General features: G+C 38.0%; 7 protein-coding genes, 2 long non-coding RNA genes and 1 other non-coding gene across 13 annotated transcripts; 3 read left to right on the top strand and 7 right to left on the bottom strand.

Moving 5' to 3' along the window:
* The first annotated feature begins 6,006 nt into the window (after positions 1-6,006).
* LOC131324146 (uncharacterized) lies at positions 6,007-6,974 on the top strand. 2 transcript variants are annotated; one of them, XM_058355983.1, is made up of 2 exons: positions 6,007-6,415; positions 6,606-6,974. In XM_058355983.1, the coding sequence occupies exons 1-2, from the start codon at positions 6,272-6,274 to the stop codon at positions 6,837-6,839; spliced, it is 378 nt and encodes a 125-aa protein (XP_058211966.1). In that variant the 5' UTR covers positions 6,007-6,271; the 3' UTR covers positions 6,840-6,974. The 2 variants fall into 2 exon arrangements, with proteins under 2 accessions (XP_058211966.1, XP_058211963.1); XM_058355980.1 differs by having other exon boundaries at positions 6,010-6,415; positions 6,516-6,974.
* A 1,358-nt stretch (positions 6,975-8,332) lies between these two features.
* LOC131323971 (protein FAR1-RELATED SEQUENCE 5-like) lies at positions 8,333-11,704 on the bottom strand. Its single transcript, XM_058355804.1, has 6 exons — positions 11,631-11,704; positions 11,007-11,102; positions 8,738-10,924; positions 8,582-8,656; positions 8,497-8,515; positions 8,333-8,413 (listed from the first exon to the last, which is right to left on the bottom strand). Exons 1-6 carry the CDS (start codon positions 11,702-11,704, stop codon positions 8,333-8,335), a joined length of 2,532 nt encoding a protein of 843 aa, XP_058211787.1.
* Positions 11,705-19,223: 7,519 nt separating this feature from the next.
* Positions 19,224-20,621, bottom strand: LOC131324145 (uncharacterized). The gene is made up of 3 exons (XR_009199240.1): positions 20,394-20,621; positions 20,159-20,201; positions 19,224-19,467 (listed from the first exon to the last, which is right to left on the bottom strand). It is a non-coding gene; the product is annotated as an uncharacterized LOC131324145 (long non-coding RNA).
* An 8,735-nt stretch (positions 20,622-29,356) lies between these two features.
* On the bottom strand, positions 29,357-30,677 carry LOC131324144 (AT-hook motif nuclear-localized protein 20-like). Its single transcript, XM_058355979.1, has one exon. It carries the CDS (start codon positions 30,421-30,423, stop codon positions 29,578-29,580), a length of 846 nt encoding a protein of 281 aa, XP_058211962.1. The 5' UTR covers positions 30,424-30,677; the 3' UTR covers positions 29,357-29,577.
* Positions 30,678-41,460: 10,783 nt separating this feature from the next.
* On the bottom strand, positions 41,461-51,517 carry LOC131324142 (bet1-like SNARE 1-2). 2 transcript variants are annotated; one of them, XM_058355977.1, is made up of 6 exons: positions 51,217-51,515; positions 46,590-46,746; positions 42,783-42,839; positions 42,622-42,681; positions 42,426-42,511; positions 41,461-41,824 (listed from the first exon to the last, which is right to left on the bottom strand). In XM_058355977.1, the coding sequence occupies exons 1-6, from the start codon at positions 51,228-51,230 to the stop codon at positions 41,797-41,799; spliced, it is 402 nt and encodes a 133-aa protein (XP_058211960.1). In that variant the 5' UTR covers positions 51,231-51,515; the 3' UTR covers positions 41,461-41,796. The 2 variants fall into 2 exon arrangements, with proteins under 2 accessions (XP_058211960.1, XP_058211961.1); XM_058355978.1 differs by having other exon boundaries at positions 41,461-42,511; positions 51,217-51,517.
* On the bottom strand, positions 48,260-50,863 carry LOC131324143 (uncharacterized). Of its 2 annotated transcripts, none has more exons than XR_009199238.1 (2): positions 48,958-50,863; positions 48,260-48,916 (listed from the first exon to the last, which is right to left on the bottom strand). It is a non-coding gene; the product is annotated as an uncharacterized LOC131324143 (long non-coding RNA). The 2 variants fall into 2 exon arrangements; XR_009199239.1 differs by having other exon boundaries at positions 48,992-50,863.
* On the top strand, positions 49,491-49,598 carry LOC131324908 (small nucleolar RNA snoR100). The gene has a single exon (XR_009199494.1). It is a non-coding gene; the product is annotated as a small nucleolar RNA snoR100 (small nucleolar RNA).
* Positions 51,518-54,611: 3,094 nt separating the features above from the next.
* Positions 54,612-55,322, top strand: LOC131323970 (uncharacterized). The gene has a single exon (XM_058355803.1). It carries the CDS (start codon positions 54,612-54,614, stop codon positions 55,320-55,322), a length of 711 nt encoding a protein of 236 aa, XP_058211786.1.
* Positions 55,323-55,676: 354 nt separating this feature from the next.
* On the bottom strand, positions 55,677-58,729 carry LOC131324141 (uncharacterized). The gene is made up of 3 exons (XM_058355976.1): positions 58,458-58,729; positions 56,854-56,922; positions 55,677-56,321 (listed from the first exon to the last, which is right to left on the bottom strand). Exons 1-3 carry the CDS (start codon positions 58,665-58,667, stop codon positions 56,247-56,249), a joined length of 354 nt encoding a protein of 117 aa, XP_058211959.1. The 5' UTR covers positions 58,668-58,729; the 3' UTR covers positions 55,677-56,246.
* Positions 58,730-58,909: 180 nt separating this feature from the next.
* Positions 58,910-61,334, bottom strand: LOC131324140 (uncharacterized). Its single transcript, XM_058355975.1, has one exon. The coding sequence runs from the start codon at positions 60,962-60,964 to the stop codon at positions 59,195-59,197; it is 1,770 nt and encodes a 589-aa protein (XP_058211958.1). The 5' UTR covers positions 60,965-61,334; the 3' UTR covers positions 58,910-59,194.
* Between the last annotated feature and the right edge of the window lie 9,233 nt (positions 61,335-70,567).

Here is a 70,567-nt window from a genome sequence, read left to right as displayed (position 1 = left end):
CACAAAGGGAAGACTGTATTAGCACTTAGATCTTTTTATTGACATCCACGGAAAGATCAAATACTGCTTTATGCATTTAGAGGTGTCGAATAGATCGTGCCGTACATGCCAGTTTATTCATTTATTTTTGTGTGCCTAAGCCTGGCCTAATTCATTTGTTTTTGCGTGTGACAAAGCCCAGCTCAGCTCGGGAGCATGCTACAATTTGTTCCTATTTTGTGCCCGTGCAATGCTGTGCTTGTACTGGGTTAGGTCTTCACATTTTCCTGTTTGGTTTAAATTTTGAGAGACGTTTTTTAAAGTAATAAGTAGAGAGAGATAGATAAAATTTCTTCAAGACCGTGTCGAGAGATTTGAAACCCCAAAACGAACAAGGCTGGAGTTGTAGAAGGGGCAAAAAGTGATTGAGAAAAAGTTCATTAAATTTACTTCTATTGCCTGTCAAATGAACAAGTGGTTAAATGGATCCAAATAGAGCTAGTTCATTAAAAAATTGAGAGAGTGGTCTACTAAAACCATTGAAGGGGGCTCAAGTTCTTGATATAATATTAAATTATCTTATTGCCTTACCATATATATATTAATTATATGAGCCTCACTATTTGCAAAGAAGATTTGCGGAGAATCACACAAAGAAAAATTCGTTTGGGCCCATTTTTACAAAAATTTAGAAAAATATTCATAAATTTTTGAATATTATTTTATGGGGCTCTGTAAAAAATCAGCTCTAACGAATATCGGTAAGTATTACTTTTGAATTCGCAGGGGTGAATCCCGAAATGGGCCCAAACACTTTTTTTTTTTTGCGTAGTTCCTTGCGAATCTTCATTGCGATTAGAATTTTCGTATATATGAACTTGGAATTCAAGCAAAAGTGTTGTGCCAGGGGGGTCTGCATACTTGAATCAATAAGCTATAATAACATCTGTTTAGGCTTTCCATGTCATAGATTTCATGAAGAGAATCTAGAGCCAAAATCAACTGTGGAGAGAGTGAGGGGGTAACACAAACAACTTAAGCACAAATTCTACGCCGATTTTTTAGGGAGGCCTACCTCGGATCCCCCAAAGATGATTTGAACCGCTCAATTTTCTTAAAATATTTGTTCATGTATTCCTGTAAAAAAATCACTTCAATCGGAAGCCGGTAAAAGCTTTTTCAAAAATCTTAGGGGAAACTAACTGGTTTGCCTAACGAATTTTGAAAAAGCTCTTACCGATATCGGATTGAAATAATTTTTTTTCTACAGGAATACATAAACAAATATTTTAAGAAAATCGAGTGGTTCGAATCATCTTTGCAAGACCTGAAGTGGGCTCCGTGAAAAATCTGTGTAGAATCAGTGTTTAAGTTGTAAGTAGCACAGCTCTATATGGGGTACTTCAGACTCAAACCCCACTTCAGTCTAAAGATTTATTGCTCCTCCTATCACCTTTGCTTTGACAATGAGAGAATAGCATTTGTGTCAAAGGGATCTGTATTTGGAATTTTCAAATATAAATGCCAAGACTTTAGCACCAAAAGCTTGGCAAGAAATCAAAAGACATGGGCAAGTTGATGCGACACAACGTTAAAAAAACACAAGTTGATGTGACACATTCATACATGTTTGTGAATCAAGTCACAATTTGTATCTTCCAACCTAAGTAGTGTGGAATAAAGTTTAATTAGAGCATCTCTTTCCAAATTTAGAGTGGCATCCTTGATTTCTGGGAGTATTATGTTATGTCTGGAGTTGACTATTTTGCCCCTATGAAAGTCTGAGAATTTTACAGAGGAAGTTTGAGAAGAAGTCCTTGCTTACTCGGTATGCAAAGTAACAGTATATCAAGAATAATGACATTTTTCTTTCCAAATCGATAATATGTCAAGAGCAATGCTACGAATACAGATATCTGGGCACAGATACATGCAGATGCGTCTGCAGCCCTTCACGCACATGAGCTCCAAACAATACGCATGAGTCTTTCACTAATCAGACGACTACGGATACATCGATCTCCGATCAATCAAATCCTATGTCCAAATTAAAAAATTTCCATGAATTAACCAACCCAGCTACAAAAGGGTTTACAAGACATTAATTGCAGATTTTTATCTCGACAACCGAGATATCGAATTTCATGTTATTTAATTTCCCTATGAGAAAATGAGTGAATGATATGCATTAATGCACTCTTTTATATAAATTGTGTGCTACTGCATTGAGACTTTCATCAGCACAACTAACGAAATTGGAAATGTTCTTCTTGGGCTTGAATCCAAGAAGCCTAGTTCGGACTTTCGTCATCCAAAGTCATTTGAGCCTAGCTCTTGCTGGGCCAAGCCCATTTCTTTTGGACCAGCTTTACAAATGGATCAACCAAAATCATAACCATTTTCTGCTGCCACAAATATATACATCTATTTCGTACTCATATTTTTCGATATGGAGTGCATAGCACATTTTGGATGCCAAAATTTTCTCTCTATTACATTAAATCTGGATTGGGAGACGCTGCCAAGCAGGGGTGCTTGGCAGCGGTGCCGAGCGCATCTCGGCCGTCCAAAAGTGTTTTGGACGGCCCGGATGTAAAGGTACCGAACGGATTTAAAAAAAAAGAAAAAGAAAAGGAAAAAGATGTTTCGATTCGGGCCGTTGATTCCGAGATGAACGGCCGGATTGGCCGCTCAGCACCCGCTCGGCAGGGGTGCCGCTCGGCAGGGTCCCCGGGTCCCATTAATCTATTTCTTTTGGGTCTTTTAATAATTCGGAGTGTTGGGGGCTAGCTTACACACACTTCAACTAATATTTTGAAGAATCAATCTCACTGTTCACTAATGGAGAATTAGATTAAAGCCACATAAATTTATATTTAGCTAGCGCCTGAGTGGTTTCAAACCTGAGTTCTTATAGAGCATCTCCAACACTACTTGTGTAAGCCAAGATGATTCATTCAAAGAGCCTCTTGGAGGTGCTCTTAGGAGGGACTATATCGTCCAAGTCCCAAGTCCTGACCACCCGGATAAGGCTAACTCTTTGGGTTAATCTCTCTCTCTCTCTCTCTCTCTCTCTCTCTCTCTCTCTCTCTCTCTCTCTCTATATATATATATATATATATATACAGTTAGTCTCAAATGAGGGAGTCCACATTTTAGTTAAAATGCGGACCTCCTCATTTCTTCAATTTTTCGATCGAATTTCAATGATTCGAGCCGCTCAATGTGTTTAGAACATGATTTTAAAGGTACCCGCGAGAAATCGAAAAAAAAATGATCGGGAAGGGCTTCATTTGAGTAGTTTTTGTTTGAACCGTTCGAAAAAAAATAAACAAAAACTGCTCGGATGAAGCCCTTTCCGATCAATTTTTTTGCTGATTTCTCGCGGGTACCCTTGAAATCACGTTCTGAACACATTGAACGGCTCGGATCATCAAAATTCGATCGGAAAAGTGAGGTCCGCATTTTATTAAAATGAGGTGGTTCTCATAAGAGTCGGACTTTTATAAATATATATATATAGTCCGGATCCAATGAGGGATCCCTCACGGCCTTATGGTGCGGGACTCCCCTTTCCCGATCGAATTGCAACGATCCGAGCCGCTCAAATTGTGCAGAACATGATTTTAAGGGTACTTGCGAAAATCAGCAAAAAAAATGATCGGGAAGGGCTTGATCCGAGCAGTTTTTTACTGAACCGTTCAATTAAAAACTGTTCGGATCAAGCTCTTCCCGATCATTTTTTTTGCTGATTTCTCGCGGGTACTTCTAAAATCACGTTCTGATCACTTTGAGCGGCTTGGATCGTCACAATTAGATCGGGAAAGGAGAGTCCCGCACGGTAGCACCGTGAGGGATCCCTCATTGGATCCGAACTGTATATATATATATATACAGTCCGGATCCAATGAGGGAGTCCTTATTTTAGTTAAAATACGGACCTCCTCATTTCTCCTATTTTCCGATCGAATTTCGATGATCCGAGTCGCTCAATGTGTTCAGAATGTGATTTTAAGGGTACTCTCAAAAAAAAATCGGCAAAAAAAAGACCGGAAAGGGCTTTATCCGAGCAGTTTTTGTTTGACCCGTTCGATAAAAAACAAACAAAAACTGCTCGGATGAAGCTCTTCCCGATCATTTTTTTTGCTGATTTCGTGCGGGTACCCTTAAAATCACGTTCTGAACACTTTGAGTGGCTCGGATTATCAAAATTCAATCGGGAAAGGAAAGTCCGCATTTTATTAAAATGAGGTGGTCCTTACGGGAGACGGACTATATATATATATATATATATATATATATATATATATACACTCCGGTTCTGATCCAGGATCCCGGATTTGGGAATGGTCCGGGACTGTGCTGTGAGCCGTTGGATTAAAATCCAACGGCCTGGATTAAAAAAGGGAAAAAAGGCTCCAATAATTACACTTTTTCCCCTCCCCCTCACACTTTCCCCCTTCCCCTTTTTTCTCACCTCTTCGTTCAAACAGAGTCCAGACCAGAGAGACAGACGAGAAGAGAAGAGAAACGCGAAGAGCGAGGAGAGAAGAAGAACGAAGACGAAGACGAGACGAAGACGTTCACGAACGACGGTATCTCTCTCTCTCTCTCTCTCTCTCTCTCGAACTCTCGAACTTGAACTCAAAAAATCTCGAACTCAAAATTTCTGAATCGGAAGAAATTGCTCTGAAATTAGGTGATTTTTTTAGGACGAACGACGAAGAACGAAGAGGAGGAGGAGAACGAAGGAGATCGACTGGAGAACGAGGTATATTTTTCTCTGTCATATTTTTCTCTCTCGTTCAAAAAAATTAAAATCTGGTTCGGAAGATTTTTCTAAAAATTATTCCACATTGATTTGCTTCCGCTTGCTGGTTTGCCCCAGGAATTTTCTCCGGATCCCATAACAGGAGTACTCTCCTGGGTATCCATGGAATTTCTCCAACTTATTGCCCCTTCCTTTTTGGTTTTTCCCCAGCTACTTAACTCAGCTTCTGATTGGCCTGACTTCCCACCTGAAATGCCCCATTCCCTAGTTTGATTCTTGGGCTCAGCATTGGAACCACCTGAGCCACCCCAACCTGCAGTTTGATTCAAGGGTTCAGCTTCTGCTTCGGAAGATTTTTCTAAAAAATTAGGTTTTTCTTTTTTTAGGACAAACGACTAAGAACGAATGTTTGACTGATTTGAACCCTTTTTTGTTAGGGTTTTGATTTCGATTCTGGAATTGTGTTAGTAGATGTGTGATTTTGGAAACCCTAACAGCTTATGCATCCTTTTTGTTGCTTATTTGAGCTTTTTGTGCTATTTATCAGTTATTGTTTGATTTCTCATTCCTTGTGAAACCAGCTGCTTTTCGCTGCGTGAAAGAAAGGCAATATAATCATTTTTTTTTTTCAAGTGCTGTGTTTTGATTGTAAAGACAATAGGATTGGTTTTCCTCATTAGCTTTATATGAATAAAACTTGACGGATTGAATATAATACGATGATTAGATAATCCCAAAAAAAAAAATGGTTAGGGCTTCTTTTGCCCATTCGAAATTGGCAAAAAATTAGGGCTTTTTTTTTGGGATTCGAAATTAGCAAAGTATTTTGATTAGTATGGCATCTGTCCTAAAAAACTCGAAGATGGTGGCTTTGGGTACTAAAAAGGAGTGATTTTTCTTAGTCTAAACAATATGATCCACTTGACCCTTTGTTTTCATGAAGGGACCGGACACGAGGTTATGGCTGGGGGATTCTTGACTGATAAACGGGCTTCATATGGGTGTGTAAATTTTGAATGTGAAACTTTTTATTTTTAGTATTATCATAATCCAACCCTTTCCTCCACATTTATTCAAATTCTAAGATGAATTATTTTCTTTAGATGGATGTTTAAATTCAGTGAATGGGCCCATGTTTTATCCTACGACATTGGTCTGAGATCTGGATCAAGTGCTTCACATATTCTCTTATATTCTCCCTCTATGTTGACTCATGCTTCATGAAACTACATTCTTAGAAGTTTCACTCACTTAAGCATGGTTACTTTGAATTTTTGTACTCACATAACATCTAGGATTTTACCTAATAAAAATTGGATGCTACCTCCCCTGTAGTCTTTTAGTATTATGTGAACTATGGCAAAGAGCACCCTATGTGACTTGGATTTGATTCTCAATACTTGATTTTACTACTGCAAAGACATTTACATATTGCGGCACACTCTGTGGCCTTAGAATTAGATAACTCTTTGCCAATTTTTACATTATAGGAGGAGAATCATAAGACAAGCAACCCATTTAATGGAAGGAAGTAGTTGGGATAACAATGGAAGTGGTGATCCCGATTTTGGGATCTTTTGTTATTGCGGAGAACCAACAATATTGAGGAAATCTGGAACACAAAAGAACCCAGGTCGAAGGTTCTTCGGATGTGCAAATTATAAGGTGAGCTGCATGCATTGCCCCAAGTTATTCTATTGTTGTTCGTTGGAGTTGAAACCTAAGTTGTTATTGTGTTTTTTGGATTGTGTTTAAAAAACCCTAGGTCGAACGTTCTTCAGATTGTGGTTTTTTTTGCTGGTATGAGCCTTGTATTTCGCAAGGAAGGGCTGATTTGGGGCCAATGATGGTTCAGAAAAAAAAAAAGGCTGTGAGGACTGTTGAACAATGTGAGAGTTCAGCATCCATGAGCATTAGTGAAGAAATGCAGAGGACAACAATCACAATGCAGATGAAGATTGAAGCCATGCAGAAGGAGATTGATGCAATGCGAAAGAGAATGAGAAATGAGGGGAAAATGAACTGGAATTACCTTTGGATTATTTTTTTTTGTGTTGTGTCGTACATGTGTGGCAAAAGCAGCCAGTGATCTCAAGTAGTGGTAGTGGTAGTAGTAGTAGTATCTCTTAACCGGAACTAGCATTTGGCCGCATGATTGTGTAGTTGACCGCTTTTGAATAGTATTTTTGTGAGCTACTGGAATGTGCCACCATTGAAACTTGCACTTTGATTTCTTGGACAGTGGAAAGCTTGTGAATATAGAAGGGAGTGTACTGTAGGTTAGGGGTACTTGGACAAAGTTAACTGTAGACCGAGGTTTTGCATTTGGGTCTGCTATGGATATCAAGAATATCAGTGGTGGCGATGGTGGATATACTAGTGAACTTGAAGTCACTTCTGTTGAACTAGGCGATACTGATCTTTTGTACTGTGGATGGCATTTGTGTCTTGACTTTTACGTATGCGTAAATATTATATGTATTTCAGTGCTGGATTCGATTTCGCGTATGGAACTTCTACTGTAACCAATTAATGGTCCGGATTTAAAATATACTCTTCTAGGGAATATTTATTCTCTTCCGTGGAAGAGTTGGACAAACTTCATTAAAGCTCAAATTGGACAATCCTTATTCCCTAAATTTCTCTATTGATCTTATAATTACCTTAGTTACAAGCCATTGGGTTGGTGGACCATCGCATCCCCTTTGGTAGTGTTCTGCTACAGAAATGCATATCAAGGACAGCTGGTCTTCTTTTTCCATCTCTAATTTGCGCGGAAATTTCCATATACACTGTTTAGAGATCCCATGTTTTGTTCAAACTCATCTCTCTGATTCTGCCGTGTATCGGTATTTTGGCATCCCAAAGAATAGGTGTAACATTAAAAAAAAAGGAATGGTTTGACCAATGGGGTGTCCACAAGGCCAATGACTTAGGGGCTTGCTCTCTCCTAACTAAGGCTTTAGGTTAAAAAACGTTGAGGTGTTGTCAACTCTTTTAGGGTCAATGTATGAAAAGTTTTGCTCTAACTTTAATAAGGACCCCCGCAAATGAACGATGAGATTGGTCCCCGAACACAGGAGTTATAAAAAATACTTTGATGCTTCCTAGAAACAAATCAAACACCCAAAGCAATGATCTTTAAAATTAATGACCAACTGAATCCCTTGCCATATCATCAATTAATTTTTTTCTATTGTCAGTATAAAAGTAGCGGAAGCAAAACTCAACCAACCACTTCTCTTTGCTCGGGGAGATTGAACATGATCAGCAATATCATTGTGTATCTTTTTTCGCTTCCAATTTAAAAACTCCAAAGTTCACAAAAGACATCCATTTTACAATCATTGTGTATCTTTTTTCTCCCATTTTACCTCTTCCCCCGTTACAAGTGATTATTGTAGACAAGGTTTAGAAGTGTGATCCTGAAAGGATCATCTAACATTGGCCCGGCTCTAGATTGGGAAGTTGATATAAATAAACACATCATGAATTACCATAACCCGATCCTCCTACAGTAAGAGTTATACAGTACAGTTCTAAAATTAGACCAGAATGGAGAGTGAAACAACCAGAACCACTTCAGTAAAAGCATGAAAATCTAATGCTAATGTCGTCCTTCAGGGCATTCCCAGAGATGGGACCTATTAAATAAGATGGGACCTATTAAAACAGATCCAATAGCAGACAACATCCTCAAAAACACATATCATGTAGCCTGTGCCTTGCTAATGTCATCTCCATACCCGCAAACCCATATAGTTCCTGAAACATAAAAAAAATTAGCATTCAAGTTCGTATTTGACTACCTATTTGAAGTCCGTAATTCACTTAAGCAAACACATACATTCATCGGCAAAGTCGTCGTCGTCGTCGTCGTCATACATAGTAGCATCTTGTGAAGACCTAAAAAAATAAGACAACAATTACAATATATTATGCATGTAAACAATCAAGTTTAATTTATAAATAGACAAGTACACTTACGTGTTCATAAGCTTCGGACAATTTCTTTTGTCATGCGACTGCCCCAATAACCCACACCCATGACATTTCCTACTTTTCTTGACGGCCTTCTCTTTCCCTCCTTTCAAACGCTTACCACAACCCTTTGCCCTAACTTTCAGTGGTTCTTTCAAACCATGTTGGCTTCCGAGAGAAATAGGCAATTGGATAGAACTCGTTGAACCATCTTGACGAGAACCCCTCATAAATGCAATCTTCTTTTGACTAGATAGCAATGCTTCTCGCACAATTTCAGTTCCTTCTTCATCTAATACAGCGTCATCAAGAACTGTATAAGCAAGTTGAAAGACACCTTGTCGCCTCACCAAAAGTGAACTGTCACATAAGAGTTTTTGATGACTGCCCAAGTCATCAAAAACTCTGCCTGGTTTTGCAGTTTTAGTCCACCTTAGCAAAATGTATGTGCTAGGGAGTTCTCTAATCTGCATTAAAGACAAGTATGCCAACAAGTGTCGATATGGAATTCCGTCAAATTCAAACATCTGACAACTACAACTCACACGGTTCGATGACTTGTCTACCAACACCTCACGACCTCTCGAACCTTCCATTTCTTCCCTATGAACCTTCCACACAGAGCGACATTCATCCTCATGTAGTATCGTAAGAACATATGCACCAACCTGAAATATTTCCTCCTGAAATTTCTTAAATGAATGGAGTGTGTATAACTCACTCATTTTCTTTTCCATCGACCATGAGGTTTTCAGGACTGGCTTCTCATTTATATCTTTGTGGTCCAAATCTAATTCATTATGTCGTAGACGTGCAAGTGCCCTTTCGAACCGTGTCACAAATTCATACATTGAATTATTGTCAGACAAATACCTCTTGAAGAATGCATGAGAAATTTCAGCCCTTTGACTACTTGTCATGTGGGCAGAGAAAATGTGTCTCGTATATGCAGGAACCCATCTGCCACGAATTTCGTACATGGCCTGCAACCATTGATGGGTGGACAAGTTCGATTTTCCTACAATATATGCCCATGTTGCGTCAAACTCTTCAGGGCTCTCGGAATTCCAAATGCATTTCTTGAACTCTTCATAATGTTCTTTGTATGCCAATGCACCTATTTTCTCAGAAAATTTACTAACAATGTGCCAAATACAATATCTATGAAACGTATTGGGAAGAGCACAAGCAATTGCTCTTGTCATTGCCGGATCTTGATCAGTTATGATCATTTTGGGCGGTGGTCCAGGCATCGCTTTCAAAAATTCCTTGAAAAGCCACTCAAATGATTCACTTTTTTCGTCACTTAAGAAGGCACACCCAAAAAGCGTTGTCTGCCCGTGGTGGTTAACCCCTAATAAAGGTGCAAACATCAAGCAATATTTGTTCGTGTTATATGTAGTATCAAATACCACCACGTCACCGAAATACTGATATGACTTCCTAGACGTCGCATCGGCCCAAAAACAATGGGTTAGCCTGTGCTCATCATCTTCCTCGATTGTATACGTAAAACCTTGATTCTTTTCTTTTTCAGTCTCAAAAAGCTCTTTCAACATGTTGGCGTCATGTCCATCTACATATTTCCTCATATCCCTTTGAGAATTATAAAAATCTCGCCGTAAACAGCCAATATTTTCGAGACCCCCAGCTTGCAACTCTAAAACACTCATTTGTTGGCTGGTTGACACATTTGCAGCTGCTAGTTGTTGCGTTAACGCTTTCTGTGCAACTGACACTCGACGATGAGATTTCAAGAAATGCTTCTTTCTTGGCGTCGTAAGAGGGTGGCTATGCCCCTCCACAAATTGGGTCACAACAAACCCTTCACCTGACCGATTTTTTACTACTGTTAATTTTGCACCACATTTCTCCCTAGTTAAACCCCGTTGTCGTTGACTGGCCTCAGAACATTTACTCTCCCCTTCTTTGTAACAAACATACTCTTTCCTAATGGTTTCACGATTCTTATCCGTCTTGCTAGAATTGATTCGCACACTAAAACCAGCTTCGAATGCATAATTGTTATAAGCTTTGAAAACATCCTCTAAGCTTTTAAATTGTTGTGCAATTTTCGGTATCACCTCATTTTTGACTTCAGGAGTGTAAAGTGCTTCAGAAGAATTAGCAGACTCCTCAAAAGGTTGAGAAGGTGACGGTGATAGTAGTTGTATATCATCTACAGACTGCATTCTACCCACCAAAAGACAAAAGAATAAATAAACCATTGTGATTGTAACTATCCTATTTTTCTACATGAGAGAGAGAAATATACCTTTGCAGTGGTGGTGGTGGAAATAAGGGAGTTGGATTGACATTAGAAATTTGTTCTTCTTCCATTTCTTCTTCGTTCCTTCTTAAGAATGCGTAACTGGAAATAGCAAAGACTATCAAATCGAATTAGTATATGAGCAATAAAATTTATAAGCTAACATTTAGTGTTTTGTCAACATTCACAGTGGCACCAAAGCGTATGAAAACAAATGGCCCATCAAAACTCTTATTTTTCAACAAATCAACACAATATCGGCCAAACATTTTGATTTTGTTTCTAAATTAACATCCCTAAACTTGCATAACAACATAACAAAAAGCCCTAATCGAGTAACAGAACAAAAAATCCTAATTATAGCCAAACATAATTGCCATCTTCGTCGTGGATGTGGTTCTAATTACACCGAACCCAAGAATAGAAGTGGGGGTTGGGGTAATACAGGTGGTTCTATAGCTGAATCTCAAAATCAAACTGGTGGGTGGGGCAATACTGGTGTTTCTAAGGCAGAACCAAAGGTTCAAACTGGAGGATGGTCTACGGGTGGGAGTTCTGCCCACTTAAACGCATAACACCAAACTAACCCTTGGGCTTGAAACTCAAATTAAGCACAAACCCAGCACAAACCCTTGAAAAGATATAATTTTTTCACCAGTAATTTTAAGGAAACGGAGTTGGTGACTACCGGAATCGAGCGACATTGCCGCACTTGATACACTTCGGTTTGTTTGATAGAATGCCTCAGCCGATGGTTTCTAATACTCGGACAAAGTTAAAAATAATAGCTGCTGTGATTATTCTGATCGAGTCGTGCAAAGTTTTGACTTTTACGAACAAAATCAGAGGGCTTCCGCGTGAAAAGCAAGTGTTCTTGGCTTTGGTCGTGTATTCCTAATAAGTTCTCATGGAAGTCTTTAGTTCCATACCAGAAAAAAAGTAAAAAAAAAATTTGTACGCATGCTTTTCGTCACAAAACTATTTTTTGAGGGAAGCCAGACGAGAAATTTTTTTTAAAAAAAGTGCAAAGATTTTAAAGTAAATTTCTTTACGAATTTTACACAACAAACAACTCAGCATAATCGAACCCCCACTCACTCGACTTGAATCGATAAAGATTCTGATATATAACAACTGACCCTAGGGCTTGAATTTCAAATTAAGTACAAATCCAGCACAAACCCATAAAAAGTATGATTTTTTCACGAGCAATTTTTAAGGTAACGGAGGTTGTGACTACCTGGATCGAGCGACGTTGCCGGTGGCTAATGCTGGTGGTTCTAAGTCTGAGAAACCCAGTAATCAAGCTGGTGGATGGGGTACTGCAGGCAAATCAGAACCTGAACCCTTAAATCAAACTGCAGGTTGGGGTAGCACAGGTGGGTCTAAAGCTGAAAAATCCCAAACTGGAGGATGGGGTACTGCAGGGAAATCAGAAGCTAAACCCTTGAATCAAACTGCAGGTTGGGGTGGCTCAGGTGGTTCCAATGCTGAGCCCAAGAATCAAACTGGGGAATGGGGCATTTCAGGTGGGAAGTCGGGCCAATCAGAACCAGATTTTAATTTTTTTGAACGAGAGAGAAAAATATGACAGAGAAAAATATACCTCGTTCTCCAGTCGATCTCCTTCGTTCTTCTCCTCCTCTTCGTTCTTCGTCGTTCGTCCTAAAAAAATCACCTAATTTCAGAGCAATTTCTTCCGATTCAGAAATTTTGAGTTCGAGATTTTTTGAGTTCAAGTTCGAGAGTGAGAGAGAGAGAGAGAGAGAGAGAGAGATACCGTCGTTCGTGAACGTCTTCGTCTCGTCTTCGTCTTCGTTCTTCTTCTCTCCTCGCTCTTCGCGTTTCTCTTCTCTTCTCGTCTGTCTCTCTGGTCTGGACTCTGTTTGAACGAAGAGGTGAGAAAAAAGGGGAAGGGGGAAAGTGTGAGGGGGAGGGGAAAAAGTGTAATTATTGGAGCCTTTTTTCCCTTTTTTAATCCAGGCCGTTGGATTTTAATCCAACGGCTCACAGCACAGTCCCGGACCATTCCCAAATCCGGGATCCTGGATCAGAACCGGAGTGTATATATATATATATATATATATCAGTGGAGAATTAGTGAGTTAATAACTAAAGGGGGTTTGACGTCTTTCCTAAGAACATACCACATCTCTCTTTTGTTTGATTAGGTTTGTTAACGGATTATATTACGTGGAAATGCAGAGAGTTGAGTGATGTGGGCCTGGAGGCATTAGGCCTACTATTGGGAAACCATGAATAGCATTGAGTAGACTCTATTCAAGCCTAATTTTTGCAAATAAATGATCAAGAAGAAATAAGAAGAGTCCTCCTATTTGTAAGGAAGATTTGCAGAGAATCACGCAAGGAAAAACTCGTTTGGGTCCATTTCGGGTTTCACAAAAATCTAAAAAAATATCCATAAATTTTAGAACATTATTTTATGGGGCCCTGTAAAAAATCAGCTCCAACGGATATTGGTAAGTATTACTTTTGGATTCGTAGTTCGCCCCTACGAATCCAAAAGTAAAACTTACCGACATCTGTTGGAGCTGATTTTTACAGGACCCTATAAAATAATGTTCAAAAATTTATGGATATTTTTCTAGATTTTTGTGAGACCCGAAGTGGGCCCAAACGCATTTTTCCTTGAGTAGATCCTTGCAAATCTTTCTTGCGATTAGAATTTCCGAAGAAATAATGGCTCGCTAAGGAAACAGTGAAACTGATTTTTTAAGCTATGTTTGGATTTTCTTATTCGTGGTTGCAAAGGGAAAAAAAAGGAAAACAAAGATAGAAAAGAAAAAAGAAAAGAAAAAAATAGGAAGGCAACAAGTGTTAAATTTATTATTCCATGTCAAAAAAAAAAAGTATTAATTTTTTTTTTTTTGTATTGGAAAATCACGAATCATTTCATAAAATCTATGCCCATACATACCTGTAGACACCCCAATCTGAATTTTCAGATTAGTTTACTTTCGGTTTTTGATTTTCCTAATGATGAAACGGATCAAGAACATCCCGGGAATGATAGCATGTTTGAACTTTGAGTTTTTGACACCCTTTTTAACCCTAACCAGAATCTTATTGGTGCGCGCAGGTTTCCTTTCCGCGCGCATTGATTTGTTTACCATCTGTCAGTCAACCAGCTTTAACTGGTGCGTGTAGATCCACGACCCGTGCGCGCTGGTTAAAGTTGCAGCCGACCTTACTTTTCATTTCTGAAAGGTTTCTATTAATGGAATAGCTTTCAATAATGGAGGGTGTTTGCCCTATAAATACTCCTCTCACTCTTTCACCCTAATGGTTAGAAAAAAAAAAGGGTTTCAAGGTTACAACATTTGGTTACCATCTTTGAACCTCTCTTTGTTCAAAACAAAACTAAAGAGATACAAGAGCATTCAAGAACACAACACTTATTCTTTATCCTCTAAGCACAACCATCATCCAAGCCTCAACTCAAAACTCAAACACTTTTCAAACCCTTGAATCAAAGGTATAACACCTTTGATTTGCATTCTGGGGGGGGGGGGGGGGGGCAAGGTCAAGACTGATAAAAAAATATCAAGTCTTGACCCTGATTTGCATGGGGACAGGGGTCTTGTTCTTTTATGTTGTTTTCTTTGCATATACATCACTGTGAGCATGCTAAAAACCAGTCTACTATTTTTCCTTGTTAAAGCTACTAGTTTTAAGTTAATATTCATAACTGTTGCAATGGAATACCATTGTAGCCTTTCTGGACATGTCCCATAACTCAGAAACATGTAGAACCAAGCACTGGTTTGTTGACTCAAACCTGCACGCAGTAGTGGTCTACCTGCGCGCGCAGGTTTAGTCTCGACTAGTGGCTGGCCTTTGCATGGGTAACTAGGCCTTGGTCTCTGTTTTTATCCCCACACTGTTTATGGAGTGTTTTATTCATTTTGTAACTTTGTAACCCTTTCAAACTGTCTGTAACTGTATATTAATTGTCATATGAACTGCGTGGTTTGTCCTGAGTGTGCATTAGTCATTTTCAAAGCCCAGAGGGTTGAAAATAAGAGCTGTGAGTTTGAACTTACTAGCGCGCTCAAGTCGTGGTGTAGCGCACGCAGGTTAGATCAGCATGCAGTGACTTGATTAATGCATGCTGGTTTTTTCCTGTGCTTTACACTCCAGAACAGTGGCCTTCCAGTCTGTTTAAGTTTTCACAGTAATCTGTTTTCATCTTATACTAACTGTTTCAATAAGTGAGAATGCCATTTATCACATTCTACAAATCTGTTACAATTTTAATCATTTTAAATTGTTCCTCCGCCCTAATTGGCTAAAAATTGATTAATGAGAGAGAATCGTAAACGTTTTACAAATGTCCGAGTAGAGACCAATCTCAGGATTGAGCGAGAGAAATGCCTTAAAACCCTTCTCCTCTCGTAACCTGGCTCCTGAACCTCAAATATCAAAGTGACGACGGATCGGTCTACAAGCCTTTTTCAAATCAAATAACATGGCAAACGTTTCAAGTTCGATTCGTTGAGTAGCGGACCTTCAAACCCAAGTGGCGACTCTGAATTGAGTGTTTCGCCGCGCTTCCAAAAAGAGGCGCATCCGCTTATCGCGAGTGATTTTTGGGGCGTGTGCCCATAATACCCTAAACCCTAACAAAAAGATTGTGCATGTTTAGTGATGAGAGAAACTTATTCACGGCTTCGCATAATTTGAACCGTCCGTTTCGGCAATCAATGGTCCGAATTTAAAAAATTATTTGCGCGAAGAGTTAAACTCTTATAGCGAATAGTTTTTTCAAAATTCGAACCGTCCAAAACACATCTGAACCCGCGCAATTGAGCACCGTAAATTATTCTCAAGGCTCCACCATAAAAAAGTTTTTCTCGTTAGTGATAGAAACCTTAATGTTATCCATTACATGTAATGTTCTAGCAACCCTAGTGTAGCGGGCCGAACTGGGATATGTTGGGCCAACCAAACGAGCAACCCAGAGCACATAGCATGTGGGCTGAATAGGGCACACTGCACGCGGTCGACGTGGGATGGGCCTGAGCGCAATACTATGGCATGGTGGAGGCAAGTCCATGGGCCAGATCCAGTTTGTACTAGAGATCCAAGAGCAGAGCTGGATCACTTTGTACACCTACTTGCAACAAATTAAAGTCAAAACAAAATTCTACATGGACTAGCTCCAATGGAGTTCCTCCTAAATTCTAGGTTTCAGGCCAACTTCTTTGACCTTTTCAAAATTTGCAATTAATCTGCGTTTTAAACAAGTCTTTGTAATAGCTACATATCGAGCTTGTTGGGTTGAGTTTATCATGACAGGTTAGAAGATATAAGTCCCAGTTAATTCAAACCAACAACAAAATAGCTTATCACTCACCCGAAGTAACCCGTTCATCCTCTCCCTCAACGAGTGTTGATCAATTTGGTTTGCCAGTTGACGAATTTTTTTGCACAACCCTATATAAAAGTGTTTGTTTGATTATACTTTTTTTTTTTTTTGGGGGGGGGGGGTGGGGGTTGAACTTTCATTGATAATGTTAAATATTAGAGAAGAAATATTTTATTGAACTCGATAATGAAATCGTACAATGAGGCTTTTATTTATATAAAAAGAATGAGCCTAACTATGGGATCTGGGGACTGTGTTGCACTCCAAAACGACATTGTTTTTGTGCAGTTTTATGCCAAGTGTTTCAGCCAACAAGAGACTCGTTTGGCTGCCCAACAATAACATGTTGCCATCTAAATTAATGGAACGGAGACCTGTGTCACGTTAAGAAGTTAATGTGCCCCCAAATTCCAATACTTCCATCGCTTTCTCCAAACATTTACTCCTATGTCATAACCAGTTCAAATTGGAAAACACCCATTTTTCTCTGTTTCTTCTCACTCCTCTCATCTCTTCTATCTTTCACGAAGTTCGCTGCCGTTGTCTACTCGATTGATCTGTGGTCGAAGGAGATTACTCCATCATCGATCGACGATGGTTGGAACATGGGTGCCGTGAATCTTCCATTGCCGGAACATGCGTGCAGTGAATCGACGATGGTCGGAACATGGTTGCAATGAAGAAGATGACTCTGTGTAAACAAGGGTTTCCTAAACTCATCCAGAGTGTATTAATGGGGTTCGATAGGAATTTCCGTTAGTTTTGTTTGTTTCGTTAGTTTCATCCTCACCGTTCTCTGATTTGCTTGGCCCGTTCTTTGATTTGCCAAACGAGTCCCGTGTTGGCTGAAACACTTGGCACAAAATTGAACCAAAATGACGTTGTTTTGGCGTGCAGTACAACATGCGCTGTGCATCACAGTCCCCGGATCCCTAACTATGTAAGAGAATCATCTAAATTATAATGAAATCGTAATCAATTACAATCAAAATAAAATCAAGACAGTCACATAATATCGTAATCATATTAGCACAAGATTATGATATTATATGATTACTATATTCTAACAGATAAAAAGGAGTATAACTGTACATCAAAGATGATGATTTATTGTTTCATAGAAAATCCAATAACCAATCAGGAGGTCTAACTTTCCAAGTACGAATACCAAAACCTCCCAAAATCCAAAGTTGCCAAACTGTGTGCAATTACACTCGCCGATCTATGAATAAAGAGAAAATCACAAAACCTAAACCCATCGATAAACTCTTGACGAATATCTTCGACGAGACCTTCCACTTCCATAGACTACCCAAGATCTGAATCAGCTGTTGCGAGTCCTCGTCTACTGTAAAAGAATTCAAACCGAAAAGCTTAGTAAGCTGTAAGGCATTCGTGCACGCGCGCCATGGCCTCAACACATTAAATCGACAACATCCTCCATAAACGGATCGATTAGAAAGTTGATCTATGTAGACACCTTAATTTGGACTTTTCAGATTAGTTTACTTTCGGTTTTTGTTATTTCCCGATGATGAAATGGATCAAAAACACCCCGGGAATAATAAGTGATTGGGTTTTGAGCATTTTGAAACCCCCAAACTTTCCAAAACTCTACTGGCACGCGTTGTTTGATAACTAGCGCGCGTGGGTCGAATTGCCAGGTGTTGGTCCACAGTCAAAGTTTGACCATTGACTCATGCGTGCTAGTTTGGTCCGCCTGCGCCTGTCCTCAACCCTTGCGCGCTGGTTAAATTTGCAGCCGACCCTTTTATTTTCCATTTTTGGAAGGATTCTGAAATGTATCCATTTATGGAGGGTTTCCATTAATGGAAGGTTTCTATTAATAGAATAGTTTCCTTTAATAGAATGCTTTCCATTAATAGAATGTTTTCTATTAATGGAGGGTTTCCTTTGATTAATGAAGGGTTTCCATTAATGGTGGGTGCTTGTCTTATAAATACCCCCCGCACTCTTTCAATTAAAGGGTTAGAAAAAAAAGTTACAAAATCTTACAATCCATTTTCACGCCTCATTCAACCTCAAACATCAAAGCTCAATACTCTTTCAAACCCAAAAATCAAAGGTATAACACCTTTGTATTGCATATTGTTCTGATCTCTGAGGAGGACTGGTAGGGTCAAAGTTGGTAATCAATACCACGCCCTGGCTCTAAGGCTGACAATGTTTCAAAAACCATTGTGGTAAGAATCAGCGCACGTCGGTCATTAGCTCGCGTGCGCCGCTTTGTGGCTACACACGCCGATTTGCGTGGGGATTGGTGTCTTGCTATTTTATGTTCTCCTTAGAATATAGACCACTGCAAGCATGCTAACAACTAATTTACTGCTTTCCTATGTTCAAACTGCTAGCTCGTATTTTAATACGTATTTCTGTTATGTTGGAACACCAACTGGGGTATATCTTGACATGTCCCAGAGCCCCAGTCATGTGAGAACAAGTACTGGAAACAGCCTGGATGGGCGCGCGCAAGTTACCAATCCGCTCGCGCAGGTGTTCTTGATCCAGTGGCTTTCCATTGCGTTGCTCTTGTATGAGTGACTTGGCCTTGGCCTTGGCCTCTATTTTTATCTTTACACTATTTATGGGGTGATTTGTTCATTTGTTAGGCTTTTCAGCCTTTAAACTGTGTAGTGTAAATACTATTTACTATTTTACTACTCTAATACTCGTGCTTCGCACGATTCTGCGTGCTCATTGGTTTAATTGGTACTTGGTGTAGGAATGGTTATTTTCATACATTAATGGTAATGTAGTAATAAAAAAACAAAATACAAATCCATATTGAACGAAGATTCAACCACAGAACTTCCAACAATATTTAAGTATCATAGAATCCATCCTTGCATTTCCAAATGGTTTTCCTTTTTCCTTTCTTGACCATTTCTCGAAACCATATTCATTTGTACCACTCTTATTACAAGTTTCATGTGACTCAGCAAGACTGCTATATATTTCCTTTCTAGTTCCAGCTTCTCAGCTGCATGCACGCCTCGAGCAATTACACGAACTATGACTATAGGTTTTCATCTCCTTCTCCAGCCGATCAAACAAATCCTACCGCATGAAATTACATCAGATTTGAGTATTTGAAGAAGCATAAAATGGTTACCTAAAAATGCATCCTCCAAATTCGCAACAACTTTTCCAGATTCGCAACAACTTCAGCTAAATTATAAATGAAAAAAGTTGACTTTAATTATTGGATTGGGCTTGTCAATGTACATTTTAACTATTTCGGAGAGAGAGAGAGAGAGTGTGTGTGTGTGAGGTCATGAGACCAAAGGCATTACCACAAATCAATGACCTCAATGACCCCAACCAAATGTCAATGTCAATGTAAATGGGAGCCAAACAAGAAGTTTATTTTTGTGCCTAACCTCCATTTATCCTTATCTTCAAATTAAGACAATGCCTTAGAATTACTAAGGCCAAGACCAATCTAAAACCAATTGTTCACTTATTGGGTTCATTATCTACCATTCACAACACCAATCCTAAATAAGGAATGACACTCTCTTGAAAAATTTTGTGACACAATTCTTTTTGAGGATCATGAGAAATCTGAAACTCCATACCAAGCTCATCACACACAAACACATATACAGTATTTTCATCACGACAAACTGTCTTTCTGTTTTTTTTCAAAAACTTTTTCACATATAAAATGAATATAGTATATACAAATGAAAAGCACCAGGAAAAATAGGAAAACGGAAAGAGGAACAAAACCTGATCGAGATCATACCTGAGAATACAATTGCAAATTGAAAACCCAATAGTTATAGATCCTGCAAAAAACCAAATCGAAGCAAAAGAAAATTACACAAATCGAAACAAAAGAAGGGAAAAAAAGGCCCCTATTATGACAATGGTATATTGACCAAACATGAGAAAACCCTATACAAAATACATCCTGCCAAAAAAATTGACTTAATACAAATTAATTACTATATACAAAGGAATACATGGTGAGAGCTAACCTGAGAAGCGGCTGGCTCATGCTTTGCCTTGGCTGTATCGCAAAAATTTAGGTAACTTGGCTGTGGATGAAAGTTGTCCGCACGGTTAGGAGACGATGGATGATGATTGATGGGTTAGCCGGGAGTAGCAAAATGGGCAACCTGCGAAGGAAGAACGATCGAGTTGTTTGAGTGAGAGAGAGAGAGAGAGAGAGAGAGAGATTGGATTCTACCTGTTTTGAACTGCTTAAATCATGGACCAATTATGCTTGAGGAAGCAATCTCTCTGCTCTCCCTGAATCACTCCCTAAATCAGGGAAAATACACTCATGACTTGAGACTTTCTTTGCCTTTGTCCCTAAGTTTCAGCTTTACACCCTACAATTCCGGGAGAGGCAGTAGTAAAATTTGGAACAAAGTACCATTTGATTAGGTAAATTCCGGAGAACCTAGGATTAACATACAATACCTAAACTACCCTCAGCTCAACACATGCAAGAGCAAACCTTACAAGGGCAATAATGGAATTTCACACTAGGTCTTGGCTTACCATGCTAGGTTCTTTTATTACAAGTGTATTGATTTGTCTTGGATGAGCACTAGTCATTCCAAAGCCCAGAGGGGGATAAAACCAAAACCTGTTGGAATAAGAAAACTCACGCGCACTAATCTGGGGTTCGTGCGCGTAGGTCTGCTTGCATGCAGTGATCTATGTGAAACAGATCAGTGCATGCAAGTTTCCCCTGCGTGCATCAACTTCCAACTATGCACCGCGTTGGCCCATTTGAGTAGTATTTGGCCTTATCTTGTTTATCGCTTATCATAAACATGCCATCCATGCTATCAATCACATCCTGCAAAACATGTTACAGTTTTAATCCCCTTAAAACTGTTCTCCTGTCTTAATTGGCTAAAGAATTGATTAATCAAATAGAATTGCAAATATTTTTTGCATATGTCTAAGTAGAGACTGATCTCCGGATTGGGCGAGAGGGGTGCCTTAAAATCCTTCCCCTTTCGTAACTTGGCTCCTGAACCCAGATATGGTTATGACAGACTGGTGCCTTCACCTTTTCAAATCAAAACAGCACAGCAAGCATTTCAAGTTCGGTTCCTTGGATGTCAGACCTTCAAACTTAAGTGGCAACTCTGAATTAAGTGCTTGTCCTGCTAGCGCTCCCTCAATCCGCCTTTTACATTTTCAGGGCATGTGGCCACAATCTAATTGGTCTAATTTGTCGTCAAACTGCCATCACCGCCCAAGAATCATCACTACCACCATTAACGAAACCCGAAACGACACCTCATGATGAAGGAGAAACCGAGAGAAAGGAAAAAGAAAGAAAAACATACACACACACACACACAAAAAAAAAAAACTCTCAAATCTAAGATCAAGAGAGAAAACCCCCAATAGACATGAGGGGTTATTGAAAGTTATAAATTTGAGAAGAAGAAAAAAAAACCCAGCAAAGGTAAGGGGGCGTTTAATTAGTAACTTTTTTGTTTTCAGTTTTTGATTTTTGTTTCTACTATTTTTGTTTTTTATAAACTTTTTAAAAGTTTTTGTAAACTATAAAAAAGTGTTTTCCCCCTTTTTTTTTTGAGAAATAAAAATATTATCAAACACGTTTCTTATTTTATTTTTATAAAAATATTAATCTGTTTCTGCTTCTAATTTCTTTAAATAAATAAAAAACTGAAAAGGTCCAAACGCACCCGAACCCCGTCTCATTAGGTTGGTGGGCGTGTGTGATTGTACTTGGAAAGGCTTAATTTAGTGGAACAAAAAGCAAGAATCATTTGTTTAATGGGTCTTTAAACAGAGATTATTGTAAGTAATAGAGCGACCGTAATTATTGAAGCAATGAGGTCCCATCATATTTCGACTTTAGCATTGGAATGCTTTTAAACCAAGTTGCTAATTAAATATATTTTCTATATTAGCATTGGAATGGCTTTAACCAAGTTGCAAATTTAATATAGTTTCTATATTAGGATTTGTTAACATTGGCACGTGAATCCATGTGAAGAGGGTCCTCCATCTTCCTATTCCTCTAGGATTTGTCTACATTGACACGTGAATCCATGTGAAGAGGGTCCTCCACTCCTCCATGTTCCTATTCCTCTAGGATACCTTGATTGTGCAGTTGTTCTGTCGGTCAAGTGGCTTATTTTTTTATTTTTATTTAAATTTTTTTATATTTGTTAGTTTTTCGTCAATTTTTTTGAAGATTTTTGTTTTATCATGACAAAAAGAATTTAAAAAGTAAAAAATTACAATCGAAACCTAATTTTTTTGAATAAAGACAAAAATAAACTAATAAGCCAATTTTTTCGTCTTTATTAAAAAAATAGATTTTGATCGTAATTTTTTTTTTACTTTTTCGATTCCTCTTGTCATGAAGAAGCATTAATCCCTAAAAAATTGATAAAAACTAACAAATGCGGAAAAAAATTTGAATACGGACAAAAAATAAGCCAAGTGATTTATTTAGCCGAACAACCACCCATCACCCTTTTGATTTGCTCTAACTTTATATGCATTAACCCCTAGGGATCTGACTGATTGGTAGTGACGTAATTAACCAGAAATTTAGGTTGGTGGGGGCACCATTGAACATGATTTTAGAATTTTCTATCTTTTACTTGTTTTGTACTCCTATAATTTTTGAATACAAATTGTGATGACATTTATAATTTGGGGTAAAAATAAAATTGTTAAAAATTGCAATGGGGGCGCTTGCCCCCACTAGGCACCATGTGGCTCCGCCATTGCCAATTGGCTTGCAAATGCCAAACGTTCTAAATATTGGGGTTACTAGAGTTTTACTGGTCGTTAACTTTAAGACCGTATGATTAGTAGAGGTGCATACACAAGTTGATCCAGATACTCAATTATAAAAAAGAAAAAAGAAAAAGAAAATATATTTGCATTGACCAGGACCGGTCTTGGTTTTTTGGAACGGACACGGATTATTGTGTTTAATTATATATATGAAATTAATTAAGATATCAATGAGAGAGCTACGAGAAATAATATACCTATTTTTCTATCTAATGTACTAATCAAATCCAATCTACAACAAATAGCAACAACAACAACAAATGTAGTATTTGTCACATTCTAGCTAATCAAAGCATGTGTAAAACATGTGTGCGGGCGTTTGGGAAATTGTTTCCTGCCAGGTGTCCTCCACACTCCACATTCCATTTTATAGATTAAGAAACAAGATATTGTTCTTCGGGGGTTGGGTGTCACGACCTGAATGGTTCGGATCATCGATGTTAATCCGAGGTCCACAAAGTAAAGTTTACGAAAATAATGAAAAGAAGAGAATGAAGGGGCAGCTGGAAATAAAACATGATTTTGATTGACTATTGTACGCCCACGGGTAAAAAATTGTACCGTAAGTGAAAGCAAATTCTCATGATCTTGACTAATTATCACGTGAAGCATAAGCAAAACCGTATTTTTCAGGAGAGTAAAAAAATAGTATTTTCACGGGGTTTTATACTGTATATATAGTTCAACCAACTCGCACGAGAGTTTAATTATGTTGCTGAGAATTTATAATTTGTTTCTTAAAAGTGATCTAGTGTTTTGTAGAATCATGTTTTTCATTTAGAAGCTACTGATGAGGCCCCGTTTCGTTAAGTTTCTTACTTAAATTATTTATTTTTCGTTTTACGAGACAGATCTTTCTTTCACAATACACACCTTTAATTCAAAAAAAAATACTTTTTTTTTTTATTTACTTATTTCTTTTAGCGGAACAAGACTTGATTAATTAATTAACTCTCAAGATTGATAATGCCCCTATTTCTAATTAAGTCACCATTTACACACATGCACGTTAATAGATTAAATATACATTAATTAGTTAAAGGGGATGATCATCATTGTAATCCAATTTATAATTAATTAGAACTATCTGGTAAAGAGTAAAGCAAAGTAAGCAAAGGATCCAATTGCTTTAGTATTCTTTAATTTCTTCACTTTTTAAATATTATTTCCTGATAAGTTATCACTATTTCTTTATATTTGGACTTTTCTCTAATACCAATACAATTGCCAAACCATTTAACTCTTTACCGAATCAAATATAAAGGATTAGTTAATCAAATAATAGATAGTAAATGCGTCACGCGGTATGAAAATAAACGAATTGCGAGTCGTAGAATAGTACTCTCTCGTCAGACTTAAACCTAACTAAAGGGTCCGACAATTTTGCTACCTTTCAGCGAAGTAAATTGACCTAACCAATTAGGCTAGGTTGGGCCTAAATTTTTCGCATGTTATATTTTTTCCTCTTTCCCTATTAAAAAACTTGTTCCATAATTCTATGTTTAATGATGTATTGTAGACCAGTTATACCCTTCTCTGTTGTTAACCATACAGATTAAGTCTCATCTAGTTATTGAGAATCACTTAATTAATTAATTCCTTATTAATATTTTGAATTAATTAGACTATGTTTTTCCAGAATTTCTGTTCTCATCATCATACAATAAACTTGCTCCCATGCATGCAATCCTACTTCTTCTTTTAGAGTGGTTGTTTGCATAACTTTAACCCTCAAAATGCTACCCTCTCAAATTAAGCCTATATATATATATATATATATATATATATATATATATATATATATATATATATATATATATATATATATATATGTTCCAAATTTTTTCCCATATCGGTGAAAAATCTAGATCGCATGAAAATTTTGTCATATTTCAAGATTTTCATGCGACCCATGCCAACGTCTAAATTACACTGGAACACCGGGATAGAAAAAGTTAACTGTTGATTTGGATCAATGTAGATTATATAGATACATATGGATATATCTAGAGAGACACAACGCAATAATAAATGGCAAATGCTAACCGTTGTCCCTGGGGTACAAGGTTAAGCATATTAAATAACCTAAGATCGAAGCTGGTAAACATCGTTTTGGCTTGTAAGGAAAATTAAATTCATTGGTAAACGATGAGGTTCTCCAACTACTTTCATTAGTAGATAAAAAGTAGATATTTATATTGATGAAACTACCCTTGTTTCAAGTCTTTTTTTTTCCCTCTTTTTTTTTTTTTTTCTTATTTCCAAAAGATCGAAGAGTGTTTTCTTTTTTTTTTTTTTTTCTCAGCGAAAGAAACATTTATTAAAACTCGAAGAGTGTTTTCTTTTTTGAAGTGGAAGAAAATACTTTTCTTTTTTTTTTTGTCGTTTATTGGTTATGGAGTCTGGTTTTTTAGATTTAATCTCAAGGTTTATGTTCGAACTACAGGATATATAAAAAATAATTTATGACTAATATTCTATGGGATAAATTTACAATTATAAGGAATTTTTCTGTAATGAGGATTGTTTATTGACCTCAAGGTTGAGCATAATAATAGTGGGCAGTGCTCATCACATTCTTCGATTATAGTTTTTTGTAATTTTTCCCATTATTTTATTACTTTAAAGTTGTCTAAAACATAGCATATATAAAAAGTCCGATTTCAGTATAGGGGTACTACCGGAAACAATCAGAACCCCAATCAATGATCTTTTAATGTTGTTTATTTACCCTAAACTAACGATAGCTGTTGATGGCAATGCAATTACAGTCTTGCTAATTTTTGCCTATTAGGCAGAGGATAATAAGCATATAATGACAAACAAATTTGGATATTGATACACATTTTACGGATATCAATAAACTTTTTTTGAATATCAATACATTTTTTTTCCAGATATTGATATACTTTGTACACATTTATCTTCCGCTTATTGGGCGGAAGTTTACATTTTCCATGTAACTAATGCAATGTATTGCAAGTGTAAATTAAATCAAGTATGAATATCTGGCATTAATTCATTTCGACGAGACGAATTGGAAAAGTGGAAAAATGTGGACCGATATTGAAAAAAATTCATATAAGACGACGTTTTAGACACACAAAAAAACCCCAGCAATTTGATACTTTTTTCGCCTTAGTGATTTTTTTTTTTTTTTGCTTTTGGTCATAATTTTTTTACTACTTTTCAAATTCCTCTTGTTGAGACGGATGATCAACCCAAAAACTATAATGCAAACCTGAAAAAAGAAATTCAAAAAAACGAACAATACACATAAAACGAAGAAAGTTTACAAGAACTCATCCTTCATGTTGCTTTATTAAACATTAAAGGCAGCCTAGGGTCGTTGTATTTTATAACATGTGTTCACTATTAACCTTTTATCTTTTTAAAAGTATTCTTATTTTAAAAATCAAGTAAAGATGTATTCTTAATTCAGAAAATTAATTTAAAAATATTTTTAACCTACCAATTACCTTTGACAAAACGTAGGTAAACTCAAGTTGTATATATATGACTTACCCATGAAAATCTACAAGAATATAAAACATCATTCTCTTTACGGAATTTATTTGCTTATCTTTTTGGAAAGAACACGTATTAACTTAATTAGCTAATATTTTGGCCCACATTATTTGTTTGAAACATACAGAATTTCGCGTTTTATGAGATTTTTAATAGATTTAGGAGTTTTGACACAAATATTATAAAGTTTTATGCAAATGTAATGAATTTTATATACAAAATATTATGAATATCTATAGAAAATGTTACGAATCCAAAGCGATTCAAAGGAATGTACACCGGACACATCTTAATAGGGATGTTTATAAAGATTAATAAATCCTCTTCGCTTAGCTAAATAAAATAAAATAAACCGAGATGTTTATTGTAGAATTCTCCCCTTCCACCAAAGTTCGATAGAAAAACTCGTTTCTACGGTGGGCAGAAAACTCTTTGCAAGATTGACAGGCACTTTAATCAATTTATTTCGGAAAAATTAGATGCAAAAATTATTTGTAACACTTATTTCACATAGGGTAGGATTCACACATACATGGACATACACTCATTTAAGAAGGCGTTGCAAATAACTGTAGTACTACGTACTCAACGGTGGCGTTACAAAAATAACCATTGGATAATTCCAACTTCGCATCAATAAGTACGAGTAGATTTTCTTTTCCTTTTGAGATTGTGAAAATGATGATAGTAATAGATCTAACTAGCTTTCACAAATCGTTCGAATACCTTTATCATTCCTCATTTTGGCATTTCTAGCTAACGAGAACGTTAAAGTGACCTCCCTAGGAAAACCCATGCATCATGCATCAACATCATGTTGTAGCTAGGTGTTTTTTCTTTTTTGCTTTTCTCGATATACGCTTATCGAGTTAACAATAATATTTTTGCCCATCGATAAAAAAAACAAAGGGCAAGAGTCAAGACCCTTCCCTGGGAAAACCTCAGACTTAGAGTCGGCAGCCCTCCCCAAGAAAACATTTGCGATTACGAGACGAAAATGAAGACCATGAAAGTCGTATGCATACTCATTTTTATTCAATTAGGTATTGGGACTTGTGCCAATGCTGGCCCTGTTTCGCTAAGCAAAATGAATACTTATTTTTTAAATTAAAAATAATGTATTGTGAAAAAATGACCGGTCTCGTAAAGCAGAAAATAAGTACTTAAAAATTAAAAACCATAACGGAACGGGTACAGAGAAGACTGGTCGTATTTAGCTTATCTATAAATAAATAAATAATAGAAAGTGAAAAAGAGAGAGGGAAGGTTTACATTCATCAAGATTTCTGTAGTAATTAAACTCTTCTAGATGCCAAGTCATTGCTGCCACAACGGTCATTAGCATTTCCTTCCGAAAAACTCACATGTACCCATATCGACCGATTGTTCGATATGTATTGCTGTGTATTTGATTTTCTTGCCCGCTTTATGTCGATATGTATTGCTGTGTATTTGATTTTCTTGCCCGCTTTATGTCGATATGTATTGCTGTGTATTCGATTTTCTTGCCCGCTTTATGTCGATATGTATCGCTGTGTATTTGATTTTCTTGACCGCTTTCTGGCAGCTACTGCCACTATGTGACTGCTACGACTATAGTCGAAACTATGAACCTTCAAAGATGCTTCCCATAGTTGAAACCATGACAAAGACTTGACGGTGAAATCAAGAAACCCATAGAAAAGCCAATATAAAAAAGAAGAAGGAAGAAACCATTTTCCCTCTGCAATCTTATGAAAGCAAACCCTAGTTTTCGACCAGTTTCATATAATACTAACATGTTACCAAAACTGAAACAAGGTCAACAGATTTGATTCTTAAGAGTGAAGACTATACATGAAACAGAAAAAAAAAAACATATACCCTCATTACAACTTGCCCAGAACTAGGGTTGTGCATCGTGTCGTGTCATCTCGTGTTCGTGTTGGAATTCTTTCAATCCTAACCCGACCTTGTTTAGCTTTTTGTGTCATCGTGTCGTGTTTTATTTGTGTTCTGTGTCAGAAATAGCCGACCCTAACCTGCTAACTTCGTGTCCAATTCGTGTAGTATTATCCTCTCCTTTCATAAATTCCCAGCCCGCGTCGTGTCATCTCCTGTTCGTATCGTGTCTTCTCATGTTCGTGTATATATTCTCTCAATCCTAACCCGGCCTGTTTAGCTTTTCATGTTATCCTGTTGTGCCATATTCGTGTTCTGTGTCAAAAATAGCTAACTCTAACCTACTAATTTCGTGTCGTATTCTCATGTCATGTCAGAAATTCCCCCCTACCCAAAACCATTTGCTTCTCACTAGAAGATAACAAACTTAAATTTTGTCCAATGACATTAGAGTTCTCTATACCTCCCCACGTAGAAATTCTTGTCAATCCACAGGAATGGAACTTTTAACTTTACTGCATCATCGAAGTGCAGCTACCCAATCGTTGGGCCAGGATTAACACCCAGAAATGCGAAGGACTAAATTGTAGGGAATTGCATATATGTTCTAAAACAATCATTAAAAACAAAGCTCACCTTTGGCAAACCGCAGACGAAGCTTAGTGCAAATACTAAATTGTTACTAATTGCATATAAAAAGTTTACACAAATTAAGAAGTAATCAAAGTAAGCAAACCTGGGGCTTTTTTTTATTGCAAACTTAAAGGAAACAACACAAAAGAAGCCTAATTTACATAGGAATAAGCTTTGTCCTCTAGAATTTGCTATTCCTAAATACCTATCAATACAACACCATTAAGGATTCATGAGGCTAAACCCTTTCTCCCCTTTTGCTTATTGAACATTGTTAAGGTTACAGTACTGTCTGATCTCTAGGTCTTGCCCCCTTCAATAAGGAGGCCTGGCATGATTCCAATTGTATGGATCATGATTAAGTTGCCCCCCATTAGGCAATAGATTTGGTGTCAAATTGTAAGTTGGAAGAGAAGAAGGCTCAGGGAGACCGTGTTGTTGTGGTCCCCCGCCACTTCCCGTGGCGCTGGGCAGCTCACCCTGCCCAGCGCTACCAACATCATCGTCATCCTCTAGAGGCAGCCTCTCATAGGTAGCATTAGAAAATGTGGCGGCAATGATCATGACTGGTCCTGCCGCCACCAGTGAACCGACCACACTTCCCCCCACCACTTGCCCCTGCCCGCCTGCCAGGTAAATAGTTAGGCCAGTGGAACCAGGTGGGGATGGTCCAGGCAGAAATGTCCCTGTCAATGAAAGAATCTCAAACCTTCCGTGAAGTGCCATCACAGCGCCTGGCGCGGCCGGCTGCCTCAGTGTCACGTTGGCGACCGAACCGCTTCCGCTCAGAACGCAAACCCCTCGTTGACGCCTCCGGGCATATTGGGCGATGCTCTCTGCGACATCGGTCCCTCCGGCTATCTCCATGACATGGCTACGCAGCGCGTTAGGGCTGTCTCTAGTGACAAAGATTGGGGGTTTGGGCTTGTTTTTCGATCCTGGAGGGCGACCCCTTGGTCTACGTGACCCAGGCTCCACCACCGCGCCCTCGTTCAGCTCATCCCTATTATCTCTGTCCTCGTCTTCTTCGTCGTCATCTCTAATAGAATTGTTGGAAGCTTTTTGGTTCATGGAGATTTCAAGATCTTGCTTAGGTGAGCTGGTTGCCGGATCAATTCCCGGCAAGCCCACCTGGACGCCTGTCCACCACCGGTTAGCCATTGTTGCGAATTCGATGAACAAAACTATGAAAAAAGAGAGAAGTGAGAACCCAGATATTAACTCTGAAACAAGGGCCAATACAGTTCCATTGAGAAAGAGGTATGGAGTGTGAAACTAGAATAGGAGAATTAGATGCAGTCCTGGTAGCTTACGGAATCAAGTAAAGGGAGAGAGAGAGAGAGAGAGAGAGAGAGAGAGAGAGAGTGATTGTAGATGATACTGTGAATTAAAAACAACACATAAGAGTGCTCCAAGTGGACAGAACAAAAGAGCAGACGCAAACAACAAAAGAGGAGGAAAAAAAAGAAAAACGCACTCAAAGATTAGAAATATTTGTTTTTAAATATTGTAAAAGTTTAAGCCTATTTAGGACAAGACAGTATACCAATAGCATGACATCCACAACTCCGTGGAGTTAAAGTGGTGGTCAATGCCTGACACGAATGAGCTAGCTAGTTTGTTCTCTTCCAAATTTCAAACTCCAAATTGTTTGAGTGTCATCAATTCTTGTAGTGCCGGTTCATACCTGACTTTGTGTTGATTTTAAATATCTATTTTTTTTCTGTGTTTATGATAAGTAATTGATCATTAATTTAGTTCCCGAAATAAATGAACGTCTGTGTAAGTTGGTCTCGACACAGGGAATATTTGTCGGGCCGTTAAGTTAAATTCTGGTATTAATTGAGATATGTGCAAGCTGAAAGTTAGTCCAAACACCTAAATTCGAAAGGGAAAAAATATGATAGACCAAAATTGGGTTGAATTATTTAATATATTTCTTGGATGGATGAGGTCCGTTCGGTGAAATAAGGAGCTGAGCTAGGTTTTTCCTCCTCCTCCTCCTCCTCTCTCTCTCTCTCTCTCTCTCTCTCTCTCTCTCTCTATTTTTCAGGTCCGTTCTTTCTTTCTCTCTCTCAAAAGTCTCAACATTTGGTGGAGGGGGTTGTTTCGTCGAGGGGGCATTAGGGTTTTTTCTTTAGTAATGTGTTTGGTGGGGTCTCTGTGCGCGTGGATATGGGTGGGAAGGTGGGAGGGGAGCATGTCGCTGTCTCCTTCCGACAATTTCAAAACGGAGGGCTGACCTAATACATGAGACCGACGCATTTTACTTTTCTTCTTTTCGCTTAAGGTAAAAAAATAGAGCCACGAACAAGCCGGAGCCAGGATTTGGTAAAGGTAAAAATAGAGTGGCAAACAAGCTGAGCAACCATTGAGGTGGTAGCCCAGTTGGTGAGGCTCATTACATCCCTTAACGCTGGTGGGAGTTCGAGTTCCTACAGGTACTTGAACCTCGTCTGTAGATCAAAGGAGGGAGTTTTCATCAGTTGTGCACTAAAGTAGTGCTGTGGTGACGGCCTGTTCTTCCGGACTGTAGCTATGGCTCGAACCGGACATTTCATTGGTGAGTAGGGAGCCCCTATGGTCACGCCCAACTAAAATAGTTTTGGAAAGTCAAAACTTCTTGTATACATGCGTGATATACCTTGTTAGGCCTGCCAATGGACCGGATTCGATCCAAATCCGAATCTGATAAAACTCGAATCTGAAAATCCGAAAACTTTTTTACTTCAAAAAAAAAATTTCAAAAAAATACAATTTAAAAAAAATTATTTTCCAAATAAAAATTTTAAAAATATAAAATAAAAATACAACTTCTTAAACATTTTTTTTTCAAAATAAAAAATTTACAGTTTTTTTTTTTTTAATTTTTTTTTAAAGTTCGGATTGGATTGATAACGGATTTAATTCGATTCGATCCGTATTTGGATTACCGGATTCCGATTATCAAATCGATGTTATCAGATTCGGATCGAATTTTTTGAATCGGATTCGGATTGGATCCGGTCCATTGACAGACCTATACCTTTGTGAAAAACAAGGCCTCTCAAAAGTGGATACACATGGGCCTTAATTGCCTAGTGCTTGGGCGGCCACTCCAAAACTTAGAGATAGTTCGTTCTTGTTGTCGTGCTCCCAGTCAACCGATCTTGTAAGAGTAGTATACATACTGCTTCATCAATTCAAACCTAAAATCACTCATCGCAAAGAAATATTACCACTCAAACACAACCACCATTATATTACCACTTCCCTTAAAAAGCGATTAAATCAAGTTGGTGAATTCAGATTAGTGTGCTAACTAGTACTCCCTCTGTCCCACTTTGTTCCGCCTGTTTTATTTTTGGGACGTTTCAAAAAATTGTCGGGTACCTCCAATACAAAATACCGGATTGCATTGAATAAAAAATGGGTTGTATGTCGTCAGACCACTTTTCACCGGTCATCTTTCCTAAAATCAATTGGTGGTAAGAAGAGCTTCAGTTAAATCTTCTATGGCATTCGACATCGCACGGTCATAGGAAGTGACAATGTGTAACCAAATTCATGGAGGCACTCCGGACCCAACTTATGTATCGAAATATTTCCTCGTAAATAGGACCGACTTTAGAAGTCATTGACTCATTGCGGTAGATGACAAATTGGGCTACAAGTATGAAACACTGGGTTGCATTCAGCAAATGTAATACACTTCGGGGGTGGGGCTGTTTGTGGCTGGAGGGTGGGGTGGTTTGTGTTCTGATGTTTCGGTGGTAATGATGGTGATGATGTGCATTCTGATGCAAGGGCTGCAAACTGAGGATCTATTCATCTGCTGATTCCGCCAATTTGACTATCTCGAATTGGTTGGGCTCAAAGGAATCTCGCTTTGACATTTTGATCTGATCTTACTGGGAAGTTTTTCGACTTCGACTTCTACTTATTGCTTTGTAAGCCTCATTGGGTACTCTTCTTGTAATCCGGTTGGATTGATTTCTTATCAATCCTCGGGCTTGAATAGCATATGATTGTTGTGGGGTAGGGTGCCAACCTCGTTGGGATGTTACTCTCACATTGTGATGCTATCTTTTCTTGCCCTGTTTATCGATGTACTTCATTTCGTTTTAATGAAATATATCTTTTTCGCCGTTCAAAAAAAAGAAAAATGTAATACACTTTCGATATGATGTTCTAAATTCTCTCCCAATTCAGTGCTATTCATCTTCTTCATTTTTTGATATGTGCTATTCATCTTCTTCTTCCTCTTCTTTTCTGCATTACCTCCAGCTTTTTTTATTCGTCCCATCCCGTACGTTGTTCAGTAATGTCTTATACTCAACTTCCGCGGGACGTGGAGAAACTCATGTCAGGAACATGTGTAAGGATTGAGTCCCACATTAGATAATAGAAAAAAGTTGGACCCGTAATATATAATTGGATGACTCACCACTTACAATATCTAGCTTTTTAAGTGAATATGGGTCATTCAATCTATATATACTAGGTTGGATGACTCACCATTTACAATACCTAGCTTTTTAGGTGGATATGGATCATTCAATCTATATATACTAGGTCTAGACGATGTGGTGCAGACTCCATGGATACCCAACAGATTGGGCCTGCGCACTCAGGCAACTCCGATGTGTGATAGCCATCAAGGAGATGTCGTGATGTTCTAAGAGAGCTGCAATAAGAGTGTATTCCGTTGGTTAAAAAATAATAAATGTAAAATTAACAAATGCAAAAAAAAATTGATTAGAGACCAACAATAATTTGACTTTTTATTTAGGCCAAACCGGCCCTAACTAAGACTAAGAAACCGCAACACACACACACAACTCCCCCACCCCCACCCCCTAAAAATAAATTTAAAAAAAAGGGTAGGAGCAGTATGTTTTTCGAAACGGCAAAAAGTTTATTAAGGAGAAATTCGATAGGGTACATTGCGAAAAGGTAGTATTAGTACAATATAGGCCAACAATTTACCCCCAAAAAAAAAAGCACACACACACATGGGCCGACTGTTTCTCTAATTTTTTTTTATCGGGAACAAAATTTTATTGATACTCGACAGAGGGTACGTCGAGATAAAAAGTTCAAGCCAAGACAAAAGCTACATGCATAGAACATGAAGCTAATGAAGGCTAAGACAGGAAAGAGAAAGTGGTTTGTACTAAATTGATTTTCCCGTTTCAAAAAAATAGATTTCTTGTAGATATATAGTTGGTATTTTTTTTTGCATTTCGAGAAATACTTTAATTAGCTTTTGTAAAACAAGTTTTGGTCATTATTTTTACTTGTGGATTATGCTCATATAAAATGATTAATATTAAAAAAAAATATGGGAATCTAAAACATATTTAGGAGAAAGACCAAAAGCACAGTGACATATGGATTTTGCAGAGAAACATGTATATTGTGTTACTTTTTATGTTTTACACATGCCACAGCCGTCACGTTTGTGGTGTTAAGGAAAATAATCCTACATTGGTTGGGTATGAAGCGGGATAACCACATTTTTTTTATAACTCGGGGTGTCAAGGTCAGTTGCATGCGTATGAAGGATTAATCATGACAAAAATAGTACGTAAACATGGATGACCTTTAGGGACCTTTTTTAATGGAGTGATTTTTGCACACCCGAAATCGATAACAACACTACCATAGGGGAGTGCCAAAATCAATTTGAGGAGTGTGGTTATCAATTTAGAGAGTGCAAAAAAAAATTTCCTTTTTAATCTTGGAGGCTCTTTTATTTTATTTTTATCGGCCAAAAAAGTTATATTCAAAAATCTTGACAAGGGTACATCAAGATGGGGGAGGGAAATCCAACCAACGGTTGATGAAAAAAGAAAAAAAAATGAAGTGGTCTTGGAAAGTCAAAACTTATTGTATACATGCGTGGTATACCTTGGTAGGCCTGTCAATTCGATAAGACTCGAATCTGAAAAATCGGATCGGATCTGAAAACTTTTTTACTTCAAAAATTTTAGCAAAAAAAATTATTTTCCAAAAAAATTTAAAATAAAATAAAAGTTTAAAATAAAATTACAACTTCTTAAACATTTGTTTAAAAATAAATAAATAAAGTTCGGATCGGATTGATAACGGATTTAATCCGATCTGATCCAAATTCAATCCGATCCGTATTTGGATTACCGGATTCGGATTATCAGATCAACGTCATCGAATTCGGATTGAATTTTTTGAATTGAATTCGGATTGAATCCAGTCCATTGACAAGCCTATACCTTGTGAAAAACAATGCCTCTCAAAAGTGGATACACATGGACCTTAATAGCCTAGTGCTTGGGCGGCCACTCCTAGACTTAGAGATAGTTTGTTCTTGTTGTCGTGTTTCCACTCAACCGATCCTGTAGGAGCAGTATACATACTGCTTCATCAATTCAAACCTAAAATCACTCATCGCAAAGAAATATTAACACTCAAACACAACCACCATAATATTACCACTTTCCATAAAAAGCGATTAAATCAAGTTGGTGAATTCAGATTACAAAAAATCGGGCCGACTTGACAAGTCGATGACGCAATTACATGGTCGGGGTGCCTCCAATACAAAATACCGGATTGCATTGAATAAAAAACGGATTGTATGTTGTCGGACCGCTTTCCACCATCTCTTTTAAAATTAATTGGTGGTAGGAAGAGTTTTAATTAAGTCATTTATAGCATTCAACATTGCACCCACAAGTCTGTTTTCAGAACGATAGTAAAGAGCGACATTATGTAACTAAATTCATGCAGGCACTCCGGGCCCAACATATGTATCAAAATCTCTCCTCGTTAATTGGACCGACTTTAGAAGTAGTTGACTCATTGGGGTAGATGACAAAATTGGGCTACAAGTATGAAACAGTGGGTTGCATTCAGCAAATGTAATACACTTTCGATATGATGTTCTAAATTCTCTCCCAATTTTTAGACAAAAATTCTCTCCCGATTCAGTGCTATTCATCTTTTTCTTTTTTTGATATGTGCTATTCCTCTTCTTTTCTGCATTACCCCCATCTTTTTTTATTAGTCCCATCCCGTACGTTGTTCAATAACGTCTTATACTCAAGTTTCGTGGAAGATGGAGAAACTCCTGTCAGGAACATGTGTAAGGATTGAGTTCCACATCGAATAACAGAAAAAGAGTTGGACCTTAATATACAATTAGATGGCTCACCACTTACAATGCTTAGTTTTTTTAAGTATATATGGGTCATTCAATCTATATATATTAGGTCCAAACAATGTAGTGCGGACTCTGTGGATACCCAACAAATTGGACAAGTGCACTCCCGACAACTCCGATGTGTGATACCCATTGAGGAGATGTCATGGTTGTAAGAGAACTGCAATAAGAGCTTATTCTGTTGATTAAAAAAAATAAATACAAAACTAACAAATGTTAAAAAAAAAAAATTGATTAGAGACCAACAATAATCTGACTTTTTAATTTAGGCCAAACTGGCCCTAACTAAGACTAAGAAAACAAACCACCACCACCACACACACACCCCTCCCCCCCCCAAAAAAAAAAAAAAAGTAGTATTAGTACTACATGGGCCAACTACTTACCCCCAAAAAAAAACACACACGGGCCAACTGTTTCTCTATGTTTTCTTTGTTTTTTTATCGGCAACAAAATTTTATTGATGTTAAACAGAGGATACATTGAGATAAAAAGTCCAAGCCAAAACAAGAGCTACATGCATAGAACATGAAGCTAATGAAGGCTAAGAGAGGAAAGAGAAAGTGGTTTGTACTAAATTGATTTTCTTGTAGATATATAGTTGGTATTTTTTTTTGCATTTCTTGAAATACTTTAGCTTTTGTAAAACAAGTTTTGGTCATTATTTTTACTTGTGGATTATGATTGGCCTTGTTTCAGAACACTTTCTTAAAAAATAAGTACTTATTTCATATTTTCAAACTAAAAAATAATGTAAATGAAAAATAATTTTTCAATTTTTTTTGTATCATTCAAAAGATCTCAATGAGATCTGTCAAACAAGATCTATATTGCTAGGAAAATTATTTGCATAAACACATTATTTTTAGTTTGAAATTATCTTCTAAACAAATACTCCTACTTAAAGTTAGTTCTGGAACAGGGACTTATGCTCATCAAAAAATGATTAATATTTAAAAAATTATGGGAATCTAAAACATATTTAGGAGAAAGACCAAAAGCACAGTGCCATGGATTTTGCCGAAACATGTATATTGTGTTACTTTTAATATTTTACACATGCCACACAACCGTCACGTTTGTGGTGTTAAGGAAAATAATCCTACATTGGTTGGGTATGAAGCCGATAATCACATTTTTTTTATAACTCAGGGTGTCAAGGTCAATTGCGTATGAAATGGATGATCACTTAATATAATGACGGAACATCTCTAAGTATTCAACCAATAGTTAAACTTTTGGGACAGATTCAAAGTTTTTGTGGTATAAAAGTGTGACCTATTTTAATAAGATTTTAAGAAAATTATAATCCACACCTCTGATGCCAAGCCCAATAAAAAAGGTTGCATGAATATAAATCCCAAAAAGAGACCTCACGTGAGTCGGTAACAAATCAAAATCTCAAATGCAGTTGCACGTAATTAGAAGGATATTAAGAAAAATAATCCCACATTATTTGAATATGAAATGAGTGACCACATAAGATGATACTTGGACCTATCAGCTTAATAGCTTTTTGAGTTGGATCTATAGGTTTTTTTCCATGTGAATCACATGGTATCATCATTTGTCCTTAAAAGTATTTACATGGTTAAACTATATTATGAGGTCCTATCAACATCACATATTCACATGACATTCAAATCTGCCTGTTGTACATCATTACTGTACCTCTTTTTTTTTAATATCAAAATTTACATGATGTTATTACAAAAGTAATTCCTTCGTTCAATAATTGTAGTTCATTAAGAAAAATTGTATTTCCTCCATCTCTAAATAAGTGTTCAGCGCGCAAATTTAGGCCTTTAACATTTTGCATTTGTTTTGTTAAAAAAATTAATTTTTTTTTCCCAAATGAATAGATGGGAATGAATTCTATTAGATTGTGAAAAAAAAATAGATTCTTTAACGAAAAACATGCAATTTTTTATAAGGTTTAGGTTTGCGTACTGAACACTTATTTAAGTACGGAGAAAGTATCTTTTTCATAAATAAATAAAAAAAAATGAAGCACTTTTGTGCATGATTTCCTGAATTTTTTTTGTAACACTTTTAGAATTTATTTATTGAGATCTTTAAATTAGTGCAGAAACGTAAGAAATCTATCCACGAAAGTGCTCAATTGTATAAGTCAGAGATGATAACTCAGAAGAATCCATCTATCTATATATGCTCCCTTATTTACACTAAAAGGTCAAAGAGCTTAATTATAAATATTTAAGGAGTTTAGGACTTACGTGTACTAAACTAATGGAAGCAATAATTTATCAGATATTCTTCGGACACAATATTGTCATCGCTATATTCACTACCCACCTCTAGTTGCAGGCAATCACTTTCAGTGGCCGGCAGCCGGCAACGGTGAGGTCCTCCACTGACCCTGAGTTGCATCATATGCGTGTGCTTGTTCGAGCGTGAAGTCGTCTTTCGAAAACAACTCAATGTGCTAAAATTTACGAAAACGAGAATTGATAGCTGCATGAAGTGTTTTGGCTCAATTTCAGAGTCACTCGGAGCTGTTTTTTTTTTTTTTGAGTTGTCTAAAATTCCCGCCATGTCAGAAATTTCTGCTCGGGCGACCCGTGCTGCCCGAAGTTGGTCTCGCTCTCAGTTTATTCCGCCCGGGCAGCCCTCAATCCCATCCGGGCGGTCGGACGCAGAACATATCAGTATTTAAGCTGTTTTTAGGTTTTCAACTTATTATATTATATTCACAACAGCTTTTTTTGTGAGAGGCAAGAGAGGAACTCTGAGAAATCTCATCTATAGCCCTTTGAGTAGCTGTTTTCTTTCGTATAGTAAAACCCTTGATCGTCTAATTGATCGTGGAGTAGGTATTCGTTACTGAACCACGTGAAACCTCTTTGTTCTCAGTGCTCTCTCTCTCTCTCTCTCTCTCTCTGGTTTGTTCAATTACATAGTAATAATCATGTCCATTTTCTGTGTTTGTTAACGCTTCCGCACAAGACTGCCACTATTTACTCTTAAAATGTTTTTCTAGTTTTACAACTGACAAAACTCATTGTTCACGATTTTATTACAATAGCTAAATCCGATCTTTCATTGTTCAAATAGTTCACAAGAGGGTAATTTTTATTGTATGGTGATAGTGTGTTTTTTAAATTCCATTTGGCCAAATAGAACGTGTCAAGATTTCTCTTAGTTATAAACGTCAACCATTAAGGGCTCTTACGAACGAAATTTGAGATTTTCGAAGGCCAGAATTTAGTCGCGAAGGCTGAACGAGGGTAAAAGAAGGATACTAGTGCTCCTGAGGCAAAAAAGAGCAATGTTTATAGTTTTGGGTACTGAGCTGTCACCATTGCATTTGTACAATATGCTTCACTACATGATAAACGAGACACATTCTATTACTAATACTACTAATACAGAGGCGACACGTCAAATAGTACATTTTGTTGGAACATATTATTGATATATAATATTTTCATTTCGTTTGAATGTAAATTGAATTGATTTAGAGTTGTGTCTTTCCATTGACACATGTTCGTCGTGGATAGATATGTCTTTTATGAACGGAGGCGCTCCTTTGTGACTATTCGTAGAATCACCGGTTGGTCTATATATTGCATCCCATGCATCCTACATCGTTTTGGAGATTTGATTTTTTTTCTTCTATTTGAAGTTCATTCATATGAGAAAGTACAAACACAAGTTCGGTTCGACAGACCCACCAATTTAGTGCTGCTTCAGTGGGGAGTTCGATCAAGTAGTGTTGAGAGATCATAAACGTCTATGCAAACCATAAGCACGTGACAGTATTTACATGGGTGAGCCATCTTTCAATTTGTTTGTATTTTTTTAGTTTTAATTGGGTGGCCTAAATTGATCTGTCAAAGGTTGATTGGTGTTTACTGAACCTTATCTTTTATTACTCCCTCCGTCCCTAAATAAGTGTCCGGCGCGCAAAACTAGGCCTTCAAAAAGATGCATTTGTTTCGTTAAAAAAATTAATTTTTTTTCACAAATCAATAGATAGCAATGAGTTCTATTAGATTGTGAAAAAAAATTAAAATTTTTAATGAAAAATATGCATGTTTTGTGAAGCCTAATTTTGCGCGTCGGACACTTATTTAGGGACGGAGGGAGTAGTATTTCTTGTCAAAAAAAAATCTTTTATTAGTATTTCAATTTCAGAATTGATTTTTGTCCTTCGGTCTAAAAAAAATGAAGAAACCAAAACTACAAAGATTATTTTTTTTTTTAAAAAGGTACCATATGATGCATCAAAAGATTTGAGCAACTCCACCAGACCAATAATACAAAGATTATTGTTAAGTATCAAGATTAGGAGTAGATGATACAGAAATGATAGGTGAGTGATTCTACCGGACAATATGATTAGAGGATTAATGTTAACTAATACTCCACATTCCCAAGGTATTATTTTGGGATTAATTCAAAAGAAAATCAACTAACTAAATTGGAGTATTCAAATGTCGACAAGGAGATTCTGAAAAAACTGTTGACACACTGATATCTACTCCAGTCAATCAAGTATAAAGAGAAGACTGCATGACAAATCCAAGATCTAAACATAGCTGATAGCACTAACTTGGGGTGCAAACGAGCCGAGCCGGACTTTGTTGTGTTCGAGTTTGGCTTGTTTAGGAATTGAGTTTTAAAGCTTGAGCTCGAGCTCGGCTCATCTGTAAACAAGACGAGCTCTTAATAAGCCAAGCCAAGTTCATTTACTACATGAGCCCCTATAAACAATTCGAGCCTATACAACGAGCTGAGCTTTTTTGAGCCAAGCAGAGCTTCAGAGTATTGAGTTCAGCTCGTTTACTACACGAGCCTAAAACTCGAGCTCGGCTCGATTACAAGACAAACCGAGTCTCGAGCTCATCGTGAGTTGCTCAGTTCGTTTGCAACCCTACCACTAAGACATTGTTTCAGAGGAAGAAACCTTCTAAATCATAAACTGAGGGCCTAACTTCGGTAATTTTTATTAACCTAAAAGAGAGACCATAAATCAGCCGAGGGATATTGTATGACAAATCACATGGTAATTCCGATAACAAATCACATGTTAATGTATTCTAATTACAGTGTAGCCAACAAAAAGTCTGTGCAGAAACCATGAATTATTCAGGTTTACATAACCTCAGTGAAACCAACTACCAGCAGAAAATAATGACAATCCATATGAGCACAAAAAATACAACTTCCCCTGTGGATTATTATGACTCGCAACCACAAAGCGTTTTTCTCCCAGCTGTCTCACCAATTCAGTGAAAGGGAAGTTCCATAAACTTATAATCTAATTCTGTTTGTTTTAGCTACTACCCGTTAATCAGAGTACATCAGTCCGGCTTCAAAATTCAACTTTAACCATACATGAAAACTCTGAAAACCCTGCAAACGAGAAAGGTGAGTTGGAAGTTAGAACATCAATAGCAGGAATTTGCTATTCCTGACGGACACGCGAGCACGTGCAAATATTCGCTCGCCCGTGCGCTTTTGCTCGTTTGTCTAGGCATCTATATGCGCATGGATTTGATCAAGCCCAAGCATAAATGGAAGCAGACTCACTACTAATTAGTGTTACATGCAAATAATGCAACCAGAAACAACCGGTAAGCAACCCAAGGAAAAGAGGCATGAAGCTTACAGTTATGTGTCCTGATTTATCGTCGTTACCAGATGGATGCGAACAAATATATGAAAATATGCAGATACATTCATCAAAGTCATAACCCCAGTTCCATGGGCAATAAAACGATGCTTCATCCCAATCTTTAAAATATTTAAAGTTCAATTCTCACTGAAACAAAAATAGATGCTGTAAGAGCTTAGTGGCATCCCAGCCACCCAAAAGATGAAGGTTAAGAGTCCTCATTAAGGCTCAGGTGCATGTGTCTGAGTCATTCCACACAAACACATACAGACAGATGGGCAGGCAAACAGACAGACGGCTTGCATGCGACGTAATAGAAAGTAAAGATAGATGGTTTACCTAATGAAATAGTACATGACAAAGAAAGAAACTACAAAATATGCCGCAAGTTTGAACATCTTCCGACTTGATTTCTTCTCAAGTACCTAAAACAGTTACAAGGCCACTATTAAGACATTGAGCCATTAGCCAAAAGCTAAATAAACAAACAATAATAGAACTGAAGATAAGAAAGTTTAGCAGAGAGTTTATTTACTATCTTGAACCGATCCATAGTTCCTGACATGATTCCCCTCGTTGCATCCATCTTAGTGCCCTGAAGTACAAGTACAAGTGGTTCAAAAACAAAACAAACTGGATTTACTTCTTTCCTAAATGAACGGGTTTGGGTTTATTCTCACAAATGCAACCACTTACCATTCGATCCAACATGCGGTTATGATTCTCCACCTCCCCATGTATATCACCTGTTAACTGCAAAGATGCTTCAGAAGATGTCTTAGTTTCAGATCGTTGCAAGTTTCAGGTCATAAGCGTCGACCAAAATACTTATTGATTTGGATATTTACATCCTAAAGTCATGAAAATGGGGTTCACATGGGCAATTAAATTGCAAAATGGCCCATGTGTGGCAATTTTTACTTTGATGGAAAACGCTTTTAGGCTGGTTAGTACCAATGCCTAGGTTCTATGCACTCAGAAACGAGTCACGCACAGGTATCAGATACAGAAAATAAGTGTCCCGTCGTTAACTTAAACGGCTGTAATTTCGGATATGTTCAGAATACTTGTGGGATACAGCAGGGTTAAATTGAAATTTTTCAAAGAATTAAGTCAGTAGGGGGCAAACTGCAAATAAAATATGCATGAAAGACAAGCCCAGACTCGATAGAGAAGAAGCCTTAAGCACAGGGCCAGCCGATCGATTTCGAACACTCTCTCTCTGAATCACACAATGTAACACAAGCTACGTACGCACTGTATATAAACTGTCTAGACTGTGTATTTAATTCAAAAAAAATTCAAAAATGATAGCTCCAGAAAACAACTTCTCTGACTTCTGAAATAGTACCAGGGTCAGAATTATTCTTGTATGTACTACATTTTTACAAGGATAATTGGTATTATTAGAATTAAAATAATATATAATAGTTACAAACATATTTTGCCAATGTATCCGCATCCTAACATATCCGTATCGTGTCATATCCACGTCCTGTATCCGTATTTATGCTTCATAGCCTAGGAACCTAGGTCATTCCAAGCAAAACCCTATGGTGCTTTTGATGAATCTTTAGACTACATGATACTGTGATTTTGTTTGGAAGGTTTGGTCAGGATGTTTACACTGGTGGTTTGGTTAAAAATGAAAACATGTCAACAAAGATACTTGGGGATCATTATTCTTTGCAATTTTATGATCTAACGTGGTTGAGTTAGTGAAAGCTAGGGTGGATTCTTGATCACTGGAAATCCAATCCAAGATTTTATATGTTGCATTGAGGATGTAAGGAGCGTGAAGGTCAATAGAAGACAGCTAAAATTATCTATCCGAGATAAAAACAAGGGGTTGGTTGATTATTGATATGGTGTATTGCCCTTTTTTTGTGTTTTCAGACCTATGCATTTCCTATTATTTGTGGATGCCTTGGCATCTTTTCCTATTCCAGGTTTTGGTGGCTCATGATCTTTCCGGTCTTCATTTCTTGGGTTTCCCATCTAACTCGCTATACTTTGTGTTTTCAAGTTAATGAAAATTTTCTTCACCAATCACGGAAAAAGAAACTCATCCTTGTTTTTTAGCAATCTGCGTACCATTACAACTGTTCACACATGCTGCTGTTTAGATTAGTAAGAGAGTAAAGAAGAAAGAATGATCCTACCACAAGATCAACAATCTTGCACTTTTTCCCCACGTGAAGAGTTCCACGTAGGCAATTACACGGTGGATGGGCTCCATACGAGTAGCAAAGACCAGGGTTCAAAACAAGCCCATGGTGGGAATCAATCTCATGTGGTCCTCCCTAATGACACCCCATTTTGTGTCACCTTTACAAAAATCTTGTCCGATGGAAAATGGAAATCACCACGCATTCCATAAATATACCACCCAAAAATTCAGAAAAGAAATCTAAACTCAGAACTATTTCTTGACTTTTTGATCAATGGATAGTCTTTTGTAGGGTACCACTGTGGACACTATTGAGTAGAACTTGGGATTATTTCGGCTCCCCACTATGGGTTTCAGGGTTGTTGAATCTCCTTTTCTTCCCTTGATCGGTATCTACAGTGTGGTTCCATATTTATGTGTCAGGTAGGGAGGTTATTTGGCATGGAGCAGACACTTGCCCTTTCCGATGCATCCTCTGTTAGTGAACAATGCGATTAGATAACATGCCTTCCTTTTTAGCCCACTCATACGAGTATTCGACTGCTTGGTGATAGGCGCATAAATGTACCCATTCAAGCCCCCTGAGATGCAATTGCTTCTGGTTAATTGGTTGGCTTATTGCGTTTCTCATGTCTGCAGATTCCGAGGACCTTAGGACGGGAGAAAGTGCTCATGAGAGGCCATTAAATGGTTTCTGCGAAGATGAGAGGCCTTGGAGTTGATTGAAGAGAATGGCCAATCCAGTACATTCTGCATGGACGGGGTCACGGCCGCCCGGACAGCGGTCAGTCAACCCGATTTTCCATCCGGACGGTGGTCCAACCCATCTCGAAGGACAACAATGTTTGTCTGACAAAACCTACATTGCTAGTAGATTTCTAGTGCATTTTGAAGGGGCAAGGCTATAAAAGAAGACAATAGAGAGAGACCTCCATGACTTCTACTATCATTGAAGGCGTGAAAATCCAATTCCCCCATGAGCAGCTAAATCCATCCAGTCGGGTCTAGATGAAGCTTCCTTCCAAGTAACTTTGTTTTTGTATAAATCTTAGGTGTCCTATTTGAATTCGACTCTATGACAAGGATCCTTTTTTCATTCCTTCAAATTCGATTCAATTTTTTCTATCATGTATTTTTGTTCATGGTTTCAAGTACGGTCATGCAATGGTTCTGAATTCTAATTAGTTTGTAGGTCATTCAGACAGTTTATGCTATTGGAAAGGACCTGTGCATTGACACGGACCGTACTAATAAGAAGGTTTGTGCTATAGAATACCCTATGCCAATTGAAGAACCGTAAACATCATCTTAGTGCTTATCGGTAGGGATTGCAAGCCCCAACAGTAATCATAATTGATTTGAATAGTAAATGGGGTCTATACATGACTTGATTAGGGATTTTTACCACTAGGTACAAAAAACCACATCTTAATTCCCATTAATGTAAGATGGAATACTTAATTATCACTAGATTCACTTTTTACAAAATACATTTACCATTAATGGAAGTGCCACCCTAGGGTACCCTAGGGTTTTAGGGTACTCTAGGATTTTAGGATACCCTAGGGTTTAGGTTTAGGCGCTTTCATATAGCCCTAAGGTTTAGGTTTAGGCACTTTCATAGAAGTTTTAGGGTGCACTTTCCTATCATAGGGTTTTAGCGGTTTAGGCATTTTCGTAAGGTACCCTAAGGTTTAGACATTTTTATAGGGTACCCTAGGGTTTAGGCACTTTCAGGGTTTAGGGTTTTAGGCACTTTCATAGGGTTTTAGTGTTTCATTAATTGGAGGTGACCTGGTGGGAATTACTTTTTTTCTGTACCTACACGTAAATAGCCCACTTGATTATGTGGCGGCAGAGGAGTCGAAATCCTCTCTCAAAGTTTTCACCACTTCCAATTACCGCTTTCTAGTTAATCATAGCTTTTCAAAACAAATCATACTCTAGCCTTTTTCACTGAATTAATTTAGAAAGTAAATTGAACTTGTCATATAATTGAGTCACTAGTTGACGTGTTAGTGTCCCCTTTGGCTATGTTTGTTTCAAGCTTCATTGTACATCTTACCGAAAACTAACAAAATCTGACAGGAAAAAAAGAAGAAGTCAATACATGCTGCTATTAGTGGTAATCACGGTGATTAGAAAGATTAGACACGAGTACTAGCTATGATTGCACTGAATTCAACAAAGCTACTTTGACCCATCAAGAGCCATAGCATAACCCGAAAATACCTCTAGACAATACCAATTGTACATTTACATGCTGGAAAAGACAAGAAGCAGATAAGATCTTCACTGTTAAAAACTTAAAACAAAGAGCTTGAGAAACTCACTCTCTTTAGGAAGCTGACTCTATCTTCCAGGCTATCTAAAGCTTTGTCATTGGTATGATCATCAATCTCTCGAGAGTAAGAGGAAGAGGCCCGAATGCCACCTTCCTCAATGTTATCAATGCCATCAAACAGAGCCGCTTTAGAGGCACGGTAATCCCTGCATAAAGATTGGCCACACCAGAACTTTAGAGAACCAGACAAATCACCAATAAAAATTGGAAAATCCAGTTTTGTGACAAAAAAGAGAAATTGAAAACCAAACAGAAACTGCCATATCCGCGTTATATACTTCTGTGCATACGCATGGAATGGATGGCATTGTAAACAGAGAGACCAGCACACTAACAAAGAAAACCAGTACACTTCATTTTTTTTTTTGTAAGTAAGAAAACCAGTACACTTCATGCTTCACATTTAAGACAATTAGAGATCACAGGTAAGGTAAAAGGAAAGAGCAGTTCCACCTCAACCCCCCAAAACCCTGTAAATGTCAATACTCCCACAAAATCAAGGGTCCATTGATACACCTACTCCTCCGTCCCAAATTGTAATATCAAGTTGGAACTTTTTAAGTGCAACAATTATGGCCCCTTACAAAGTTAGATTTCAGAAAATAGACAAACAAGTTGGGACAGAGTTACAGAATTGACTGAGTGTATACCTCTTCATAAAGGGTAAAACTTCAAGTAACTCAACTTATAGATTTCACCCAAAATAGTTCAACTTATTGAGGTCTCCCTATTCTCCGTTTAGTTTCTTTGACATTGTCAAAAGATCTTTAGCTCACACCATCAACGTCGACCGAACGCTCCAAAGTTGTGATCTACTAATGGGCCTTTTAAGGGTGTTCATTTGAGGGCAGGGCGGTTCTTCCTATATTACACAAGGACCAAAAAGGGCATTTTGTGAGGTTAGGAATGGCTCAAAGGTGAGCAGATAGCCTACTTATCCAAGACAGACTTCCAAGGGCTCTTCACATTTGGTCGTTAGGTGGGCTCTTCTCACACACCAGCAAGTTGTAACAATTCCCAATAATGCACTCAAACACAAGTCACATTTCTATAGGCTCCTATTTCAAAACTTCCAAGAAACCTTGGAAAAAAAAATTTAGCCACCGTTTTATCCGATGTGTAAATATTTTTATGTCAGATGATGGTTCATAAAAATATTTTTCCTCCTTTGTTTTCCACCTTATGGTTGGCACTTGAATAGAACACTTTAAGACTTCGTTGCCAACACCAATGATAAACTAGCATGCTCAAGGATTGGGTCAACATCAATTTGTATCACTTCTTTACGTCCAGCTTGATGCAAGGCGAAGGCTGAGCAAGAGTTAGAAAATGTCAGAAGCTCTAAAGCCACCAACGATTCCTTGTGTAAATGACAAAAATGACTTACCAGGATTTTGGAACATACATCACTTTTGGCCCTATGATGTAAAGTACTTTTGTTAAAGAAATGTTTTACTAACTGTCCAACCCGAATAACATGACATACATAAACTATTTATTTTACGTCAAAAACAAATAGAGCGGTACAGCTCATCTTTGCAGCACTTAATTTGCATTGCCTCTCTGCTTGTAGAGGTAAGGTTGCGTACATCAACCCTTCCTTAGACCCCGCAATGTCAGGAGCCTCGTGCACGGGGTTTGCCCCTTTTTTTCCCCCCCCCCTCTAGATCAGCATCTTGAAATAAGTTTGGCAGCCCCAGACAAAGCAAAAGGAAGCCAAAGCTTTGAAAAAACACACTGACCACAGAATAACACATTGTGTTGCCGAAAAGATGCTAATCTCTCAAACACTCCCTTGATAAACTTACCAAAGACATTCTAATGCAACTCTAGTTGAAGTAGGAATCATATCAATAGACCCGAATAACTCTAAATGGGCTTCAGATTAAGTAGAAACACTCCATGCCTAGACCATACTATTCAAAAAAACGGAGTATGATTGTCAATTGGATGATCTAGATGGGTATCTAAAGAAATGGATTTAACACCTTTGTCATGGGCTCACGCATCTTATCAAACCATTGTCATCTGATAAGCCCTTGTTCGCATCTTTGTGATGGCCAAACACAGAAACACTAAATAACTTGTGTGGACTTTGGGAACTTTCATATTCAAATCTTTACTACATAGACTACACCAACCATCATTACCCAGTACAATATTTGCAGAACTTCCCCCAAATATTCTAGTCTCACCTTCTTATTTAGTTCACCAGGATGCACATAAGGATGATGGTGTGCCCAATCAAATAGTTCACTTTAGCATGGTATATACACAGATAGACTAGGAAACAGAGTGGTAGGGTGAAAGATTTGGCTGAAAGCTAGTATTTCCCATTTCCCAGAGCACCATTGGACAACTTATCTAGTATTTCCCAGAGCACCATTGGACAACTTATTTAGTATTTCCCAGAGCACCATTGGACAACTTATTTAACAGGCCCACCACTGCCCACTAGAGAGTTACCACGTCAGTCAACTTTGAACCGAAACTTTGCCCAACTAGTAGTGCCACATATACCACGCCAAGGGGGGGAAATATTTGGAAGATCTGGTAAACGGCAGAAACATAGGTCAAAGAAATCTCCATACTCATGTGATCATTCTATACCTAAGTAAGGAGTAGGGACTATCTTTATTTCAGTTTCCACCCTTAACAAACAAGTTAGAGTTACACACTGCTTATATTTTTATACATAACTAATTCACCATGAATTTCATATAAAAGACATTTGTATACATGAAAATTACTTTAGGGATCCTACCAATGAGGTTAAAAGTTGGAGGTAGAAAAGGAGTTACATGATGGAACTAAGCGTCTAAGACCGCAATAAATTTAGAGAACCAATGGAAATTTCTAAAATATTGTGCATACCGATGCTTTGGACTATCAATGAAGAAAGCATGGTAATGTGCACAGAAATTAAATTGGGTCTCTAGGCCTGCCCTTTCTGATGTCATTTGGCTTTGATTTGGGGGCATGGTTTCCCAGCAAAATAGGTATAGGGGGGCCACTATTTCAGTGGTATTCTGAGAGCAATCACTTTGTGCATATTACCAAAGGTTAGGTCTGTCTCCAATCTTCCCCCGCCCATACCCCCAATGATTGGGGACTACATGGGTTTTGTTGTTGTTGTTGTTGTAGTGGAAATTTCTAAAATCAATCAGTTAGTTTCAGCTATTCCTTTTTCCATGTATCCAGTAGTTTTATCTTTTGTTAATCTATCTTTTAGGAACCTTAGAATTAATTAGCTTGGTTATTGAAACAAGACTGATGTTTTTGCTATGGGAGCCCGTAAAATTCAGGGGAAATGACTACAGCTAAAAATTCGGCCCGTAAAAACATCAGGTTATTTAGTATTCCTGGACTGAAGATAGCCAATGTATATGCTGATAGTATAGCCAATGTATTAGGTTGTTTATGAGCAATGAATACCTAAGAAATTAGAATTGCTTATCTTCTGTCAATCTATCTTTATAGCCATGACTATAGCTAAAAAATTGTATGGTGAACTTAAGACACTGGTAGTACTAAGGCAGGTTATTTATTAGTTACATGTATTAGAATGATCTTTACCCTACATCTTAGCAATGAACGAATGTCTAGAGCTCGAGGTTCACTTCTCGAGTTGGGAATGGCATCAATTATTCCAATGTTTACAGAACTTTGTTTTGATGGCACCATTGTCTGAACTCATGTTATGTTTTTCTTTCTACAGCAAGGCAGCCCTTATATATAGCTTGACGTGGGTGGCTAACTTCATTTATCCTAACTTCAAGTATGAAGAAGACAACTAGATGACTATGTAAGGGTTATTTTAGAAGGGGAAAAGAACCAATGTCAAAGAGTTGCTAAAGACAAACATTACCAAACGTTGGTAAAGAAACAAAAAAAAGGACTTTTTGAGAAATATCCATTCCTTCTTTTCTATTTCTAAACAAATCGAAAAGGAACAAGAAAACTTCTTCCACTTCATTCTATTTCTCCCTTTTTCTATTCTTTTATTTCCCCTCTGCGATTCGGGAATCTAGATCCTACCACAGACTGAAACAAGGTATAATTACACATCTGGGAAAATTGATACACGGAGCGAGATAAAATACATGGAACAACATCAGACTCGACAAAAACATAACTTCTTTTTTCTGAACTGCAAAATATAACAACTCAGTCATGGGTACTTGTATATATACATAAACAAATGGTTCGAGATATCGGTATCGGTCACCATAACGGTATTGAATGCAATATCGCGGTTTCGGGTTGTACCAGTCGTAGCACAACAGTATCGGTAACCGGAGATGTGAATTTTTAAAATTTCTCACAACATAGGAAAAATCTATCCATACTGTCCGTAACGGCCATATTTTGCCCCTACGTTGCTTGTGCGATTTTCCTCCACACCGCGATATCGGCTGTAAGCCTGTAACAGAATGTGGGTACCTACCAATTATACCGTAACATATCGGCCAATACCGTTAAGTACCACCGATGTTTCAAACCATATTAATAAGAGCACATCTATCTATGATTCTACATTACAAAGACGCGTACTCGAACATGTAAAAAAGTAACAAATAGATGGAATGTATGGGCAAAGAACGTGTAAGACGAACCTGCGGTTGCTCATGGCCCGTAGAATTTCACCACGCCGATGATTTTAAGACAAAATATATATCTCTAAGAAGAAACTGAAACGGTGGATGAAAATCAGGCAATCGAAGAAAGAAAAATGGCGGGTGATTGGAGATTGAAAGCCGAAGAAAGAAATCTGAGATGATGAGTGAAACTGTAAAGAATGCGTGGAAAATTGGAATCGAAGCCGTAGATTTGACAGAAACAGATCAAGAGGATTGAAAGGAGAATCGAAACGGAATGAATGACTAGGAATAATTTTGACTAATGGGGAAAGAGAAGCTAACGGTAGTACTAATATCTAAGGCCCCAGAAAACATTCTTAAAAAATAAATATTTATTTTATATTTTTAAATTTAAAAATAATGTAAATAAAAATTAATTTTTTAATTTTTTTTTACCGTATTAAAGATCTCAACAAAATTCATATTAATAGAAAAATTATTTGCGTAAGCACATAATTTTTGAGCTTGAAATTGCCTTCTTAAAAAATACGGCAAATTATAGTTACCCCCCTCTAACTATGCCTCGGGTACACTTACCCCCATCTAACTTCTTTTTTTGGCACTTAACCCCCTTAAACTAACGGAAATTCAAACGGTCATAACTTCAAACGGTCATAACTTCTTCATCCAAAATCGAAAATATGCAAATTATATATCGATTTCGAGGTCTTGAAGTCATCTTTCTAATGACAACAAAATCACATCACGATTCAAAGCACACAGAAAGTTATGATCAAAATGGTCTTTCTGTCTACCAGTCCTTACTCTTTTGAACATAACTTTCTGTGTACTTTGAATCGTGATGTGATTTTGGTGTCATTAGAAAGCTGACTTCAAGATCTCGAAATCGATATATAATTTGCATATTTTCGACTTTGGACGAAAAAGTTATGACCGTTTGAATTTCCGTTAGTTTGAGGGGGTTAAGTGCCAAAAAAAAAGTTAGAGGGGGGTAACTATAATTTGCCCTAAAAAATAAGTACTTATTTTCCTTTTCGGAACGGAGCCTAATTATTTTTCAGATAATTACTTATTTTATGAATTTAAAACTGATATATTGTGAGACAATGACATATCTCGTAAAGCGGAAAATAAGTATTTCAAATATAACAATCTTAGTGGAATGGGGTCTAGATATATATATGCGTTCCTAATTTCTTTTTTCTTTTTTTGGAATGTTTGACCCAAAAAAAATCAGAAGTGCAGATATGGTACTCGTCACCTCCTAACGGAGTATTACACTGTCAACCGGAGGAACTGTAGGATTTTAGCTAAATGGTGACAAAAATATATACAAAATTTTTGTATAAAAGCACTTTGTACAATTATTGTGTTTATTTTTATTGAAAACTTATCCGGTCTAGTTTATGTTACTTCACCAAGCGATTTAATTCATAAACTCATAAATTTAGTGAATTTTCATTGAGTCTAGACGGGTATGAATGATTCGACAATATTAAATAAAAATCAAATCATAAGCAAAAAAAGAAGAAGTAGGAATATAAAATTTTAGTGGATTTTTTAAATTTAAAGATATCGCTTAAATCCCTTAAAACCTCAGTGGAGCCGCCATTGCCCATCACACCCTACTATTTGTACTTTATTCAGAAAACGAAGCTATGGTTCTACCCCAAGTTGGGTTAGTGACGTTAGGAGTATGTTTAGCACAATAACGCAATTCAAATCCCATACACAAGCGAGAGAGAGAGAGAGAGAGAGGGGTTGAAATGCGTACAGTCTTCTACTCCACGGCATTAATTTCTTTTCTTGGTGACATTTCCCAATCAGAAATAAATGAAGAACTCATTTAAAGGAAGATTGCTCTGCTCACCGCTGGCTTGAAATGTCGTACCAACTACCCAACAAGAGTACACATCTTGAGCACCATTCCTGTACTAGCTTGACCAACGTTGTCCTATAACTTATGTAATTCATGGCTCTTCATTATCGAACTCATAACCAAATTATAACAACCTGCTATCCAGTTTAGTATTGGTTGTTTCAGGGGCCACATAATCCTCATTTTTTCAGAAGTTAAAACTAATCCTACGCCTTTGGAATTCTGATTTTCACCGGGGAAAAATGGAAGCAAGGAAGAACAGAGCTTGTCAATGGGGACTTGGTAACCGTTCAATTTGCATCTCTCCAACTTCGTGTCCAATACCCAAAACAATCATTGAAACCAGTCATTTTGCAGCTCTGGCTAAGAAGCCGTTCGTTTATTCTCTCGCGTATGTGTTCTGTTTACATAACTATCTGTGAACAATCAAGTTCGTATTTCGCACGAATAACCTCCTCACTGAGGGCAACCGAAGAACCAATAATTGTTGTGGTCCTGAGTGTGACCACATCTCAAAACTGGACCCAACTTTACGCATCCAAACCAGATAAGAACCCAGTCCCGTCAATGGAGTCTCTAGTTCGATACAAAGGAAAAGAAACAAATCCAGTTATAAAGAAATGGTTACAACTCACTACACAACCTTTCCCTAATACAGGCTCATCCCCTTTTAAGTATCATAACAGAAAGATTCTTCTCAACAGAAAATAATTTAATCAACAGAAAGACAGGAATGAAATCACAGCGCCATTCACGACAGAACGGAGAACACCTAATGAAGCTAGGAACAGGTACAACGTATTAAGGGTTCGAGCCTTCGGGGCAATGCTGAAAAACCCGACTGGTATCGTATCTTACCAAGTACCAAAACAATAACAAGATTGACTGGTATCATATCTTAAAGGTCTTAAGTCCTAACTAATAATTTGCATTCGAGGCAATGCTGAAAAAACTCACTAAGCAATATTTGGTGAGCATGATCAACAAAAATTCCAGCCCCTTGGAAACTTGAGATTTGTCCCAAGTTTCATGGATTTGATGGTAACGCATTAATATGTTCACCTATCTCATAATTCTCTGAAAATACACTGTGTTACGTCCAAAAGCGAACGTGCACTGCCAACAGGGAACGTTGAGTATGCGAGTAGTTGAGAGGGCGTGCCAGGACCTTGACGTGATCAAACCGTGAATAGGTCCATGCAGGCGTAGTGTCTGTTCTCTGACATCACCACCCTTTGGGAAAGGCCGTGAAAACAATTCAAGGACACCTTGCTCGTGAAGGACTTAAATATTCAGTGAATAACAATATGTAAACAAGAAACAAAATCCACTTGTATTCCCGTGAATAAAGTGACAAAGTACAAGGCTGAATTAGTTGGGGCGAGCGAATCCAATCTGTCCCATCTGTGAAACGGAGAGCGAATCCATTGAACATATTCTCTTTCGATGTCCTTGGACAAAAGCAGTGTGGTTTGGTAGTGGGAAAGCTTTCTGGATTTTTGAGAACCCTATCACTTCGGCTGATAGATGGATGGAGGATTTGCTATGTGGAACGTTGGCTGAAGAAACAACACCTGAATTAGTTGAGGCGATTTTTCAGATTTGTTGGGCAATTTGGAAGGCAAGGAACGAATGTATCTTTCAGGGTAAGTTGCCAAATCCGAAAACCACGATCCAAAAGGCTGAGATGGCAAATGGGGATTACTTGCAAGCTGCGTATATGGTTGGAAAGGTTGTGGTACCCAAACAAAGGGATGATTCGAGTTGGTCCCCGCCTCCTCTTGGGGTTTTAAAAATTAACGTTGATGGAGCGTTTTCTTCCTCTCGCGGCATTGCCGCCTTTGGTGTAATTGCCAGAGATAGTAGTGGAACTGCTCAGTTTTGGCGTTATGGGAAAGTGAAAGTGTCTTCAGCTTGTGCGATTGAGGCCTGGGCTCTAAGGATAGCTTGCAATTCAGTAATTAATGCGGATTATTCTCAAGTGATTTTCGAGTCCGATAGTCAAGTGGTGATTCAGAGTGTTCAAGGAAGAATTAACTGTCCATGGGAAATCCATGCTATGGTGGAAGATATCAAGACTTGGGCAAAAGGAAAAAATTGGTCCTTCAACTGGGCTGATAGAAGGAAGAACAAGGCTGCTCACTGGTTGGCTTCCTATAGTATCAATAGATGTTCTCCTATTCAGTTGGGTTGTATTCTGCCTGAGTTTGATTCTGTTTTGTGTAAAGATTGTATCTCCTGATTTAGTTCCCTTTTAATCAATGTGACATGTTCAAAAAAAAAAAAAAAAGTGACAAAGTACATGAAAGGAAAAGAAAAGAACAATGACTCTCTAATATCGGAATTAGGAGTCTTTTGTGAAAGGAAATAAGCTAAGTTATGCCAACAACTGGAAAGATAAATGCTGAAGATATTGATTGGAATTTGAATGTTGAGGTGAGAGTAAGGGTCATCATTTAGCCCGAAGGGCCGTGACCCGTCCAAAGCCCGCCCGCCCCGAGCCCGTCCAACGGGCAGGCTAGTCCAGCCCGAAGTTTTCATGTGCCGGGCTTAGGCCTATGAATTTTTACTCAGCCCGCCCGTCGGCCCAGCCTGCCCTCCTTTCCCCTATAAATATCAACAGATCCCCAGATAAACAGCCCAGTAGACCCTGGTAGCGCTCCACGTTCAACCCCTGCCAACGCTCCAATTATTCGAACTTAAACTAAAAATACGGCAGCCATTGATTTCTCCTGAGATTCCTCTGATTGCTGCCACGCGTCCCTTAGATTTGGTCAACAAACGGTCACAACTCTTACATTTCAGGGACTTCTTCCCTGCATGAACCAATTTCACTTGAGACTCGGCCCCATAACAGTCCACCATGATTCTTCAACCTTCATTGTAAACGTACTAAACAGATGCCACCTGTCCCTAAACGTACTAAACCTCTCAAGGAGCTGCTCGTATTATTCAGGGACTTAAACGGCTTCATGTCAACGGCCTTTTGAATATCTGACAAGGAGGACCTAGCCATACAAATCTGGGCCCTAATAAGCCTGTTGATGATCCAATACACTGCTGGGCCCATCCTCTCATGGCCCATTAAACAGGGCCCTAGGGTTTTGCCGGAAGCGGGTGTAAACAACCTGCTAAAATCTTTGGTCCACAAGAGCCAATATAAGCTTTAGAAGACCGATACACTTGTTTCTTCAGTCCTCTTAGCAGTTCTTGTAATGATAACCTTCTCCTCCTGGCAAGTCTTCAAATAAAGTTACTCCATATCAGACATAAGAACAATCAATAAACTTACCAAGTGAAAAATGAATATCTCAGGACTCGCTATACGCCTTTTGGTTAAGCCATCAGGAATTTGGGGAGACAGTATGGTATAGTCTCCACGGTCAGACAAGAAACCAGAAGCAGACTATACTTAACAACCAGAAATTAAAATGCACCAATTTGAAGGCAATATTTTACAATTCAACCAACTCAATTACCGAACGTGCACAACTTGTTCGAATATTCATCGACAGAATGAGGCAGCTACAGCTTAATGTGCAATGTTAACAACAACTGCTTGCAGTATGGTGCACATTTCTCGATTTTATTACATCGTTTTTTTTCATTGCAATAGGCATATAAGTGGAACAAAACTATCAACATAGAGGCCATGCGACCTTTGTATAACTTTATCGGGAGAGATTCTGAACTGAAACTGAAAACAATTATGAAGCATCAGAGAATACCTAGAATAAAGACAAGAAAAAGAGAGATGTCAAAGCAAACATTACCTGGGAGAAGGCAATGCAGGTTAGATGAAGAAACGAAAGGCAATGCAGCAACACTCTGGCCTCTTTCAACTATCATAATAGTGGATAGATGTAAGTTACTATTGCTACGTTTCGTTAAGCCATCGCAAGAAAATGACTAGGTTTAATAGAAGCAATAAAGGCACAGGTGCTATTTCAATAAACAGGGACATCTATTTTCGGTCTGTTGCTAAGCTGAGACCAACTTTTTCAGGAAGATAACTGCACTATCATGAGAAATGCCAAGAAATGTGCCTTCCCTTGAAATAATGTAGAAACCTTATATCTATCTCAAAACCAATTGGCAATGAGTAGAGAGGTCTCAGATGTTATTAAGTCTATTTCACTCCCAAGCAATGTGGTTCATATCCTTAACATCCCCCTCACGTGCAGCCGCGTTTAAAGTCTGTCACGTGTGGCCTCTTTTTTGGGTCCTATCATTGTGCAGCCTTTTCGCTGGTCTGTCATCGCGGAGTGTGGATTGTGAATTTTATAAAATGTGGGGTGGAACGGACCCCGCTCTGATACCATGTAGAAACTTTATATCTATCTGAAAACCAATTGGCAATGAATGGAGAGGTCCCAGATATTATTAAGTAATCACTCATTTTACTCCCAAGCAATGTGGTTCATTTCCTTAACAGAAACTTATAGCGACCACAAATAAATTAGTAGACACAAGGGGTTACTTTTTAGAAGCAGCACTCTACATCTTACCAAATCCCATTATTTCACCAAATTCCGGAAATTGCCATGTCTGCAGAAACTACCATGCTATTATTCAGAATCACCCCCATAGGATCTCCTTTAACCACATAAGATTCTTTTTACAACCCCCATCATAGTGTATCTCACAACAGCAATTATCTGACAATGCAGAAAGGTATACACATAAGTAGGGATACATTTCCTGGTTGTAGAGAGGCTTCGGGATCGTGAAGCAACTGTTACGGCCACTGAGCGGGTGAGCAAATTGCATATTAAATCGACGTTAGCGACTTTTGGTCATAAAACTATCAGTTATGTCCAGTGAATACCAAGTAGATTGTAAACATTAGATCATTGTTCAGGTGCCTTCCTCCCACCCTCCTCGTCTACATTTAGTACCAAGCATTTTTTCCAAAAGGACCACTATAGGATAGGAACACTCTCGACCCAGAAAAGTATCTGTCTATCATAGTTATAAGTTATAACCCCTTGAATCTTGAAATATGTATAAGTTTGCATCAACTTTCAGGTTGGACAAACCCTTCACTAATAAAACAAGCAGTCATGGGCAGGAAGTGCATGAGCAAATTGCCAACCTTAAATAAAGTTCGAGAGACTTTGCTCTTAAAACTACCAGTCATGGCCAGTGACTGCATGAGTAGTGTAAACTTCAAGTTGGACAACAGTTCCCAGATAAGAGCTGACCTTACTCCAGGGATTTAATATCCTTTCATAAGGTTATCCAATAATGCACAGATAACTTGAAAAGGAAAAAAGAGACTGCATAAAGCATAGATGCAAGTTCCACTATGAAGTAAAGATGCATCATTCCATAGAAAAATAGAACAGTTTACTTCAGAATTCCAAACTTTGCATACCTTGCGATAAAGTACACGAAAGAATGCCTTTTTACAGCAAAAGACATCTCCAGTGCAATTTCTGATCCTCACACATTGCATAATCATCCTGTTGTCTGTTACAAGAATTAGAGGTCGAGAAAACTTTATAGTACGACGGGGTAGGGTGTCATTATTACTATAAATTCCCTTAAAACTTGTCTGGTTTAGTCCTACACTAATCAAGTACATTAAAGTAAGAATAGTAGGTAGGACTGTAGGAGAACTTCATCGAGAAGAATAGTCAGTTCCATTGAAAGCAAATTGAACTTTTTAGGCAACCAACAAATCAATGATTACATAGAAACAAGTGATATATTTACCAAATGAAAATAGCAGAAGAAGATGTGTATACCAGCGAACATTATGATCCTTTCAGAAGCACCACTTTGAAAATTGGGAGTCTCTCAATCCAAAAGATCATGCACATAAAATTTGGAAAAGAAATTTTATTCCAAACTACTAACACTATATGACACATCCTAAAGAACAAAAATATACTTTCATTTTCACTAAAAGAAGTGGAATTTTACTCAAGGAGTAAACTCTCCATACCTTGCAATAACATACACAAATCAACACCATTTTACAACAATTGGAGTCTCCAATATGCAAAAAGCTCTGATATTCACAATTTCGAACTAGAATCTCTTTATCTTCACATAAGTATCAGGAGCTAACAAACAAAACTACCGATATCTTCAATGCAGATAAGAAGCTCAGTAGGGCATCTCCCAATCCGCACAGTCATCAAAGTCAAAACTGCTTGCACAATCCAATAACGCATTTTGCTGGTGCTCATACCGACATATATAATTCAACCCAACCAGAAGTTCACATATAGCTGCCTCCGTCTTTTCCCTATCAGCGAAATATATAGTCTGCAACAGAAGCACATTTGTTCGCATAACAATCTGCTGCTGTTCGAAATTCCGCTCACTTTGCCACCTGATCATATTATGTGCTAATGGAGCAAGCCACCTAAGTATCCCATCGAGCCTCTCTTTCCAATCATGGGCAAGAGGAGCATCATATATTGCCATGTCTTTTGCGTAAGTCTTTAAACTAGCCTTCAACAACATTCTTAAGCTTGTTGGCAACATCTGATACAAATCGTCTCTAGCGTCTTCCCCAACCAAATGTGGGTACCGAAGCAATTTCTCTATCACAATTATGACATTTGCATAATGCATGGCTAGAGCAGCGCCTCCAACCGTGGAAGGAGGAGCATACAGGGGTAACCTGCTTTTAGGCCCAAATCGGGACCCATTTTCCACACCACCCTTAGCATGCCATTGCTCTCCACCAAAAAGAACCCCACTTTGAGCCGGAGTAAAGCAACCCGAATGATTTGGGAGCTCTCTTCTCATACCACTCGCAACACTACAACACCCGGAAGTTTGACTACTTCGATCATCATGACTAACAACTTCGTCGTCGTCATCATCATCCACTTTGGAAGCTGAACTGCTCAAACTAAGACACTCCATGAAAAGCCTGCCAGGGCCAGCCCCACAATCCAAATTAAAATCTCCCGGACGATACAACCGCACTTCAGAGCTACTAATATTCATCCCCTTTTGCTCTCTCTTAACCGGCCCCGAGCGATTACACCCATTAGCACCCTTGCTCAAAACCGGTCCTAATCCATAAGAACTCTTCCGATTTTTACGATTTGAATCAATTTGACCAGATTTCCGCCCACATTCGTCCTTTAAAGAATGCGAATCGCCCTCGCAACCAAACTCCTTCCTCAGAACGGAATCGCCAAACACCGCACAAACCCTAGCGAAAATCGTGCAAACCGCCCTAGCCAGCAGCTCCACAACCTTATCGTACCCCTGGTTCCAGAGCGAAACGTCCTTCAGACCCCTCACGTCCTGCCTCTGCCAGCCCAGCTTCTGCTCGAACGCCTTCCGGCTCTCCTCGTGGTGGTTCGCCGCGAACTTCCTCGTCGCCTGCTCCAGCTCGTTCATCACCTCAATCTCGCCGTACAGCCGCTTGGTCGCGCTCACGTACCTCTCCATCTTCCTCACCGTCCTCTCCATGTCCTTCACCAAGAGCCCCAACAAGTTCACGTCCAGCTTGCCGCTCGTCACGTCGCCGTACACGTGCTCGAATCCCTGCAGGGCGGGGACCGAGCACTTCTTGCCCAGCCTGGACACGACCCCGGCGATTCTGTTCAAGTCGTCGAGCTTCTCGGCCAGGGCGAGGTCGAGGAGGTGGGCCTCGTCGGGCGAGACGAGGCTTAAAACGCCGTCGGACTGGGAGATCTCGCGCTTCAAGCCGGAGAGGGAGGCGTCGGTGAGGGACTTGTGGAGGTGGATGGTTTTGGACATGACGTTGGCGACCTCGAAGGAGAGGATGCCTATGGTCTGCTTGCGGAGTGGCGGCGGCGGTTGTTGTTGTTGGTTTTTGTCGTGTTTTTTGAGGTTCTTTGAGGTTACCTGGTGGCCCATTTTGAGAATCCTCCAAGGCTCCGCCACCATTGCTGGTTGTGATTCTCCAATGTTTATAAGTCGATGTTTTCTCGAGGTGCTCGTGAGTTGGCCCGAACACCCAGTAATCGAAAAGTGCTTTCGAGCTGGGTTTGGATCTGGGTTGGAAGAGAGTGGAGTGGGGAGGAAAGGAGGAGCAGGGAATGGAGGATTTCCAGCAGGAGTGGAGGGAAGGGAAGGAAGGAGGGGAAAATTGATGATTGACAGGAGGGTCTATGCTTGAGCTGCTCTTCTCTCTCTCTCTCTCTCTCTCTCTCTCTAGAAATAGGAGTGTGTAGCAGTGAATTTTGGGGGTGGTTTGTTTGTTTGAAAGAGGGAGGGGGGTGGGTTTGTTTGTTGGTTTGTTTGAAACTGATGAAAGAGGAGCAGGTGGTTTGAAAGAAAAGGAGGTAATTATATAGATTGTTTTTTCCAAGATTCGATTGTGGGGTTATTGACCTTTGGAATTCCTTTTTGGAGGGGGCATTTTTAGATTTGTTTTCCTTTTGACTCCAGTGATGTCTTTCGGCAGAATAATCAAGGTTCTTGTTTGTTTATGGTTAGAGTCCGTTTAGCTAAAGTTTTTATTATTCAAATGAATTTTTTTTTAAATGAGTGATCTTTTTAAATAAATATGTTATTTTCAATTGTTTATATTTTTCAATATGAGTATTAAAAAATATGCAATATGAATCTTGTTTGATAGATTTTAATTAGTTCTGTTAAACGAAATTTTCAAAATCACATGAAATTTCATAAATCAAAAGATATAAGCATTTTAAAATGACACGGAGTCTCAAAAATGTTACTCATTTTAAAATAGAGAGAGTATTTATATTTATGTTTTATTTTATGAGATAGATCATTCTCTTATGATATATCACTTTTAATTAAAAAAAAAAAAACTTGTTAGGAACACTCCTTTAGCGATATAGTTTTTTTTTTTTTTTAATATGGTCTTGGACCTATTGGTAATAGTAGTTGAAAATGACAATTTTTGTGCAATATAGACTCGTATTTGGTTTTGAATGCACTGTGTCACTTTAGTGGTTTTTACTATTCGATCAGTTAGGATTTTTAAAGATAAATTGCTTTTTGAAATTAATTTGTAAGCCTTATATGTTTTGAGAAATTTTTTTTTTTTTTGAAAAGGAACTTATTTTTTGAAAATACCAAAATTGATGTGAGTAATTTTGAAGCATTTTTTCCCGAAAAGGTTGACGGATTACCAAAACTCATTTTGCAGGCAAATTATTGATTAAGAAGTTAGTACATCATTAGAAAATGATAAAATTATTTTTCTCTAATATCAAAGTATCGAAGCAGCGTTATTCAATTAGGCCATATTGTCTAATTTTATCAAATTATTAACGGAAATTGCTGATTATGATTATTTTTCCCGTTCAATGCTGGCTTGGATGCTAATATCTCTCTCATGTACCCCCAGAATTTCTCCTCCACCCCTCCTCCTCCCAAACCAAAAGTGCACCCTCGGTTGTCAAATCCATGACCGCTTCCTCCACGGCCGGCTCCCGTGCAACTCCATCACTTATCCCGTATCCGAAAGCGGCTTCGGCAAGACCCAACTTTGCCTCCAACTCCTCATCTCTCCCCAACTTTTTAAATCTTCACTAAAAATTCTCTCTTGCTGTTCAAATCTCGATTCCGTCCATGGGGATGAATATCTCATACAGTATAATGCAAGCCTTCTTATCTACCGTACCATATAAAATCTGTACAGTACTACTTTTTAAAAATTTGAACCAATTAGTAGTACTCTGAACCAAGCAAGCTCGCTATCTCTCTCTCTCTCTCTCTCTCTCTCACCTAATTTACCCCTTGGAAATAAATTTCTGAAAGATCATTTAAAATGGTAGATCTAGATACAGGTACTCATTAACTGCCATGTTTTGAATATTGTAATGTGCCAGCCATGTGCCCTTAAAAGAGCTTTCCACCCTATGGAATGGAATGGAATGGGTGGGGGCTGTCCACAGAGATTCTTTTTTTGAGTTTTTTTTTATATATATATTACAATTTTTGGACTGATTTTCTAACAACAGCATAAATTAAAATAAAATAAAAATGATAACTTTGGAATTAGGGCAATGAGCAATGAAATATTCCATTACAATTAGGGTTGTCTAAGTGCTCTTTCACCAATTTCTTTTTCTGTTTTTTCTAATCAAATGAGTGGAGGAGGGGGCGACGAAGCGTAGCAACCCTTTCTCAGGTGTGACTCCAGGGACTCCACAACCATAGGAGGGGGAGCCCAGAGGAGACCCGGAAGTCATAGGTGTGCACCTCCCCATCCTGGATCGAAGAAGGCTATAAGCAAATCATGGAATTAATCAAAAGAGAGTGAGGGTGCATCGGCACACCTCGACCCAGTGACCATATGAAAGCCAAACCCGATGGAGTGGAGTAACCCATTGCCATATTGGCTACCACTCCGGGTCAAAAAAAAAATACTTGTACACTTATATAGAAGTTTTTTATCCCATCTTTCCAATTATCCTCTGATTTTATGTGGCCCTTTGATGATGTTTGGAGGGTGCCAAACCAACTCCAAAATCCAATAGTGAAATGGGTATTGACTTATATTAGGGCTGACTTTAATATACAACAGGTATATGAATCACATGGCTTTTTTTTTTTTGAACTACTATAGTTGGGAATAGAAATCCTGTGGTCAACCAAGTTCATATCTGTCTTACAATGCACATATGAAGAGAGAGAATTCCCATATATATTTGGCCCTGAATAGCCTTCTAGCCCATTTGATATTCAAAGTCAATAATAAACAAACTTAAGTGGCCAAGTGGGCACCAACTATGTGGGAGAATTAGTTGTTCAGTCACTATTCTCTCTGGTTTGTGATTACCAAATTTGTTGACTCACTTTTTTCAAAGTAATATTCAACTGGAAAAATTTGTTGAGAAAATGTATGTCATGTTTCGTAAAATGAAAAATAAGTACCTTAGAGGAACGGGGTTGATCGGGAGGGGACCATATTCTGTGCAGTATATCACAAGCCTTGCACCAATGAGTTTTTGCTGTCAAGCAGTTGGACACAATTTCTCAGAGGACATATTGGAAAACTTCTTCAACAGAATTGCAGACAAAATGAGGCAATAATAGAGCACCAATTAGATACCCACATAAAATTTGCACCAGTTAAAGATGGTGTACCATTTGCTTGTACGCTGCAATTAGTCTGTCCACCAGTTAAGGAAGATCTATCATTTGATCCGTTAAGAATTTCATTCAAGAAAGCTGTATGGCCTCTACAAAAGAATCCATTACAGAAAGAGAGAAAAGAACTAAAACCTACATCACCAAGACCGAAACATCACATATTGCAGAGCAGACCGAACATAGTTCGAGTAGAGTAGTAGCCAATCTGTGAGAAAGGTGGACTAGCTCCAACCAAAGAACAATAAGCAAAAATGGAAGCCCTAAAATTCCACCATTGCATACACTATTTTGCCTCCCCTTACCATATTTTCGGGATATACAGCATATGTGTAATACATGAGGAGCGACTAGTTTATGATTAGCCATTTTGCATTTTGAAGAACCAAACGGCTAATGAGAATTTACTCGGAGTTCAGATTCATTCCATATGGTCTCACTAGTTTCAACTTTAACGGGAATCTCACGTTTTCTTTTCCGTATCCAACTTTTTTTGTATTCCCTTCGTCTTATAATTTTAGTCCAAAGAGAAAACTCGTACTACTTTTTTTAGTAAAATTCTAAAGCACTTACATAATTTTTTGAAAATTTTCCCACCAATTTAAAGAACTAATTGTGGTTAAGGTTCTCAACAGCAACTCCCCTTTAGGCACAATTTGAATTCTAGCCAGATACAATTAATCCTAATTTCAAGCACCGGAAAGTAAGGGGCACATTTTCAATTATAGACCTAATAGGTAATAGCCAATGATCTAAACCCACAATCACATCCATCAAGACTCAAGAGGAGCAAGAGAAATTTAGAACCTTGGAGAAGTGAAGACAAAGTCATGTGAAAGCATGAAATATGCCCATACAAATCCCTATATCTCTCATTGCATCCCTTTCATAGTTTTAGCTTGTAATGTACAACTTTGGGAATGATTTGTCATTTGTTGTCTGGCAATACAAGAAAAGGACACTTATTAGAGGGATGGAAAAAACATGACCAAAATCATTAGGCAAGATATTGTCAAAAAAGTAATAGTAGTGGGAGTCGGTAATTTTGTTCTTATAAAGAAAAAAACTACTCGCTTTCTTGAGACACATCCAAACAAAAAGAGAGATCCAAAGACAAGAAACACAAAGACAAGAAGAGAAAGGGGTGAGACAACCCAATTGGTGATTTGCCAATTACTTTTCCTCAATATGGATTTGGCTTAACTGCTGAAAAGTGAGCGCTCCAAAAACCATGGCCATGCAATACATGCCTGTCAATTGAGGGGAAAACAATCTCAAGGGTTTTGGCCAAGTAAGCATCAGAAAGCAAACGAGTGCTTGTCGTATATGTGGTCGCATGTTCAAATCCTACAGAAGCCAAACATTTCAAGCCTTTGGACCACTAAAGGATTTGCCCGGTCGTTAATTTCAGAGTTTCGAATTTAGTCGAGGTGCACGTAGACCGACTCGAACATCCGGTCATAAAAAGATTGAGAGGAAAATAGCAATCGAGAATCAACCACTATCTAATCTACTTACCCAAAAAACAAAAAAAAACTCTCTAATCTCGATCATCTTCTTAGGTGGTTGGTCTTCAATAAAAAGTATGCCATTATGGAATGGATCAGTCTCATCTATATTACATTCAATTTAAGGTACAGATTGGGTACTTGTTAACGGAGCAATCAAACGTATTAAAGGTACTTAAATATTTTTTGGTTTGAGAAGTCAAATGGCTTTTTTTAGTTGAGAAGTAGAGGTGATCATTTGATAATGGCTCAAGGATCTTTCAATTTTGGCCTTCGTGGTCTACCTAGGCTGTGTTTCATAGTTGGACTATTACTAAAATGATGGACTGTTTGAATTTTATTTTTGCTATATTCGGCTCGATCCACACGATCTCCACCCAAAAAAACGAGGTGGGCAATCGATGTCGGCTCCAAACGATCTCCGCATAAACCCCTTGACATCCCTGTCTACAACGTAATTAAAAATCAGAATGGAGTTGACAACGAGTTAAAATATCAACAAATCAAGGATAAAATTGAAACTACTAATTTTCTTTGGAATAAATTAAATGGAACCTGAATATATTTATGAGTACTAAATAAGTGAATAAGCCAACAAAAATTTGTTTCTTTTCCATGTTGCTGGGAAATATACACAGCCTCTTTTTAAAAAAAGAGAGAGAAATTTACTTGATATATATTAAGAGTACCTAAGGGAAAAACTTTCCTTACAATAACTGATCCACCCAAAAATAAATTTATTGTGCAGAGAGAAAAAAAAAATATTACTCACACCCAATCTGGTAAAAAAGAAACACAACTGGTTCATATTCAATCTTCTTTTTTTTTTTTTTTGGTAATGGTTCATATTCAATCTTTGTAATTAACATTTACGAATTTGCTCATCAAAAGTAAGTTATATTATCCAATTTGCAACTACACGGCAATTGGCATTTAGCAGTACATAAGCCGTTAACTCAAGGAATTCGCGAAGAGGTCAAAGACTTGAAATTTAGGGTTTTTTGTCTCCTCGTAAGTTTTCATGTTCGAAAGTTCTCAAGTGCTATCAATTTCTTTGGGACCAGTTCATACATACTCAGCTTTTTGCTCTAATTTTAATTGGGGCTCCCCACATATGGGCTGTCGGATCGGTCCTCCAAGATTACTCGAGGTGTGAATAAAGCCATAAATTGGTCCGAACACCTGAGTTATCAAAAAGGATCCGGCTCCTCTCCAGTCCATGTTTAAAAGAGACAGTTCTTATCATGACCGTTCATTTGCTGCAACCAATGATTTGGATGTATTTTTAAACTTTGTATGAGAGGATCCTAACAATTGAATCTATCAATGGACGATCACGATCAGGACTGTCTCCTCCAACCCAAAACATAGACCGGAAAGAAGCAGGATCTTATAATTAAAAAATGTACACAAAGCCGTTCATGTGAGCCCCACAGTTTTGTCCCACCAAGAGATATACATGTTCATGGGGGTGAGTGGAAGAAATTAGAAGCGTCAAGGGAAAGAAAAACCAAAGTGGAGTTTGGGTTGATATATTTCAACCAATTTCCCCAGGCATCATTTGCATGTAAGTATGCGTTTGGAGTTACTTTTAATTATGTGGAGAGAGAATATATATCTCAGCCATGGCCGTTGGACTTTAGCCCCCCACACGGCTTTTATATAACCTCACTTTACAACCCAACTCCTCCCCAATTCATGTTAAGAACGCTAAAGGTATGTACCCAGACAGCTAGCTAGTACATCCGAAAATAATACTACTAAAATAGAGACACTTAAAAAATAGTACATTTGATCTTCAAAATTTAAATTCCTGCTTCTTTTTTGAATACTTTTTTGTGGGTAAATATATAGGAGTGAGGAGTGAGGAGTGAGGAGTGAGGCAGATAGGGGACTCTATTGCGCTTATGCGCCAAGGGAGTATAGTGTATCTCAATGGGATCTATCGATATCTCACCTTCATGATCTGAACTATGTAGCGTATATGCCTTGCGAGTAGATCATATCATACAAGAAAAAATTAAATCGATCAAATATCATTAACAACTTGACTGGACAAGATTTGTTATAAAAAAGAAGAAGGAAGAGGAGGAGGAGGAGGGCCAGTATGTTTGAAAACATAAACTGCAAAACAAATTTATCTTGATTTATGTGATTATCAATGTCTAATTAACTTGATTTTCAACACTGTGTAAAGTTCAACTAAGTTTATAAAATGAACGATTCAAATCGTAAATAAAAAATTGCCAGAGAAGAGCCCACTAATGCATTGAGTAGTGTCGCTTTCATTGATTGATTTTGTTTTCTTAGCTTTGTTGGTTTAGTAGGTGTAGCCTTTTGACAATTTTTACTCATGTGGGTTGATAACCAATGTCATCTATCTATATTAACAATCGATAATCCTAAGAGGACCGACGGCCTCCCTACCAATGGAGTACCGACGGGCACGCGGGGCTCACTCTGGATCTCGCACGGATGATCCAAGCCATTCAATAATTTTAAAAAAAAAAAAAAAAGCGCCTCGCGAGAATTAGCTCAATCCAATATGTGTAGGTGCTCGATCCAAACTTCCATTTTTTCATTCAGATTTCAGGAGTTGAAATCTGAATGAAGAAATGGAAGTTTGGATCGAGCACCTACAAATATCGGATTGAGTTGATTCTCGCACAGCCCACTCTGTTTTTTTTTTTTTTAAAATTATTGAACGGCTTGGATCATCCATACGGGACCCAAAATGAGCTCCGCGTGCCCATCGGTACTCCATCGGTATATGTATGGTCGGTACGTATAGCACTACTCAGTAACAATACACACCAATCATTAATCCAGAGATTGTTCGTGTAGCTTTGGTAGACATGAAGGTGTGTTGATGACTGATCACCTTTTGGTTCAAAGTTGGGTTGCAGAAAGCTAGCTTAATGAATAACCCTTTATTAACTGAGATTAAGCAAAAAGAAATTATTGTTTGCAATTATAGAGCACTTTAGATTCACTTTTGTTTCTTTTGAGGGTAAAAGTAAGATTCACGAGGACCAAATTAAAAAGTATATACAGGAATTAATAAAAAGTTAAAACTTAATCCATTCCATGCTAGCTTTATTTTGGGTGAATATGTAACTTTTTTGAGTTTGTAATTAACCGGCCATGTCCATATAGCCACAAATAATGGAGAGTAGTAAAGAGTACACTTGTTTGAGTTGGAAACTCAATCAGCAACCTCTTGGAGCTGGGCTGCAAGAGAGAAATCTCTTGTGAATTTTCTAGTTTTAGCGTAGATAGTCTACCTATGGCCGAACCGGAGAGGGCAATAGTCGAGGTGCGCATAAGTTGACTCGAACACCCTGATCATGGAAGACCGGAAGCAAAGAAAAGACACTTGTTTTCAAAGTTTGAAACCTACACGTTTAGCTTGAATTGGTCATCCCACCGTAAATTGCCAATTCCGGTCAACCCCGTCTACTCCAAGCTTAGAATTTCGACCATACTTGAATTGGGAAAAGCCTACAAAATGGTACAGTAATTATCTAAATTTGTCGTAATTGTTTGTTATTAGGTGCTCTCTCTCTCTCTCTCTCTCTCTCTCTCTCTCTCTATGGTTACATTTAAGTAAATCCGCCCACTAAATGCCAGGTTTCGGCAACTTTAATATAAATTCCATTAATCGCGGATGACCAAACAAACTGAAACGGGTTCGTTTTCAACTCAAAGTTTGAAACCTACATATTTAGCATGGATTGGTCATCCCACCATAAATTGCCAATTCCGGTCAGTCCCGTCTACTCTAAGCTTAGAATATCAACCATATTTGAATTGGGAAAAGCCTACAAAATGGTACAATAATTATCTAAATTTGTCGTAATTGTTTGTTATTAGGTGCTTATAATCTCTCTCTCTCTCTCAAAATGGTCACATTTAAGTAAATCCTCCCGCTAAATGCCAGGCTTCGGCAACTTTAATATAAATTTCATTAATCGCGGATGACCAAACAAACTGGAACGGCTTCGTTTTCAACTCAAAGTTTGAAACCTACACATTTAACTTAGATTGGTCATCCCACCGTAAATTGCCAATTCCAGTCGGCCCCGTCTACTCTAAGCTGAGAATTTCGACCATATTTGAATGGGGAAAAGCCTACTAAGTGGTACAGTAATTATCTAAATTTGTCGTAATTGTTTGTTATTAGGTGCTTATAATCTCTCTCTCTCTCTCTCTCTCTCTCTCTCTCTCTCTCTCTCTCTCTCTGGTTACATTTAAGTAAATCCGCCCACTAAATGCCAGGGTTCAGCAACTTTAATATAAATTCCATTAATCGCGGATGACCAAACAAACTGGAATGGGGTCGTTTTCAACTCAAAGGCATATATATCACCAACCTGGTTAAGAATAGACATGCATGATTTACGTTGGTTTTTACTTCCACAAGTCTAACAAAAAAAATGCTTTATTTTTTTCTTTTTCTTTTTATCCGATCGTTAACTTCAAGACCCCAAAATTAATCGAAGTGTACGAAACCCTAACCCGGACACCCTCCTACATTTGAAGTACCATATGCTAGAGTCGCAAGCTCTAATAATTTTAAGCCCTGTGTCGAAAGTGGGACTTGGGCCTGAGATAAGGAAAACCCTAAACACTGGGCCGTCCCGATGCTCTTGTCTCGATAAAAATAAAAAGGTTTAGAAAGCATGAGCCCTAGGCAAGACGTAATTTTTTTTTTTGAACACATTCAATTCATTTCAAAACAAAGCTTTAGGGTAATACAGATTTCATCAAAAGATACAAAAATTAACCAAAACTATCAAGATTTCGACATAAACACCCTCTGCAAAAACAAGACCGACGAACATGAATTAGAATTGATATTTACATGAGGACATAATTAAGTTGATTGATACTCCGTAATCATAGATGGAAC

This window comes from Rhododendron vialii, chromosome 4a (assembly GCF_030253575.1).
Source record: "Rhododendron vialii isolate Sample 1 chromosome 4a, ASM3025357v1".
Classification (NCBI taxonomy): Eukaryota; Viridiplantae; Streptophyta; class Magnoliopsida; order Ericales; family Ericaceae; genus Rhododendron; species Rhododendron vialii.
Note: the sequence above shows the minus strand (reverse complement) of the source record. Positions and strands in the feature narration are given on the sequence as shown.

Excerpts from the sequence above, each read along its gene's own strand:
- LOC131324146 (XM_058355980.1), top strand. The coding sequence starts at position 6,272 with ATGGAAGGAAGTAGTTGGGATAACAATGGAAGTGGTGATCCCGATTTT. Across the intron at positions 6,416-6,515 it reads TCGGATGTGCAAATTATAAG|GTCGAACGTTCTTCAGATTG; the intron begins GTGAGCTGCATG and ends AAAAAACCCTAG.
- LOC131323971 (XM_058355804.1), bottom strand. The coding sequence starts at position 11,704 with ATGTCGCTCGATTCCGGTAGTCACCAACTCCGTTTCCTTAAAATTACT. Across the intron at positions 11,103-11,630 it reads AAAATTATATCTTTTCAAGG|TTACGCATTCTTAAGAAGGA; the intron begins GTTTGTGCTGGG and ends TGCTATTTCCAG. Across the intron at positions 8,657-8,737 it reads TGTCCGAAGCTTATGAACAC|GTCTTCACAAGATGCTACTA; the intron begins GTAAGTGTACTT and ends TTATTTTTTTAG.
- LOC131324144 (XM_058355979.1), bottom strand. The coding sequence starts at position 30,423 with ATGGCTAACCGGTGGTGGACAGGCGTCCAGGTGGGCTTGCCGGGAATT.
- LOC131324142 (XM_058355977.1), bottom strand. Across the intron at positions 42,840-46,589 it reads GAGTCAGCTTCCTAAAGAGA|TTAACAGGTGATATACATGG; the intron begins GTGAGTTTCTCA and ends GCATCTTTGCAG. Across the intron at positions 42,682-42,782 it reads ACCGCATGTTGGATCGAATG|GGCACTAAGATGGATGCAAC; the intron begins GTAAGTGGTTGC and ends CTTGTACTTCAG.
- LOC131323970 (XM_058355803.1), top strand. The coding sequence starts at position 54,612 with ATGGAGGATTTGCTATGTGGAACGTTGGCTGAAGAAACAACACCTGAA.
- LOC131324141 (XM_058355976.1), bottom strand. The coding sequence starts at position 58,667 with ATGTACTTGATTAGTGTAGGACTAAACCAGACAAGTTTTAAGGGAATT. Across the intron at positions 56,923-58,457 it reads TTCGTGTACTTTATCGCAAG|TTGAAAGAGGCCAGAGTGTT; the intron begins GTATGCAAAGTT and ends CTATTATGATAG. Across the intron at positions 56,322-56,853 it reads CCTGCATTGCCTTCTCCCAG|ACTTGCCAGGAGGAGAAGGT; the intron begins GTAATGTTTGCT and ends CTTTATTTGAAG.
- LOC131324140 (XM_058355975.1), bottom strand. The coding sequence starts at position 60,964 with ATGGTGGCGGAGCCTTGGAGGATTCTCAAAATGGGCCACCAGGTAACC.